The sequence below is a fragment of the Vigna unguiculata genome, chromosome 9, assembly GCF_004118075.2.
Source record: "Vigna unguiculata cultivar IT97K-499-35 chromosome 9, ASM411807v1, whole genome shotgun sequence".
Lineage (NCBI taxonomy): Eukaryota > Viridiplantae > Streptophyta > Magnoliopsida > Fabales > Fabaceae > Vigna > Vigna unguiculata.
In genome coordinates, this window is record NC_040287.1 from 39,617,745 (window position 1) to 39,688,915 (window position 71,171).

The 71,171-nt window shown below is 31.4% G+C and overlaps 9 protein-coding genes across 17 annotated transcripts; 7 read left to right on the forward strand and 2 right to left on the reverse strand.

Annotated features, from left to right (window-relative positions):
- Positions 1-1,228: 1,228 nt before the first annotated feature.
- Positions 1,229-5,745, forward strand: LOC114162920 (protein phosphatase 2C 50-like). The gene is made up of 7 exons (XM_028046926.1): positions 1,229-1,441; positions 1,584-1,664; positions 1,989-2,044; positions 2,217-3,273; positions 3,355-3,672; positions 3,763-3,868; positions 5,041-5,745. Exons 4-7 carry the CDS (start codon positions 2,401-2,403, stop codon positions 5,373-5,375), a joined length of 1,632 nt encoding a protein of 543 aa, XP_027902727.1. The 5' UTR covers positions 1,229-1,441; positions 1,584-1,664; positions 1,989-2,044; positions 2,217-2,400; the 3' UTR covers positions 5,376-5,745.
- Positions 5,746-7,150: 1,405 nt separating this feature from the next.
- Positions 7,151-14,629, reverse strand: LOC114162919 (aminopeptidase M1). Its single transcript, XM_028046925.1, has 19 exons — positions 14,313-14,629; positions 13,974-14,119; positions 13,219-13,321; positions 12,803-12,989; positions 12,619-12,712; positions 11,696-11,849; positions 11,468-11,572; positions 10,988-11,104; positions 10,593-10,706; positions 10,045-10,227; positions 9,668-9,944; positions 9,462-9,583; positions 9,283-9,380; positions 8,829-9,006; positions 8,634-8,748; positions 8,495-8,562; positions 8,300-8,374; positions 7,707-7,784; positions 7,151-7,604 (listed from the first exon to the last, which is right to left on the reverse strand). The coding sequence occupies exons 1-19, from the start codon at positions 14,526-14,528 to the stop codon at positions 7,419-7,421; spliced, it is 2,616 nt and encodes an 871-aa protein (XP_027902726.1). The 5' UTR covers positions 14,529-14,629; the 3' UTR covers positions 7,151-7,418.
- Positions 14,630-16,983: 2,354 nt separating this feature from the next.
- LOC114162921 (uncharacterized protein At4g33100) lies at positions 16,984-20,191 on the forward strand. 9 transcript variants are annotated; one of them, XR_003599316.1, is made up of 5 exons: positions 16,984-17,250; positions 17,327-17,411; positions 17,489-17,584; positions 17,717-17,803; positions 19,982-20,191. XR_003599316.1 is itself a non-coding variant. In XM_028046931.1 (4 exons), the coding sequence occupies exons 1-3, from the start codon at positions 17,165-17,167 to the stop codon at positions 17,567-17,569; spliced, it is 252 nt and encodes an 83-aa protein (XP_027902732.1). In that variant the 5' UTR covers positions 16,984-17,164; the 3' UTR covers positions 17,570-17,584; positions 19,982-20,191. The 9 variants fall into 9 exon arrangements, 4 of the variants coding, with proteins under 4 accessions (XP_027902732.1, XP_027902728.1, XP_027902731.1 ...); XR_003599315.1 differs by having other exon boundaries at positions 19,993-20,191; XR_003599318.1 differs by having other exon boundaries at positions 17,489-17,579; positions 19,993-20,191.
- A 2,611-nt stretch (positions 20,192-22,802) lies between these two features.
- On the reverse strand, positions 22,803-24,547 carry LOC114164478 (protein ALP1-like). The gene has a single exon (XM_028049171.1). The coding sequence runs from the start codon at positions 24,386-24,388 to the stop codon at positions 23,045-23,047; it is 1,344 nt and encodes a 447-aa protein (XP_027904972.1). The 5' UTR covers positions 24,389-24,547; the 3' UTR covers positions 22,803-23,044.
- A 3,747-nt stretch (positions 24,548-28,294) lies between these two features.
- On the forward strand, positions 28,295-31,762 carry LOC114163004 (U-box domain-containing protein 35-like). Its single transcript, XM_028047046.1, has 8 exons — positions 28,295-28,559; positions 28,696-28,778; positions 28,865-28,986; positions 29,089-29,295; positions 29,418-29,664; positions 29,759-29,860; positions 30,085-30,513; positions 30,662-31,762. Exons 1-8 carry the CDS (start codon positions 28,412-28,414, stop codon positions 31,463-31,465), a joined length of 2,142 nt encoding a protein of 713 aa, XP_027902847.1. The 5' UTR covers positions 28,295-28,411; the 3' UTR covers positions 31,466-31,762.
- A 722-nt stretch (positions 31,763-32,484) lies between these two features.
- Positions 32,485-33,314, forward strand: LOC114164516 (pectinesterase inhibitor 10-like). Its single transcript, XM_028049227.1, has one exon. The coding sequence runs from the start codon at positions 32,676-32,678 to the stop codon at positions 33,189-33,191; it is 516 nt and encodes a 171-aa protein (XP_027905028.1). The 5' UTR covers positions 32,485-32,675; the 3' UTR covers positions 33,192-33,314.
- A 19,761-nt stretch (positions 33,315-53,075) lies between these two features.
- Positions 53,076-56,276, forward strand: LOC114163254 (eukaryotic initiation factor 4A-10-like). The gene is made up of 5 exons (XM_028047444.1): positions 53,076-53,291; positions 53,663-53,739; positions 53,916-54,022; positions 54,257-54,687; positions 55,283-56,276. The coding sequence occupies exons 2-5, from the start codon at positions 53,672-53,674 to the stop codon at positions 55,916-55,918; spliced, it is 1,242 nt and encodes a 413-aa protein (XP_027903245.1). The 5' UTR covers positions 53,076-53,291; positions 53,663-53,671; the 3' UTR covers positions 55,919-56,276.
- Positions 56,277-59,301: 3,025 nt separating this feature from the next.
- LOC114162210 lies at positions 59,302-60,027 on the forward strand. Its single transcript, XM_028046025.1, has one exon. It carries the CDS (start codon positions 59,418-59,420, stop codon positions 59,742-59,744), a length of 327 nt encoding a protein of 108 aa, XP_027901826.1. The 5' UTR covers positions 59,302-59,417; the 3' UTR covers positions 59,745-60,027.
- A 2,858-nt stretch (positions 60,028-62,885) lies between these two features.
- On the forward strand, positions 62,886-66,668 carry LOC114196111 (probable magnesium transporter NIPA9). Its single transcript, XM_028086643.1, has 9 exons — positions 62,886-63,070; positions 63,430-63,528; positions 63,666-63,795; positions 64,258-64,346; positions 64,611-64,667; positions 64,790-64,848; positions 65,308-65,428; positions 65,546-65,694; positions 65,971-66,668. Exons 1-9 carry the CDS (start codon positions 62,960-62,962, stop codon positions 66,164-66,166), a joined length of 1,011 nt encoding a protein of 336 aa, XP_027942444.1. The 5' UTR covers positions 62,886-62,959; the 3' UTR covers positions 66,167-66,668.
- The last annotated feature ends 4,503 nt before the right edge of the window (positions 66,669-71,171 follow it).

Consider the following 71,171-nt stretch of genomic DNA (forward strand, 5'->3'; position numbering starts at 1 on the left):
CTTTCAACTTTTTTTTTCTATTTGAACTACTTAATTAAAATTCATAAAATTATATAACTCACGACTATTTCTCAAATCTTCGTGAATTTAAAAAATTCAATTAATAATAAAAATATAATAAAGATTGTATTAGTTATATATTATTAATATTGATATAGAAAAAAATTAAATTTGCCATCTCAAAAAACTTTCAGTTTAGGCAAATATCGTTTTGCAATTATATTAGCAAGTCAAACTAAAACCTTTCTTCAATTGATAACATTTTAAAGATTTTTTTTCGAATTTTTGAAATATAAAAATAGCAGATACAGTATTTATTCTCAATTAGTAATGATTGAGGAACTGTTTTTTGAATTTTGGCTTACCTAAATGTAGTTAGTTATGTGATATGTGAATATTCAATAACACGAGGAATCATATTTCAAAAATTTTAGTAGCATATAACATTTAATTTGTTTAAAAAATATATTTATTAGAAAAGTAATTAATTGTAATTTCATTTTGAAGCATCTTAATAGTTTGAGATTAGATATAATGATTTTAGATTCTAATTATACCAACCAAATCCTTTAAATACGAAGTCTTCCAATTGAAATATATTTACATTTTAACATCATTTTTATTATAGGGTCATAGTCAGATTATAAATTCAAAATCGGAGTATTACAATACCTTTTATTGTATTAGAGTATGCTAACAAGTCAATGACAATAAATATAACAAAATATTTGTTATTTTTAAATTATATTAGTACACATTTTCAAGTTAAAATTTTAAAATAATGAGACAAGAAAAAAATTAAATTAAAGAAAAACATGTTATACTCTTACAGTAAAAAGTTCTAAGAGTGATAATGTATAAATTAAAATCATGAGTTACTTATCCGATAAATATGAAAATTCAAAATTAATATAAATTTGAAAGATCCTATTAACATGTTAAATATGAAAAGAATAAAAGTCAACATTTATAATATATTATAAAAGAAAAAATGAGATCTAAAATGAAATTGTTGCATATTTTAGCAGTAAACAATCTCCTTATATAAAATTTACTGCATTTGGAATAAAAAGAAATGTGTTACTTGAGAAGCATGATTCCTTTAAGAGGAAAAGAAGTTATAAAATAAATGCGAAGATTAGATTGAATGGTGAAAAGTGAAGGGAGGTTGGAGATGGAGGAATGGATGGGTGGAGATGCTTTAATATGCTCTTCAAGATTTGACATCTGTCCAACTCCATTGTCTTCTCTCACACAACAACACAACACAACACAACCCAACACAACACCCTACTTCTCTTTTTTCTATGTTGCCTCTTTCTCTTTTAAGCCCATTTTTCTTTCAATAAAAGTTTCTTTTTTTACTTAAATTTTAGTCATTTTCTTTCTTTCTTCTCCACTCCCTTTCTCGCGCTTCCAACACACACCCCAACACACTCAGGTATGCTTATTATATCTATGTCACACCCAGCAAAGCTGTTAATTTTATTCACTAAAATGGTTTGGATTAAGGAAAGTCCATGTTTTTATTTTGTCTCTTGATTCTTTGTTCCTTCTTCCATCATGGGTCTCTGGTGTCGCAGTCAGAAGACAAGGCAGTGAGAAGAGAACAGAAACGAAGGAAGGAAGTAAGAAACTAGACTCTACATGGTTGACAAAATTAGGTAATGAATCTCTTTTTCTTCTTTATTTCTTTTACCTTTTTTCTTTCTTTCTTTCATTTTATGATTATTATTATTGGACGAGGTTGAGGTGTGTTGCCTCAGATCCAGGCAACTCATGGTGTAGTGTGAAAAAAAGGGTGTTATCTTTTGAGGGCTTCCTTGTGATTCCTGAGACTTTGCTTTTCCTGGGGTTCTTTCTCATGACCCTTTTCTTTTAACTCAATATTTCTTGTGTGTAGAGATAATGAGTGTTAGCTTTGTTTCTCCTCTCTCTCTCTGTCTCTTTTATTTTTGTGGGTTTTAATCTTTTTTGTTTTTTTGCAGATAAAGTTTGTTTCTTTCATGTTTCGTCTGATTCTGTCTCGCCAGAGTTGACGAAGGTAGACAGAGAAGAATCTAGAAAAGAATATGATAATAGTTGAAAAAGGGTGTATTTTAGCTGATTTTGATTGAAATTTCCGCAAATGGAAATTCGGATCCATTGCTGTTGACCAGATCTGACTATCCCCATTTCACTTTCGCCACCTTTTAACTATTCCATGATTTGCATAGGTTGAATTTGCCTCCGTCTCTGGGCTTCTTAGACATGGGAAATGGTTTTTTTACATCCACGCTTGGCATTCCAGGATCGTTTTCACTCATGAAAGACGGTGATAATTTGGTTCAAATATGACAGGTTGTGTGATATCAGTAGGGTGGGAGGGTAACTTTTCGTACTACATAGATAAGGATTTTGATGGAGGAGATGTCAACCACGGTTACAGTGCCACTGAGAGTAGGTAATTCAGTGTGTGATAAGCCAACCATTACTACTCACATGGATGTGTCCAGAATTAAGCTGATGACAGATGCAGGGTTGTTATCCAATTCTATAGCTAAGGTTTCTACCGATACTTTTATTGCTGATGAGGATCTTGACAGTGATTGTCTTGTGGAGGAAGTTGGTAGTGCAGCGGTCACACCACCAGAACAGGGAAGAGTAGAAGAAATTCCGATGTTGGGTATGGTGTCCCAGAATATAAACTCTTTGGTTGTCGGTGAAGAAGTTTTAACCCCAGAAATTGAGGATGATGATTTGATATCGCTGGAGGGTGATCCAATTATTGATAGTTCTCTTTCAGTAGTCAGCGAGAATAGTAGTTTTTGTGGAGATGAGTTCATCAGTTCTGAGGTTTCTGCAGATTTAGGGACAAGAAGTTCCATAGAAATCGAGAAAAGCATCACCACTGTGAAAATTGCTGCCAGGGCCACTGATTTGGGTGTGTCAAATGTAGTTGCAGATGTGGCAGTTAGCGTTGAAGAAGAGACTGGAGTTATATCTGGCCCAGAGCCTACTACTGGTGTTCTTCATCAACGAACTCTAGAAAGATCTGTGAGTGGAACAGTTGGTAGAAGTGTTTTTGAATTAGATTGTACCCCACTTTGGGGATTTACATCTGTGTGTGGAAAAAGACCTGAGATGGAAGATGCACTCGCAACTGTACCTAGATTTTTGAAAATTCCTATTCAAATGCTAACTGGTGATAGGGTACCTGATGGAATAGACCAATGTTTCAGGGAGCAGACAGTGCATTTCTTTGGAGTCTATGATGGCCATGGTGGCTCTCAGGTAATGTTTTATTTTGCTTTTTACGTATTCGAATGTGTGCAACCATTAAGCATTCTTCACACGGAGCTTGTTTACGTTTAGGTGGCAAATTATTGCCGCGAGCGCATGCATTTAGCCTTGGCAGAGGAAATAGAATCTGTGAGAGAAGGTCTTTTAGTTGAAAGCACCAAGGATGATTGTCCAGATCTGTGGAAAAAAGCCTTCAGCAGTTGTTTTTTGAAGGTTGATTCTGAAGTTGGGGGTGATGTTAATTCTGATCCTGTTGCCCCAGAAACTGTTGGATCAACTGCTGTTGTTGCTGTTATATGTTCATCTCATATTGTAGTTTCAAACTGTGGTGATTCAAGAGCGGTTCTGTGTCGTGGCAAAGAACCCATGGCCCTATCAGTTGACCATAAAGTAAGCTACCTCCAATTGTAGTTTTGTGTCTTCTTTTAAAAGAATTTTAACCAAATAGAAGAAATTTATGTTTGATTGTTGTGTGGTTAGCCAAATCGACCCGATGAATATGCAAGAATTGAGGCCGCCGGAGGCAGGGTGATACAATGGAATGGTCACCGAGTTTTTGGTGTTCTCGCAATGTCAAGGTCGATTGGTATGAGCTTAATCAGAAGTTTCACTTTATTTCCCATGCTGTAATGATTCGGTTACTTAGTTTATGGATGGAAAAAGGAACATTGGTTGCATTCTTCATATCTGCACTCTTATCTCTGATAGAAATGATGTTATTATCAAGATTGTGAAAAGTTATTAATTTTAGAGTCTTTTCATTTAGTGACCTATGTACGTTTTCCAACTGTCTTAACCGATTTTCTGTCATCTTTTTGTATCACGGCCTTTCTTGTGTGGTCAGACATTCATATTACCACTCGCATTTCTGTTCTCACTTTTTCTCTCATGTCATGGGTCCTCCAAAAGTCGAACATTTAATACCATAACAATGTTATAATACTTCGTCTAAGCTTGATAGACATTAAAATCACAAACCTTGAATGTCCTTTTTCATTCAGCTATGTTTTTGTCTTCTATAACATCACCAATTTCCTCATCATTCCTTCCGAGTCATGTTCCCTCCTTGCTAAAGTTGTAACGTACATACTCTCATTCTTATAAAGTGAAAAGTACTATTTTCGTCTCTGAAACTCAAGTTTAAAGTTAATTGCTTACCTAGTCTTTTTAAAGCTGTAAGATACACACTCTCACTTATTCTTGTAGTTGTGTGTAATTCCTTAATTAAAAGTTTTTCTTCTGCAAAAAGCATGCAATTAGGGATAACGTTTTGTGTCTTTGTTTTTACTTGGAATAAATCTATAACTTCCAGTTCTAAGCTTAAGATTTGAGTTACAATGAATGTACACAATTCTTATACCAAGATTATCTTTCAACATTCAATGATTCACCCGATAAAACTTAACAGACTTTGTTTGGACAAGGTATATTATAGGGGAAACAATGCTGAGAAAGCAATCTTCATGGGGAGTTTCAAAATCCAAAGGGAACTGTCCTCAAGCTGAGCCTTTTTTCGCCCCCAGATCTGTTTACTTCTAAAAACTTTGTTACATCATAAATTTACTTAAAAAGTTTCATATGGGGTAATATGAAAATTGCCACATGCTATGGACACTCAAAATGATTATTACGCTTTGTTTCTGCTTTAATGATCTGTTTGTGCCTGTATTGTGTACTTGTGCACACTGAGGTTGCATGTCTTTGAAAAGTTTTTGTCGAAAGCTGTTTTTGTTAACTGTTGGCTTGATAATTATACAGGTGATAGGTATCTGAAGCCATGGATTATTCCAGATCCTGAGGTGATGTTTCTTCCTCGTGCCAAAGACGATGACTGTCTCATTCTGGCCAGTGATGGCCTGTGGGATGTCATGACAAACGAAGAGGTGTGCGACATCGCTCGGCGGCGCATACTTCTCTGGCACAAGAAAAATGGCATGCCACTGTCCTCAGAAAGGGGAGAGGGAATTGATCCTGCTGCACAAGCAGCTGCAGAGTACCTCTCAAACCGTGCCCTTCAGAAAGGAAGCAAAGACAACATCACTGTGATTGTGGTGGACTTGAAAGCTCATAGAAAATTTAAGAGCAAGACGTGACTGTTTCTTCAACTGCACCTGGGTGTTAGAAGATATTGAAAGCTGAATTATGATCGAATATAGTTTTTTTTGCCCATAAATTTTTCATATGGGCATCAGAATAGCACCCTGTACAATACATCCACCTCTCTCCCCTTAGATCACTCAACTGATTAAGAGTCTCCTTGTACACTGCCACATTGGGGCCATGTAAATCTTTGCTGCTTTTGTAGGTTGGTGTAGGAGACCACTTCCATGTTTCTCTGTCACCATATTGTATTCATTATTATGCCTCCGAGAACAAAGGCTCTGTGAGGTATTTACTTCATATTGTTTTTAACCTGTGTTGTTTATAAAAAGAAAGGTAGTAGTTAATTGGCATTGTTGTTTACAAGTTTGTGATGATTTTATCCTTAAAATTAATGTGGCAAAGTTATTCTCTCTGTTTGGAGACTGCTCTAGAAATTTATGTCGGTGGTTTATGATGACTCGGTTCCAGTTGTTGTATGCAATCATGATGATGGTGGGGACAGTTATGGACAAGGTTGTTTCAGAAAAATCTCAGTTATATATTTCTACTTTTATTTGCATTTTTGGTATGCGATGGTATAACTGTTCTTGTCCATGGTTGAGTAATTGCGTATATATAGGAATGTGGTTTCTTATCAAACACTATTAGACCTTGTCTCATTCTTCTTTTCTTAAAAAGATCACTGTAGATGGATCAACTTTTGAGATACTTATAATCATTCAACCATTGAGGTTGCCATTTTAGAGATATTTTCCTTTTTCATGGCTGTGATTTGTGACACATAAATACCCAAACATTGGAGTTCTGATTCAGATTGCTGCGAGTACTAGGGCCAACTTTAGGTCCTACGTGTTTGCCTGTGTGCTGCTTTCTTGTTTTGCAGCAAAATAAAACTGGAAGAAAATGACTTCTGAGCCGCAAGGCAAGGTTGTTGCATTGTACGACTTTGTTTTGCTCCTCTAAAAGGTTTAATTTGCTAAAAAACAAAAATAATACAGAAAAAAACACCAATTAAGAAATTAAGAATAGTAAGATTTAAAAGAATTAAAAGTTTTCTTGATGAAAATGTATTACCAGGATTCTTATTAAACAAATGACTTGTTATCCGTCAGAGTAAGTTGATGTTAAATTTTGTGAACTTTAATTTCTACAAAGAATTTAAATTTAAATGTTCAAAAAGGTATAGAAGCTAGTACCCATAAAATTATTCTTTTACAGGAGTAAAATGTTCTTAAAGAATTAAAAGTGAATATTCATAATTTCAAATATCAATGTATTGATTTTGTCTTCCAATATTATCATTTGTAGTTATTTCGTCTGAACATTAATGTTCAACTACACTTCATTTTTTAAATTAGTGTCTAGTCGATTTTCTTGATAAAAATCTACGAGTGCCTTATAAAGAGGAAGAGTCATATTACTGCATTCTGAAAAAAATATATAAATATTGTGTTCCAACTCACGACTATAGTCTTTCAATCTTCAACAAACAAACACATTCACATTTAGAATTAATCACACATTAACAGTGTGAAAATAAGATTAAATTATGTACGAAATCAGATTACTTTATGGCTGGTCCTTCGCTAAGCTGTTAACTGGTGTGACTAGCAACTAGGTGGAGCCACATGAAATCGAATTTTTGCCACATTTCAAATTCTAAGCATAATTCATCTTCTAGTTATCTCTGCACACACCCCACAAGCAGTACCCTAACCTATGAGACACGGTAGGGGACAGACAAATGATTCAATGCTATGCGAGGAGTATAAAAACCAGTCTAACAATATTGTGAGAATCTATTTGTCACATTTATCATGTTAACTGGAGTAAAATCGGTCACTTTTAAATAACAAAAAAAAAACCCACATTTAAAAAGGACACAAAAAATTGATATAATTAAACCCACGAAATGACATAGAGTCTATTTTTATTCCTTGGTGAGGTAACTCGCGAGGTTCATGCTCAGCGAAGACAGTAAGATTGCCAGAGTGAAGAGAGTTTAAGTAGCATGCTCAGAAAACACAGCAAGACTAATATTTTCTGTATGCCAGTTCCCTCACAGCATCAGTAAGGCTTTCTTCAATCATAATACTCTCAACCCAGTTTGCATTGATATTAACCCGCTCAAGGCTCTGCTTTAAAGTTCTAGCAATGGAAGGCGTACCATGGCTTGCAAAGAATTCTTCTACCTCCTTGGCCTTCTCAAGGGAAGCAAACTGCACCAACAATAAAGTAGAGAATTATAGATAAACATTCTAGAGGGAAACTCCAGTACCAATGGGACAAAGCAGGTTGAAGAGGGTTTTTATGAGACGAACCGGTGAGACAACTGCACTGACAAAGCGAGTTATCAGAAATCCTGAACCATATGTTTTTGTGAGGTGTTCCCAGTTGTCCTGCATAACATTGAGAACGGTGAGAAGATGATAAACGAAGGGGGAAAAGGGTTTAAAAGATGAGAGTTTTTGTTTTATTTTTTTTTTTCCGTCAAAATCAAATATAATCGTTGATGCATCAATTGACAAAAAATGACATTGCTAAGGACAACTAAAAAGAACTAAGTTTCAGAATACCCTCTAGGCTTAAAGATAAAGCAGTCGCATGTAAATTCATTAACGAGGTACATGACAATTGACAAGCAATGTTGGCAAAAGGGACAATTCCTAAATCAGGCTCTTTGACCAAGTTTTCCTCAAATATAATAAAAATAAAACTTTTTTCCAATGAATCTTAACTCGGTCTCAAAATATTGAAAATTTGCAAAACCTTTTTTCCAATGAATCTTAACTCCGTCTCAAATTATTGATTAATTTGAAAAAGCTTGAAGAAATCAATAAAATTTAAGAAATAAGGCATACACAACTTCTTTTCAATTTAATGTGTTTCAGTTCTAGTTCTGGGTTGTTTGTACCTTAAGCCATAACCAAGCTACATCTCGTCCTTCTCTATTAACAGCAAGTCCAAAAACGGCATCCTGGCTCCGAACCTTAATACATAACAACATCGCAAGTTAACATTTTAATATACACTACGCAGACCAAAAAACAATCAGCTGATAATTTGAGTATGCGCATTCTGACTTCAAAAATATCAGAAAAAAGGTTACCTCAGATGACAACATAAAGTTAAGAGCTTCAAGAATTAGCTCTGGATCACGTGAAGATGACAGAGAGCCTACAATTGTTGAAAATATTAGTACCAAGACCAGAAGCTAGGGTATGCTCTCACAGAAGATATTTCATTACCAAGAATTCGTGTTTTCTCCTGGCTAAGGTCAGTTTCTCTGTATACTTTCAAAAGGGAATCATAACCGGATCGAGTAGATTTGCTTGCCCCTTGCATTACAGCTACATATGCTGCCTGCCAACATTTCACACTAATAATCAGCAGAAGAGAGTCCATAGGGAGATTTCATGCATTAGAATGAAGATGCAGCCAACCTTTCTTGTATCAGGCGGGAGAAGTGGTGTATTCCTGTCCTCTAAGAATGCCTGAAAACGCTTGTTTCCTTCTTCCAGTGTTAAATCATGACCAAGCACAGCAAGGGCAGTCAAAATTTCTCCTCTCAACATTGCATCTAGATGACTTTCTTCTGGTTTAGGCTCCCAACCAAGCCTCCTGCAAGGCAATTCCAATATGAGATAAGAAGAAGCCAAGATCTAATGAAAACTACTACAAAAAGTGTATAGCCAATGGCATCTTATTTAGGTCATCAAAATTCCAATTCTTCCAATACCTTTATCCCCCAGTGTGAGTACCAGCTACATTATCACTTACATGATTCTAGCAGATGACTTTCCAATCATCATGTAAAGCTATAGAAATTGTAAGTAGTCTATAAATTTTTATTAACAGAAACACTATCTTCCCAGGATCATGCATTCAACAACTTACTCAGCACAGTGCTGGAGAAGACCAATAAAGAACTGCCTGAAATAATCTAGCAATTGAGGTTTAGCATCGGCTACAATGCGTTCAACTTTAAGAGTTATCTGTCAAACAAAAGTATTGCAGTTACATTCAACATATATAGCCTACGTAAGGAATGAACATGATTTGGAATATAATATTACAGTTATTAGGTTAGACAGCACGGTATAATCAACTTCCTCTCTGTATGATCCCATCAAGTTAATCAAGGAGGTCAATGATTCTTGGCGAGCCATACAAAGTGCATATGAATCATCCAAAACGCCTGTCAAAGTAAATAACTCGCAAGTTATCAATCTATTCCTTTACTACCATTGGAAATAAATTTTCAAGTGACTATTTAATTTACCAAATCGGTCTGAGGCAGATAAGAGTTGTTTCTCTACTGCATATCTAAGCTTAGCAGCAAGCACCTCATCATATTTCACCCTATAAAAACCAGCCTGATCCACATTAAGTTTAATCCAGTCATTTATGTCTGCGGTACCAATGAAGTCTTTGACGTCATGTGCATCAGATTTTGATTGCAAGAGGAAACTCTTGCGGACATCATAAGTGCCAGAGCATAATGTTACTGGAACAATCCATTCGCCTTCTCCTTGAGCACCACTTGACAAGAATTGTGACTGTCAATAAATGTACAAAGCTTACACATGAGATATGATGGGTTTTTTCTCAGAACATAATCGTATAAAAATCAAATGAAAGGTCAAGATGCAATGGAACCTGATCAAATTCCAATTTCTGATCATTGACTTTAACAGATACAACAGGATATCCCTTCTGCTTTGTCCATGAGGTCATTAACTTGTTCACGGGTTCACCAGATCCTTCCTCAAGTGCAGCCCAGAGATCCTCAGTCTTAGCATTTGAGCAAGCATATTTTTTTATATATGAAGCCAGCGACCTCTGGTCACAGGAAAAAGCAATGTAATAGCATGAATGCATGATATATAACTCAACCACATTTACAGAGATTATTAGAATCCATACTTCTTAAAAGACATAAGATAATATATAAGGTGGCTGTAACAGTGAATTCCATATAAAATACCTTCAATTTATGTATCACAAACTAAACTGTACAACCTACCCAACCTACCTAATTTTAAAAGCACAAAAATCAAAGTCAATTTAGTTGAGATAGAAATATACCCCCAACAATAATTTACTCATGCGCTAGATGATAATATATTGTATTATCCTTACATGAAGATTTCACTCTTTTATCCCATCAAATTTGACATTGAATACGAAAGCGTCCAAGTACTAACCTGAAAGCATTCAGCACCGAGATAGCTTTGCAGCATCCTAATAACAGATGCACCTTTTCTATAACTTATTGCATCAAATATTTCATCAATCTCACAAGCATGATTTATCTCCACCTTCAAACATAATTTACATAAGTTAAAAATTTAAAATGCACTAAAGACTGATAAGAAGGTGTGAGCATTTTAACCCAAGAAAAAAATACAAGTTCAATTTAGTTATACTTTAATAGTGTGTGTGTGTGTGTGTGTGTGTGTATATATTTAAAATTATATAACAAACAATTATATAATTACATTTAATTAATTTTCATGAAATCGCAGAGTCATATGAAATTAGCCAAATTTGTTATCTGAGACAGACCAAACCCACAAAAAACTTGACCATTAAACAATACCTCAATTGGGTGGGATTCTGCAAGTCCATCCAACCTAAGACCCTCCGTGGATTCATGAAGAAATTGAGACCATATTTTCCACTCAGGAAACAAGCTATCAGTTGCTAAATAGCTCACCTGACCCTCCCAAAAGAAGAGAAGAGGATTTAAAATATCAACAAGTCAATTAGTTATAATGTTAAAAAAAATGAAATAAAAGCAAGAAAACCGAACACCAGCACTGCAATGGCATCAATTTTTGGATGTATGATCCATACAACTTACACTTGAACTATGTAAGAAAATAAAGAATTACTTTGTTGAAAACAATTACACCAATTACATTCTTATCACATCTGTAATAATAAAAAACCTTTCAAAAAGAAAAATAAAAATAAGCAGACTATAATAGGAAGATTCTAAAAGTATTGTTTTTCCTAATAATTATGGAGATATTGGGAATAATTTTTATTCCAATAATCTGCTATTTACAACACTCACCCATGTTGCAAACCCCTCATTCAGCCATAAATGTGTCCACCACTCCATCGTAACAAGATTGCCAAACCACTGGTGAGCTAGTTCGTGAGCTACAACAGTTGCAACCTTAACAGTAAAAAAAAATATTTTGTCCTTCAGTTAGTAATAAAATAAATAGTTTTGAAAATTAAGATTAGGAAGCCCCAAGTAACCAAGACAAAAGACAAACTTCATGGTTAAGCAGAGTACCCTCTGTTTGTTTGCAGCAGCAGAATGCTGGTCATCATATAACAAAGCAGTCTCCCGATATGTAACCAGACCATAATTCTCCATGGCTCCAGCAGCAAAATCAGGGATCGCAATCATATCCAATTTTGGCAGAGAGTAAGGAGTAGCGAAGTAGCTATTAAATTATCAGTTAGTTGAGTAATGAATGATAAACAGTGGCATGAAGATTAATATGTAAATTAATTATTAGCCCCCTATGTTGGCCGTATAAACTGATAAAGCAAGGAAGATAATCTGACTGACAGTCAATACATAAAAATAGCAAGGCCAAAGGAAATTGAAAATTGAAGAAGAGATTAGAGAGAACAAAAACATCTTTTGTAAAATGAGAAATTTTGTCTTAAATATGTTGGAAATGTTCCTTCTAAAGCATCAAGCATATTCTAGAGTGAGGTGTCTATCAAACATAACTTAACTACTTGATAGTTAAGCTAGTTTATGAACTTAATCACCTCATTTATGAAGAAGTTACCTGCCTTCTAAACCTATAAATAGAAGGCTTCTCCTCTATACAAAACACACTTGAAATATGTGAAATTTCTTTAACCTTAATTAAGTGTCTTGAGAGTTTGACACTCTTAGCTTAGATTCTTAGTTTGGAAAGTTTGTTTAAGTGGTGAATCATGCACCTATCCTTGAATCACTTCAAGATGGCGTTTCCTATTTGTTTTCTACATGGCAGAAAGCTCCTGTGCTTTTTGGTGGAGAATTTTGATTCCAAACCTTTCTAAGAGTTAATAGATCTTTCAAGTTTTAAGGAGGACACCATCACAAATTACTTGGCTAAATGGTTGTCAACTTATATTATAATGATAATGATTTGCAACCATTAAATGGAAATTAAAAAGAAATGAAGTCCTGGATTATTTGTAATGGTTCCATACTTTTTGTAAAGTTCCAAAGTTTTCACAGCCACATCAAGCGCAAATTTCCCCTGGTTTGCCTTACCAACTTGACAGTACACTCGGACTTTGACGCCTGTAGAGATCCCAAATTCAATTATGTGCGGGAAGGTTAGTACTAATAAACTACCAAAACCTAAAATGTAAAGAGAAAACATGATTTTACCGTCAGGGGTGTGATCTTCCACATAATCAAACAAACCAACTACAACAGCAACCAAGTAAGTAGACATGATTGGTGATTCTTGATACGAAACTGTTTTTAGATCTCCATTTGTTATTTCTTCAACAACTGGCATGTTGGAAAGAGCAACAAGCTCTGAAGGCACATCCAATGTGATCTTGAAAGTAGCCTACAAGATCAAACAAACACGTGAAGAAATAATTTCGTCAAAACAAGTTGAATACCAAAATCCACACAGACTTGTCCATCCTCGTAGCCCTTATCACCCAAGACATGAACTCAAGATGTTATTATTTGAAGTATTTAGCTTGCACCGTTGCAACAACAAATATTTTAGCTTTGTGAGTGCTGACAGAAGGTTCATTTAGAAGGGAAGAGAAGGAGACAGGTAAACATACCTTGCAAACAGGTTCATCCCAACAAGGAAAGCAACGCCTGGCATCAGCTGGTTCAAATTGTGTAACTGCCATAGTCTTCTTCTCACCATTATGTTCATAGGTACTGCATATAAAAAGTATCCATATAAATTAATTTAAAAACAAAAACTCGAGTAAGACATCCATCTATATCCTCATAAAAATAGTAAGGCAACTAGGATCCTGTTTGGGTAAATCTGTTCGTAAATACTTCTATAATGAAACAAATAAAATGATAAAACGAATTGAGTTTCTGCCGTACATTAAAATATTCTTATGCACTACAACTTTTTTTAAAAGTTACATGAAAGAGTTTTTACAACTGTTTACGTAAGTTAATTTTAGATCATGGGAGAAGTTCATTTCATTTTACCTTTTATTTCCTTCTTTTCTAAGGTTTACAACAACATTCCTGATAGGTACACAATGTAATGTTTTTAAACAATTAAGGAAATTGGCGTAATGTATAAAGAGTTCCATTGTAATGTTTTTCAAGCAATTAAGGTGTTAGTTTAGGGATAAAAAAATGGATACCGTGTGCAATCCGACAAAATCTCAGTGGCAAAGTAATTTAGTCAAACATTTTTAAACATCAGAAGCGTTTTCAAATCAGCAATCTACACTGATAGCCAAGAAAATTAATAAAAGAGAATCACCAAAATGCAGGCTCAACCAGAATTCAGATAAACTCTTCAGCTTGTATAATATCAAGCAAAACAAACAACAACAACACATACCTTCTGTAGAACCCTTTCATTCTATCGTTCAAGATTCCTTCAAAAAGAATAGACAATACACCCAGCCCAACGGGTATTTCCTGCGGGAACTCCAGAACCAGAATCTCATCACTTTCAAACAACTCAACTCGCGAAGGCTTAAAAACCTGCAACACGCAACCCATTGGTTCTACATCAGCAACAACCCTCCACACAGAGGGACACAACATAATACAACATAATACGAGGTTGTCAGATATGGATGAAATATCTACATAGCCATGAATCTCGAATGTACTAGAGAGATAGAGAGAAATAAACATTTATAACAAGGTGTCAAGGGAAGATAATAGAGAGAACCGTGGAGGAATCTCCAACGGTGAATGAAATGGAGTCGGGTGTGACGGAGAGTTCGGCAGCATTGAGAACGATGAAAGAGGTGCCGGCGACGATGTCGAGGTCGACGGCGACCGATCCAGCGAAACGGTGCTCGACGAGGTCGGGCTTGAGCCTAATGTCGTACAGTTTGGGAATGGCGAATTTTGGAAGACGAGGTTGTCCTTTGAACTGATCCATTCTCTCTTTCTTCTGTTGTCAGGTGTTACTCAGAAATTTACGCTTCTATGAATGATGTTGATGCTGGGAGTGAAAATTGAGGTTAGATGGGATATTTATAGAGATTGTTCGGTTGAAGTGAAAATGAAAAAAAAAGAAATTGAAGCTAAATTAGCCATAGTTATGCCGGTTCAAACTATAATAAATCTGCATTTTATTGAATTAAAATATGTGTTAACGGATTGAATTTCGGGTAAAATGCATTTTCAGTGACTTAAACTATTTTGCAATCGCTACTTTAGTAACTTCAGAATCTATTTTTTTCTTAACTCTCATCTTATTGATCCAAGTCTCATTGCTGTGGTTGAGCAATTCGCACTAAAGCTCGAACTTATTATTAATTTTATCTATTATTAATTCGAATGAGGACGATATCTTAGAATATGTCTTCCTATATGACACTATTTTTTATATTAAATGTAGTTTTTAAATAATTCAAATTTAAAATGTCATTGTACAACAATTTAATATTGTGATTGGAATAGAGAGTGAAACGAAATGAAATAAAAATAAGAATGCATACATTAGGAGAAAACAAATATGAGAAATGAGTGAAAGGTATAGTTTGATTTAATGGATATGATAAATTTTTTATATTAACATATTTAAAAAATAATTTCTAAAATAAAATTTCAAAAATATTTGGTACAAATAATACTTTTTTTAAAAATATAAATCAGAATTAAAAAATTTAAATTAGAATAAAATATTATTGAATAAATTAATAAATAAAAAGTTATATTTCAAAATCAAAATATATTAAAATTAATTAATTTACAAAATATTATAATATAAAACATATAGTAATAAAATATTAAATTAAATTAATTTTTTAAATTACAACATAAGTATATATTAATAAAATATTAAATATAATTATAAAAAATTTATAAATATTTTATAGTTTAACCTTGTAATACTAAGTATTAATATATCATAGCCTAATATTTTGTAAAATTAGTTATGATTAAAATATTTTATTAATTTTTAGGTTTTTAATTTATTATAAAATTATATATATATTTTTTCATCACTCTATGTATCGCGAGAAGGTTTTTCGAGAAAAAAAAATATAGTTTCTCGTATTTTTCATGTCGTTTATTAAAATTAAGTACATATCCATAATAGGATATTTATAGATACAAACAAAAGCTAAATGATAAATTTCACCGATTTTTGTTTTCTTATATATTATAGGAAATTGCTAGAAATGCTTTATTGTAATTTTTTAAAGTATTAATATATCATAGTCTATTATTTTGTAAAATTAATTATGGTTGAAATATTTTATTAATATTTATTATTTTTAATTTACTATAAAAGAGTAAAATAGATATATATTAGTTTTTGTTTTTTCTTAATCCGCTCTATCTATGGCGAAAAAAATTTTCGAGAAAAAACAATATCGTCTTCGTTCATATTTTTTCATCTGGTCTTTTAAAATTGAGTACATATCCCTGATATATTTTTTTTAGATACAAACAGAAGCTAAATGATAGGTTTCACCGATTGTTTTTGTCTTTTTTATGAAAAAAACAATTTTATAAACTACATTTAGCTCGTAAACTTTTCCTAGTACCACCTAAAATTCCATCGATTGTAATATTTAGACAGACACTCTTGATTTCAATTTATACACAGATTGAAACTTAAAAATCAATTGATAGAATTAAAAAGTGTACGTCATGAGTTATTTAATAAACGTTAAGAAAATACACCACTTTATTTGCTTTTTTGACTATTAGGAAACGTTCAATTAAAAGAAATTAGAAGTTCACGTCTCAAATTTTTTAAAATGTTTCCATTAGTTTATTTTCGTAATAAAATTAATACCAGCCGCGATTAAATGCGGATCATGCTTTCTTACAAAATTTATAAAATAACTGTAACATCTATCTATAAATTATAAATATATAAATTTTAAGAATAAAATTTATATCAAATTTAATATAAAATATATATTTAAATAAATATAATTTTGTTACAAATATCTATTATAATAAAAATATTATTATTAAATTTATATAAAAATTAAATTAAATATAGGAAAGAAATTGATTCAATTTCTAAAATATTTGAACTAAATTGAAATAAAATAATATTTAAATTAAATTGAAATAAAATAATAAATATAGAGACTATATTTGATGATGATATTGTAATTATCACATCACGGTATCTCTATCACCTGATATACCGTTAGACTAACACATGATAATTTCTTTTTTAATTATAAAAAAGAAAAATTAAAAAAAATTATATATGAGATATAATTAAAATCGTAAATATATTAAAAGAACTGATTATAACAAATTTTTTAAAATAAAAAATTAATTGAGTGAAATAAAATAAAAATTAAATTAAATTTCACTATAAAAATTACAAAAATGAAGACATCCTATAACGATCTAACCTTAAATCTAATACCTTAGGACAAGAAAGTATCGAAGTGGAGAAGGTTGAGAATTGAAACGTTAAGATGTGTATGAGTATGACACTGACTATGTAAAACACATAGGTGTGGAACCATCGTTGAATCTGAAAGCTCGGATCTTTGTGAGACGAACAGGGTTGGCAGCCATTGGTACTTCCATGAGATGAGAGAGAAGAAAGCCTCCAAATCGTTATCTTCGACCTCTCCTTGTGCCACACTTCGTGACGCATACCACAATTGCTTCAACAGGTTTCATTCCTAAACTTTTTTGTCCCTAATTTGTTTCCCCTCTGGTTTTCCTCAAACCCTAATCCTAATTTCCAAGGTGGTACGCCGAGAAATTCATGAAGGGTCACTGGGACAAACAAGAATGCGTTTCTGAGTGGCAAAAATACCGGGCGTGCCTTTCTGTAGGTCTTCACTTCTTTACTTACACGCTTTTGATCCATGCAACTTTTCGTGAAAATTTAACTGTAACTTTTGACAGCAACATTTGGAAGATAAGCATCTGATTCGTTTCTTACAAGCTGAAGGCATTGTTCAAGACAGTGGTGTTACTTCTCAGTAACTTGTTGCGAGTAAGGTGATTCAGACATCGATTGTATAACTTAATTGCCTAGTTTTTAATTGCGTTGCTATGCATTTAAAAAAAAAAATCTGTTATGTACAATTTATATGCTGTATAAGTAATAGAAACTATGGCTGTACGCATCAGGTTTAAGAACAGACCAAGGCAACGGCCATTGCATTCTTCAGTAGGATGTCAAGTTACAGGATTAGTTGACAGGACTTCAAATGTGAAGTAGGTCTATTGTTGTTTTACCCATTTGTGGTGTTTACGGAATTGGATGTTCATACCTGTTGTGCTTTAGGCAAGATTGAGTCACTTATCATTAATGTTTGCTTGTTTTTCTGCTTCATCCAGTGGTTGCCTCTAGCTCCTTCTTGCCCTCATTGTAGAATGGCCTTGAGTTCATCTCTTACTGGTTACAATTTTCTTGACCTACAACTCATTAATGCAGTCACAAAAATGCACTCTCGTATGTGGTTGGGGTCTCACTCATAACTTCATGTCTATGACGTTAAATCACAGAGAAATGCAATTTGGGAGAAGCAAAGACTTCCTCCAAAGAAAAGAAACCAAAAATAATAAACCAGGAAAGCTCGGTTACATGGCAAAGTCAGACATAGCAACTCCCTTGTAACAGCCATGGAACATTGTGCTTGAACTAAATGCAATTTTTGGTTGAAGAGACTGCATACCGCCCCAAATTTGTCTGATCATTTTGCCACAAATTTCCTTCCATAATATTGTGGGTTATATTATAAGTGCTGGTTGAAAGCTGTTTTCGTTCTTATCACTCGTGTCTATGAAAGTTTAATTAAACTGTGTACTGAAGACAAGAAACCTGCCTTTCCTAGGTAGCATAAATTAAAAAGATGACTTTGAAAAAAAAATAGAGCTGTTTAAGAAATGTTTCAGAATAGAAAAGTAACGAGGAAGAAATGATTGGAGTGAGAAAAAACTTTGGAACTCTTTGTTAGGAGATTTTTTAGGACCCAATGGAAATAGGGTCGCAATTGGGATAAGTGAAGGAATAGAATCGTTTTATATTCTCTACATCTCCATTATCTTACTCCCATTTAAACATCCAAACGGTAGGTGAATTCTTCATTACATACTCATCCAAAGTTTCAAATAGTAGGATTGAACAAGAAATATATAACTGCTCATCAAAGCAATTGTCACTCAACCCATCATGGCAACGTCCTCTGTCAATCTGTCATTAATGACATGTCTTTTATGAAGTGAATCTATTGTGAGCAGTCCCTTGAAAACTCTGGTTCTATTTCTAACTAACATTCTGTTTTTTCAATTTCAAACCTCTGACGTTGTGTTTTTAAATTTTTAACTTCCTGTATTCTGTTCTTATGTCTTGTAATTTTTGAATTATTTATTCTTGGCTTTGTGGTTGCCTCAAACTTATTTTAAGTTATCCCCATTACAGAAACGTTGGTTCTTAGATTAAATAGTGCTTGGATATTATGATACGTTTTTAACTTTTTTCTGTATTAGGTAACCCTTCTGGCATAAGGGTACAATAGTTTCTTTCTTTTTGTATTATGAAAACTTCTATCAGCTGAGTTTACACTATACTAGCTCATCATGAGTTTCTGGTAGATTATGGAGTTTGACAACCTAGACAATGAGTTATGGGATGCACGGCCCTAGGAGATATTAGCCACTCTTTCAATTGCATTCTGGATCTCTAAAGTTACACTGTTGTTGGGGGTGGGGGGTATTGAGCTGTCTTGCAAAGCTCATGTGACATCAGCCAAGTATTTTGAAGAAATGACTTTTAAGCCAGTCAAATTGACCTCCTTGCATACAATTGTAAACACTCATCATGATTTCATGAGTTAAATCCCAAGTTTCATGAACACCACAACAGCTGTGTCCTAGCATGAACAATCCGTAACAGCTATATCTCATGCTCCTAGTTTGAATGAATCCCTCACTGTTTTCTGCATGGAACCTAGTTGTCAATGCATCAATGAGCTGAACCTAGCATCCACCTTCATATAAGTAATTCTGGAGCTTGGGAAGAATTAGTTATGTTCTGTTTATGCCCCTTTGCTATTAACTCATGTTGTAATTTGTGAATTTATCCATTTGAATTTGTTATCTGCTGTTCCATTCTGAGATAGATATCAGCACATCTTGTGATCTGTAAATTATTGGTTCATGGTTTCTTTGTACTCTAAAGCTATTATTTCCACTATAAATATCTGAAACTGGTGGTATTAGATTATTTTTGGATATTCTAATAACTTTTTTGACATTATTACCGTATTAAGTGAATTCTTACAAGTTTTTCGTGCCCTACAAATTTATATAAACTTTGAACTTGAAAACCTTGTTAGACACATCTTTCTTGTCATATTGCCCTGTAGTAGGTTGGGCATTATGAGTTTGTAGTTTTGGTGCAGGTAACTGACTACTAACGGAGAAAGCTTATTGATGTGATGATCATTGTTGATGTAGTATTATGTCCGCTACCTGTGCGCTGTATCTTAGTTTGAATAGAGCAAGCTTTGTATTTCCGTAAGAAATATTTGTGGTTTATGGTTTATGGATCATGGATTATGGATTATGGAAATCAATTGTAGTATCGTTATTTCTATTTTTTTTTTTTGGACTTTGGATCTTGTTGCAAAAAGGAAAAATTCAAATTTAATTTTGCTTATTGGTCTAATATAATTAGATTTTTAGTACTATAGCTTAACTAATGCAATATTTAAATTAGTTTGTACATAAATATTTAAAAGTAAGTATTACTTAAAATATATGAATATTAGTTTAAAATATATATTTTAAATAAATAGAAATTTTTAAAATATAACCGTACTTCCCTATTTTGAATCAAAATTTATATTCACCCTCACTTAAGAGGAGATATAAACCGGAATCCATCTTAACATAAATAAAAACTAAATTTTGGAAGTGTTTTTCTTTTTTCGCTCTTTGCAATTTATATTTTGCTAAAAGATAACTTTTTTTTAGCCTTTCATTATCATTATTTACATATGAAATAATTTTTTAAATAGCACAATTTTATAACTTTATGCAAAGTTATATTCTCATCTTTAAAAGCCTCAAACATGACAGTAATACTTAAAAATTAATTGACAATGATAACAAGAGCCATAGAAAAATAACAAATCATTCCTAGAAAACTTATTGTCGTTAAAGATGGCAATTAGAGTCTGGCCTGCAGAAAAAACGCAGGGCGAGCTAGGGTAGTGAGCCTGCAGGCCTGCACGGGTCCGGCCCGCAAAGGCCTGCAGCCCGCACGGGCTAGTCCGCGGCCTGTGCGGGCCGGTCCGCAAGCCCGCATAAAATTAAAAAAAAAAACTTGCACTTGTGTATATTAATTACTTCTTTTATGGACTCTTGCATTAACGTTTCAAATTCTTGTATAACTAGAAAAAACAAGTATTATGTAATTTTTAATGTGCTAAGATTTAAAGAATACATTGTGTATGTCATAGTATGAATATGATGAAAATGTTGAATTATCAATTTATCATCTAATTCCTCAAAGTCTTTACTTAATTTTGTGAACTTCTTAAAGTTTCCCAATTTTTAAACATTGAAAGTTTTATATAAATAAAAAATAAAAAGCGGGCCAACGTATATGTGGGGTGGGTCAGAGTATGCGGCCCGCATAAATTGTGCGGGGCGGGGCGGGCTGGCCCGCGGTGTGCGGGCCTTATACGGGATGGGCCGGCCCGCATTGCCACCCCTAATTGTCGTACATTAAAACAATTCATTGCGATAAAGAAAAAAGAAAAGAAAAAAAGAGAGTTCAGTTATAGTATCATATTTATGCTAAATTATTATTATTTTTTCAAATAATTCCTAATTTCTATTTTTAAAATATCTGTAATAGTTTTTATTCATTTAATCTTATTTACTATTAATATTTGTATTAGCTTTGCGTTGACCTTGCATGAGAAGAGTCTAATAGCATAGATGAAACACGACAAGTATTAATCCATAGATTATCCTTAAAGAACACATTTAACGAATACACTTTGATTGGAAGAAAAGCAAAACTAGAGTAGAACTGGTTTGAGCAGAGGCAATTATCTGGAACTTATCTTGTTATGGAAGTTGTGTGTGAACTCCACAGCAACACTGGCGGTGACACTGAAAGTGACTCTATCATTCTAATTCACAAACAGTGCTTGTTTGGGGTTGAGAGTGTTATTTTCGTGTCGTGCTGTGTTGCGTGTGTGAAAGCTACTTGTTTCCCATCAAATTCATTAAGACCTGTGTCTGTGTGCACCGACATCTCACATCACAGAGTTTTGCCTTTCAATATATTAACCCTTCTGCTAAATTTTCTAAACAATGTGGTCCAATCAAACCTTGCAATTCCCTTTTTTGTTTTCTTTTCTGTCACTGTTCCCTTACCATGTCAAACTCAAGTGTGAACGCAAAGAAACAACTAACTTCAATCCCTATACTATAATAACACCACACAAACATATAAAAACCCTTAATTCGTGTCAGCTATCAATTAAATATGCAAAGCCAACGTGTATGCCATGCACTTCTTTTCTTCACACACACACACACACTTTCCTCCATCCATGCTTTCTATTCATAATTAACAACACCACACCAATGGTTGACCTCGTGACCCAAAGAAGATTATTATGTGCTAATCATGATTCTTGTTAATTTTTATACGGTATATAATTTAGTGTCATTAATTTACTTTCTATGAAATAATTAGTCAAGACTGTAACTTCAAGGTGAATATACAGCTTCTACATTCCTACATAGTCATATCATGCATATCATATACAAAAGTTTTATTCAATCATTTTAGTACTTTGCCTAAACTAGTGAATGAGTAAGTATGAAAAACAAATAAAGAAGCATAGATATGGATTCAGGGATAGAGAACATCATAGAAGTTTAGCTACCATCAGCAACCAAAAACTGTTCTGTTTCTGTACCCGGTCTTTTCTTACAGCCTAGGATCTCAGACAGTGAAAATGAGCTACTCAGAATGGTTCTAATTTAAACATAAGACATGAAGTGTTTTGTTTGATAGGTTGTGAAAGATCATTTTCCTATGAAGAGGTGCATTCGTTCTGTTTTCAAGCAACGGGATGGTATTATATGACATGAGAATATTCTGACTTTGATTAAATCGCTGAGAAATAAACTACAGAAGAATGATTTTATTAACTAATTAATAATGTCTGGTTTAGATAGTTAAAGGAACTAGAATCTTTCAAGTATCTGAATCTTATAGATTAAACCTGGCACCAACGATTACAATTGATCAAGTATTTGAGGGAGGGACGAATATACCTTTTAGTTACAAAGCCCCTTCGACAAACAATGATGAATGCCTTGATTGAATTCTATCATCATGTCTAAATTTAAAAAACAACCAAAAGAATTAATTATACATACATACATACATGATCTGAACCTTAAGTTTTCAATTCCAAATTGTAATCAAACAAAAGAAGTGCCAGCTCGTCCATGGTGCAAAAGGTTATGAGCAATTGCATCCCTGGCCTTGAAGGAGCTAACAGATCTCAAAGCAACCTCGGGCTCCACCACCAAATCATCATCATCATCATCAACATCATCGTCGATCTTCAACAACTCAGCATCCATTTCCTCATTCTTCAACTCACATATGTTATGCAAAACACAACAAGCCCCGAGCACAAGAGGCAAATCTTGCAGCTTCACCTCAGTTCTCTTTCGCAAGCACCCCCACCGTCCTTTCAACCTTCCAAATGCATCCCTAGCAACCCTTCGAACCTCCCCAATCTTCTCATTGAAAGCATGCTGAGTCCAAGTGAGATTCTTCTGCGTATAAGGCACCAGAACCCAATCCAACAAAGGGTACCCGGAACCACCCACGATCCAAACACCACTGAGATTAAGCCCCCCATTATTAGCCCTCTGAAAAAGTGCCGACTTTTCCAACACCTGATCGTTACCCATTGAACCAGGCCACCCAATGCACACATCGGTGAAAACCCCTCTGTGGTCGACAACACCCTGAACAGTCACAGAATATGAAGTCCTGTGGTTCCTCTCGGTGTGCCTCTTGTTGAAGTAAGCAGAGACACTCATCTTAGGAGCTATGATGGGAACATGAGAAGTGAACATGGATCCCACAACGTTGGGGATCCCAGAAACGTTCTCAAACTCACCCTTGATGTCCCTCAAGATAACAGCATTAGGCCATTGCAGATACTTTGGCATAAGCACTCTCTTTATGGCAGTGCAGACCTCAAGAACCAGTTTGTGGCAAGTGGATATCCCCAAACCGAACCTTTTCGAAACCACGCTCAGAGGGTCGCCGGTGGCCAACCGCCACAGACAAACCGCCACCCTTTGCTTCACCGGAATGGCGTTTCGCAGCGTCGTGTCCTCCTTCGCAATCACCGAATTCAGCTCCTCGCAAATCGCTTCGAAAGTCACCCTTCCCATCCTGAACGCTTTCCGGAACTCTTCCTCCGGAAATTCGGCTTTGTTACACTCCTCCCACCACGCCCCCGAACGCTCCTTCACCCAAACTCGCCGGTGACTCACCGAGTCACCGCCGCCGCCGCCGGCGACCTTGTTTCTCTTTCTCGGATTGGACTCTTCCACCTCGCTGTAGTAACCATCGACCATGCCCTTCTTTTTCTCGTGTTCTTCTTTTTCTTCTTCTTCTTTCTCTTTTCCATCCATGAACAGGATTGTTGTGAGCACACCCTTCAGTTCTCTCTTCTTCTTCTTCGTCTTACGGGTTGACCCCTCATCGTTCTTCTTACGGCGTTTTGTCGTGGGTTCGCTCATTTCGCCCAACGAATTCACCTTTCACGGGTCTCTCACAGTTGCTGCGGTTTTTGTGCAGATAATAATAAACAGTGTTGTTGGCTTTTGCTTCATCTACACACGTACGATACACTGAAGCTGCTTTTTTTTTTTTGCCACTCTTTCTCTTTCCGACCATGCGTTTTTAACGTGGCTTAAACCTCCGTGTGAACGGGTATTTGAAAACTTTCGTAAGTCACTGTCATCCCAATTTAATATTATGTACAAGGTGGTGTTGATTGAACCCGATTCAATCTTCTCAATTATATCTTGATTAATTAAATAAGACCAACCTTAATCGTGTGTGCGAAGGATGCAAGAAAATAACATTTAAATGTGTTCCACGTACGTTACGGTGGATTGATTTTGTGTTCATACTCACTTAAATACATAAATTTAATAATCTCAGTCTCTTTGCTTTGTTTTCAGTTTTAATTTAACACCTATCTGCTGTCAATCACAAATCAGTCACATTAGAAAAAATATATAAATTTTACTTTGAATTTTGGTTAAGGTAGTGATAGAAAATTGATGGATTTTGTGTGTAACGGTGAATTAATTAATCCAGGGGAGCGACAAGGTGGGAGGAGAAGCAAGTGTGAACACGATTTAGGAGTGGGACATTTTTTTATATTGGATTGGCACTTGTTATTTGGATTTGGTGGGGGTTAGGTAAAGGGTGCTTAAAGTAATTTGGAAAAAGAGGAAAAAACATATCTTTGTATAACTTTTTAATATATTTTTGGTCTTATATATACTATCATCTAAAATCATTCGGTGTCTAAACAAAATTAAGGAGTAATATCAATAAATCTAGTTTAAATATTCTTACGTAATATTTCCTGGATTCCTATTAATCAAACTTAATTATCTAGTTTAATTATGTTTGGTGGGCACGAAATGTTTGAAAAATGAAAAAAAGAGAATTGATAATTTTTAGTTTTTATTTTTTTTAAATCGTGGTTGCTTGGAAAAATGGTATATATAAAAGTTGAAAATAAGAATGGAATTTATTGTGCATAAATTCTTTGATGAAAAAAAAAAAAGACAAAACGTGCACTATTTTTCTATACCACCTTTGCCTTGTCCGGTCAATTTATTCAAATATATTATACAATAACATAATTTATTTCATAGAAAGAAATTGAATATTTTGTATTAATTAATTATATATTCTGAATTGCCATATAATCAATTATATATCTTTTGTTCATTATAAAACGTGTATATTTATGTGATCAATTATGGATTATTATAATTTATTAGTTAATAAATATTAGTTTAAAAGAAGGAGGCAAATGTTATTTATCTGATATATTATACTAGGATAATAGCATTATTAACGTTTTTTTGCAATTCAATTATTTTTTATTTGTTTTTATTATGTTAGGATTTGGTATCTGAAAGTTATGTGATAAAGTATTGGATTTATAGGTCGACTTTAAAAGAGGAAGATTTACTTATAAAAGATTTTCTAATGCTTCAGAGTTAAAAGATATTTTAGAAGTAAGGACAATGATATTTTGATTATTAAATTTTGATAACTTTTTTTTATAATATGATGTGTCATCTTCTAAATAGTTTTGAAATATTGAAAATGAGAAAAAGGACAAATAAAAAATCACTTAACAGATACACCTAAGATTGTAAAAAAATTATCAAAATTTAATAGCCAAAAAATTATTTTCCTTTGTTATATCAAGTATCTGGGGAGTAACAACAAGTAATGTCAAATAACACAATAACTATATGATTTAAATTTTTGTTCTGAATGACATTGTTGAATTTTAATTATGCATTAAACTAAATAACTTTGTATTTTTCTTTCCTCGCATAGTTTTTTCTCCTTTTCCTTCTATCTACTCCATCTACTTTTACTTCTTATACCTTTCAAAAAAACATATCTTTATTAACAAATTGTCAAAATTATATACATTTTGTTTCAAAACTACTTGATTCTATTAATACTCACTCAGTTATCAATATGCTTTTTTAAATATAGTAAAATATATGTTGGTCGATATCCTGGCTAAACTGTTAAGTGTGTGTTTAGTTTTCGGTTTGAATAAGATTTTCAGTTTCATTAAATAAATTTAATTTTTCTAACTAAAATCCAAACACATCCTAAGATATTTTTATATAACTTAATCCAATAGTGACATCATTGTGTGTAGTTTAACAAGATTTAGGAAATATTAATATAACTTATTCAAATTTAATCAGACTATTAATTTCATTTATTTATTAAATAAATAAGTTAACGTCTAATTATTTTTGTTTGCAAATTATTATATGTTTGTTCCTAGCCTTCTGGTGTTGCGTCTGTTAAGGCATTGCATGAAAGAGTTGAATAGTTTGGAGCATGCATGCACCTTCGACGTTCCTTTGGGTCCCATTTTGACATGCTTATTCAACAATTAACACTACTTTTCATTGTTTCTCTCTCTAATTAATACCATGGAGAGCTCCAAATCATGAATGCTCAACCCTTAATTTCAGAAAATCAAACAGAAAGGTGAAAAAAGAAGAAAGAAAAGAGACCCAAACGATTCATATGCATTTTTTTGGCAAAATTTTCAACCTAGTAGTTAAAGACTATCAACGGAAAGATTAACCAAAATTTTCATTTTTAAACTTTAATTACGCTTACTTTACCGGTCTATTGTGTGTTTCACATTTCCATAAATACTTCAAAGAAAACAAAAAAGGAGTTCAAATTAAATTTTTATATAGAAGAAAAAAAAATGAAATTTTCATTTTCATCTCGGTATTTATTTATAATATAAAGAAAATATTTCAAATATATTATTGTAAAAGAAAACACGAAATAAAAGATAAATGTTTGCTTGTGTAACAAGAAAAACATATTCTCAGTCAAGTTTTCTTCTATTTCTTACCTAACTAACCATTTTACAGGAATTGATGAGTTTTGTTGCGATTATAAAAACTAACTAATTATTACAACGAAAAGCATCTTTGCCAAAAAAAAAGAGAGTATATAATTAAAAATATATGGTATTGCTTTATAAAGCTAAGTTTTCTAAACCCAAAAAAAGAAAAAATGGTGATCCTTGTAAACAATCATGCAATTGGATTTGGATAAAGCTTGCCCCACTTTCCCTGTCTCACGGGCCTCACAACTTTTCTTAAACAACATCTAACTATCCTTTACAAAAACGTGCTACACGTGAAAACACAGTAATCAAACGGCAATAACACTAAAATTGTGCATTTTTTCACTCCAAAATTATTAAAATGGTATAATTTAAAATAGTGTCATCTTGGTATATTTTGAAGAAAATATGTTAGTTTGGTATGATTTTTTCTTGGAAGTTTGGTATCGATTACACTTAAACTTCACTTCTAATATGGTATCAGAACCAAGTTAGAGTCTATCTTAACAAATTTTCTTGAATATTCTGTTTCATCCGATATCGGGCTGCTAACAGATCACGCACGAGATGTATATATTTCGTGAGGAGGTATGTCGGAAGTTCCATATCAAGTAAGATAAAACTGATTTTGTGGGGTTGAATTAGACTTAAATTCCATAACATTTCAATTAAAAAAATTACACATGTATCAAACTGACATAATTTTAAAATTACATCATTTTGATAATTTTGAAGTTAAAATTGGATCATTTTAATGTTTTTGTCGTAAATAGGGTAGACCTTCACATTAGCTCTAGTTTTTAAATTAAATTATTTGAATTAATTAAAGTAAAAAGGTATTTTTCACTTTATTTTTTTAGCTGAATTTATAACGTGTAACTATGGATGTTTGATAGATAAATCAACACAAATATGGATTGGGTTGATTTCCATTTGTAATTGAAGGGTTGGTCAAAGCGATGCCAAAATTAAAGAAAAAACGAACGGTGGAGGAGGAGTTGGGTTAGTTAGGGTTTGATGTTCAGAGGAACTCCTTCATTCTCCTTGTTCCATCAAGGCATCTTCGTTTGGTGGACCAGACCGGTGGCGGCACCTTCCTTAACGTGCAATCATGTCTCTTGCCGCCCCGCCGCAGAACGTCACAATGGTGGCCGTCGACAAAGACAAGAACAGTGCCAACGCTTTCCGTTGGGCCGTTAATCATCTTGACAACCCCGTCATCATTGCCGTCCATGTCAAGCACAAAAACTTTTCTCATCGTAGCTACCCTCTTATTCACGCATATCATATATTTGTGGTCATATAACATTTATTATAATCATTGGAATTGATTCACCTAAGATAGTTTGTGATTTCCCTCTTTTATTGATGTTGCGTGTGCATGCATGCATGCAGATGTCACCAATGTGTTTCCACCCGACGAAGATGATGTAGTCAATATTTTCAATTCCTTACGCGGAATGTGTACTCGCAAAGCTGTATGCATTAATGCCAATGAGATTTTCGGTTAATGTCGTACTTGATGAAACTTGCACTCACTGTAGTACTGATTTGGTGCGTTCAGGTCATGATGAAAGAAGCCGTAGTCGATGATGCTGATGTTGTGAGAGGACTTCTTGAGTTTGCGAACAGGAATCTCATACATAGTATCGTGGTCGGTGCATCTGCCAAAAACCCTTTGTCAAGGTTTCGTTAATTTTCTCTGCTTTTTCTATGTATGTTTATCCCCTTTTCATATATATATTTTGTCTAACGAATTAATGTGTTTCACAATGTTGTGGCGTGCAGTCTCAAAAAACTTAAAGCCTATCAGTGTCAGGATATACCAACAGCCATGATCAAATCAGCTCCGGATTTCTGCTCTGTTTACATAATTTCGAAATTGAAGCTTGTGTCTGCTCGATCAGCGGTACGGTCATTGTCAAAAAATTTAACTACACCGAAATCAATTCCTGTGCCGCCAAGTCCACCCAGTCCAGATGGTGGACCATTAAGGTGCCAAGAATGGAAATTACATAGCTAGCAACTTGATATCTATGTTACATATGTGTTTTGTTGAGATCAGCATCAGTTAGATGTTTTTAATTAATAATTTTGGTTTGGTTACATGCAAATAGGGGACAAATACCTAGAAGCAGGGCCATTTACGAAGGAGCAGCAGAACCAATGAGAGTAATACATGCTAGAGAAAGACCAAAGAGTGCGGGAAATGGTATATCAATAGACCACATTGATATACCCGCTCGTCCACGAAATTGGTCAATGGATGAAAGGGAAATTTCAGGGCTTGGGTTAATGGATTTGAATAGAATTGATTCTGGTATATCAGAATCCCTCCCCGTGTCATCATCTCCTCAATCCTCAGTGAGTGTAAAAGAAATGTTATTGCATGTGAAAAAGTCCGAACAAAGATGGTTAGATGAACCTAACATTCCAATATTTAATTACTTCATCACAGAAAGAACTAGAAGCCGAGATGAAAAGATTGAGGCTTGAACTGAAGCAAACTATGGACATGTACAGCTCAGCTTGCAAGCAAGCAATCTCAGCCAAAAACCAGGTTACGTTTTATTGAAGTTTTTAAAAAATACTACGTGAGGGATTTTCCACTTTGTGACAAACACATTCACTAATAAAGAATAAGTTTCATCCTTAACCATGATGCTTCATATATGGTCACTGGAAGTCAGTGGAGGAGGTTGTTCTGGTTTTAACTCTTTATGGTTATATATGAAATGAAAAACTATGAAATGACTCTTGAATGTATGATTGGTTAACTAACAGGCGGAACAGATTCGTCAATGGAAACTGGAAGAGGATCGCAGGGTTGAGGTAGTTAGGATGTCTCAAGAGGCCGCTCTTGCAATTGCAGAAAAGGAGAAGGCTAGAGCCAAAGCTGCAATGGAAGCAGCTGAGGAGGCCAGGAGGAGGGCTGAACAGGAAGCACAGAGAAGAAAGGATGCAGAGGAGAAGGCCAGGGTAGAGGCAGAAGAGAAAGAACGAGCATTATCTACGTTGGCTCAAAATGATACCCGGTATAGAAGATACACCATAGAGGAGATTGAATTGGCCACAGAAAAGTTCTCCCCGTCAAACAAAATTGGTGAAGGTGGATACGGACCTGTGTTTAAAGGCCACCTTGATCACACCCCGGTTGCAATCAAAATTTTAAGGCCCGATGCCTCTCAGGGCATGAAGCAGTTCAACCAAGAGGTAACTACACTAGTTTTCACTCCTATATTTAAAAGTATGACTCTTAAATTTTTCATTGCCTTTTCATCACTTAGTTATCAAGACACTATAAATGCAATGCAAGAACAATATATACTTTTTTTTCCTTCTTAATTAATTGCATTCACAGATTGAGGTACTAAGCTGCATTAGACATCCGCATATGGTCCTCCTCCTTGGTGCATGTCCTGAGCATGGATGCTTAGTGTATGAATACCTGGATAATGGTAGCTTAGAAGACAGATTATTCCGGAAAAACAGCAGCAGACCAATTCCATGGAAGAAACGGTTCGAAATATCTGCTGAGATAGCAACTGCACTCCTTTTCCTCCACCAAAACAAGCCAGAACCCATCGTGCACCGAGACCTCAAACCATCCAACATTCTGGTGGACAGGAATTACGTGAGTAAAATCAGTGATGTTGGTCTTGCACGTTTAGTCCCTCCCTCTGTAGCTGATACTGTGACACAATATTACATGACTTCGGCTGCTGGAACCTTTTGTTACATTGATCCTGAGTATCAACAAACGGGAATTCTAACAACAAAGTCAGATATATATTCTCTGGGGATAATGCTACTTCAGATAATCACAGGCAAGCCTCCAATGGGCCTTGCTCACTTAGTTAGGAAGGCAGTTGAAAAGGGTAGGTTTGAAGAAGTGCTGGACCCTGTGATCACAGATTGGCCTGTGGAAGAGGCTCTATCATATGCCAAATTAGCATTGCAGTGTGCCCAACTCAGCAAGAAGGACAGACCAAATCTTGCAACGGAGGTGTTGCCTGAGCTTACCAGGTTAAGCGAACTTGAATTGCCTCCTCAGAATGATCCATTTTCTTTCAGCAGTGATGATACGATCTATAGCTGTGTTTCACGTTCCCCCACACCTCCGCGAGGTCAATACTCAGATTCAGAGACGTCCAATAGGGTCTAGGTTCGTGCATTGGCTTATATGTCATGTACAAAAACAACCGAAATGTAATCCATGCAACTCAAATTATTGATGTATATGCAACTGAAAGGAGCAAAACACAAGCCATCAATACTCAATTCCTAGAACATTTTCCGGTTGTAACTTTTTTTTTGTAATTTCTTAAAAGTGTTGTAATTATATTGATATGTTTTCCACCAACTAGGAAGTAATACATTGGATGGTGTTGGGGAATTTAATGCTACCCCAAGAAAGGAACATTGCTGCTGTTAAAGGTTGACGGTGACAGACTAAGAGCACTGAGATTCAGAAAACGCTCAAATTATATATATAAATTCTGTGAGTTGAAAAATGAAGTAGTTCTATCGTGTAAATTCTTTTCAATTTCTTTTCACCATGAATTATGTGCGGGAAGTTCGTTCATGCGTTGTCATAATGCCACGCTTTATAAGAATTTGCAACAACTTTAAGTAAAAAGGAGGCTCCGAATTTCCGCTTGCAAAGCAAAGTATATAATAAGATCGAGATAAAGTGAGATGGACTATGTTTGGAGATTGGTATAAGAAAAAGGGAGAGATTATTGCTAAAGAAGCATTGCTTTGGATTCCCTTACCATTAAAATGAAAAGGTTCAGAATTACATTTTCTGAAGTCCTAACTACAAAATGATATAATGAATCATGATATGGGTCCTCTTATCCCCAGATTATATTCACGATATATAAGTATGAAATTGAACTCGTAGTCCTGTTCTGTCACACTGTCATTAACATAGTAATTTGTTAGGAATAGTTCAATAATAAGTCAAATATATATAAAATCACAACTTTCGATTACTATAAACCATATATGAAAAATATACAACTCAACCTAATTTCTCAATAAACTAACAAATTTTATAAAACAATTATCATTTAATTATTTAAAGAACGAGAATAGTAATTCATAACATCAATAATATAATTGATATTTCTAGTTTTTAACCTGAACAAGTATTTAGATGACATACAGAGGAAGCATGAACAAAGATTCTGAAATCAAGTTTCCCCAAAGAATCATTTTCATTACAGGAAGTAGCCACCTTTGTTAGTTCTGCAAGTCACCCGATTCTTCAAACCTTGCACATCACAAAAAAACGAGCATCACCACCACTACTACCAAACCCTATCACCACACCTTCTCAGTTTCTCCGAGCTTCCCCAGCTTCAGTCCAAATGAGTCACATCAGCAATTCAGGGTTCATTACAAAAAAGCTGTTTTCATGGATGAAGGTTTCCTTCATTGTGCTTGCTTTGTTTACGAGGGTGACATGGGAGGACAAAGCAGAAGATCCCTCAAGCGCCCTTTTCTGCATCAGCGACTGCTCCACATGTCCTGTGATATGTTCACCCCCTCCTCCATCGCTCATCACACCCCCACCTTCACCTCCGCATCCTCCATCATCATCATCATCACTACCTTATAATTCCTATTTCTCACCACCTCCACCTCCTTCCAAGCCCAAACTAGCACCACCTCCACCGCAGTCGCATTCTTCAGGGGCTCCTCCACCACCCCCACCACCTTCAGGTTTAGGACAGCCCCTACCTACGGTGGTCTCAGCGCCGCATGACTTTTCCTATCCCTATTACTATTTCTACGCTTCCACTGCTTCTTCTCTTTCTGTTCATGCACCCTTTCTTCTCTTGTTATTCTTCCTATTGTTGGTAGCCAGTAGTTTTGTTCTATAAGGTCAAATTAATGTGTTGTTTGGTCTCCGTTACATGTACTGATGAAAGTCTCAAATGCACTGTTTTTGTTTTCTTTTACATCGTATTTGTAATTTTGTGGCAAATAATCTGTGTTACAAATGATTTTGGTCTGTTCCTGCAACCCTTCTTCTCTATCCCTTTTTCTCGTTTGTCCCGTTTGCTGTGTCTGCCGGAGAAGCTAAAACCCTGTTCTAAATGAAAGTAAGCGATTCTTTCTACAATATAACATTGGATTTTTGATATGTTAACCTCTTCATAAAAGAAAATAATTACCGAAAAATCAATTGTATTAATATTTTAATTACATTTTTTAATTTAAAGTATTATATATATTATTATACTATTATGATGAAGTTGTTAAGTAGATTTTTTTTTTGTTCAATGGTAAGTTAAAGTATAATTTCCCTTTTCCATATACATCATACACATTTTGATTGAAATTAAATTGAGGAGCCAACATAGGAAAATTTTACTTCCTACAATCACATTTTTAAACAACTCTTTGATAACATTTTTCGAATAATAAAACATTATATTTAAATGATGATAATAATAAATATAAATAAAACATATAATTGATTGTACGTTGGTTATATAACATTAAAGCTCTTAAAATATGATTGTCCTCCTCATTAAGTTCAAAAATCCAAAATTACAGTAGCTTGTGGGCTGTAAGAAATGGGCTTGGCTTTCCCCAAATGTTGCTTCTAGTTGGGCGGGTGGGTTGGAACTAGTTGGGCCAAATTCGACCACATTTGATAAGCTTTTGCTTACTGCACCCAACAATTTCCTCGCACTGTCAATGATGCGTTAGAAGTTAAAAAGAAAAATCACAACGCTAAATGTTAAATAAAATTAATGTTTATCTTATTCGTATCTTAAAACATGATGTTTTATTATAAGTTTGTATGTTATCTTATTATGTGTCGTCTTATGAAAAAACAAACCCCTAGGAAGTCCTAAAGTTAGAACAAGAGGACCACTTCCTTATAGACCTACTAAAACTTGAGAAGAAAACAAAATTAAAAAAGAAGAAAAACAAAAAAAGGGTTAGAAAATGGATAAGTCCAACGAAAAGAAAACATGTAGCATCAATCTTCTTAGTGTGGGGACACCGATACCTTTCGGTTGTGCTTTCTTCTATTTTTTTATTCAAACTCTTCACAATTCAAAATCCCAAAAGCTCTCAGATTTTCTTCACTTCCTTCTAAACCATTTCACTCCTTTCATCGTGTTCGAATATACGTTTTTAAGGTCACCTTCGTTGTATCACATAAACTATAATCCATGTCAAACAAACACATTCACTAAATTTTAAGCTCAAGACATTTCATGATAAAAGCTCCTTCAAATTTGGATTTTTTTTAGTTGTTTCTTTGGTGAGTAAAATATATTGACAAAGAATGTTCAAGAAAACTCATTAAGATAGACTCTAATCTGACTCTGATATCATATTAGAAATGAGTTTTAAGTCTAATTCAACCCTACAAAACCGGTTTGTAAGAAGATGTAAGATGAAGTTTGCATCCCATTTATATATTGTGAATTAGTCTTATCTCTAGTTAAAACCAAACTTCTAACAAAAACATTCTTAATATAACAAAAGCAATGCAGTTTGAAACCTCAATATAAAAAATTCAATAGAAAATATGGATTCCATAATTTCCTTTCAATGAAAACTATGTTCATTGACTCACATTCTTTTAATATTGATATTTTAAAAAGTTTATTATATGTTAGAACTAATATATTTCTTCATCTATACTAACTTTCTCCATTAATTTTTTACCTTTTGCATTTCTATTTGTGAGAAAATAATTATAATTTCTAACACATTTTTTAATTGAAGTTTATCAAAAAATTGTAAATTTAATGAATGTCATTCTCATTTATGAAATATCTGTTTCTAATAAATTTTGATAAATAATATAAAATGAATGTTAAAAAAGTATGGTAGAGGATATAGTTGTATTGCCTCTGTCTCAAATTATTTCCAGTTTTAGTTATTTTTTTAATTATTCCAAAAAAAAAAATCACGTTCTCAGTGTATTTTTTTTTCAAATTCATTGTCACATAATTTAATATTCAACCACCGCAATTTACGTTTATTTAATTTATTTATAGAAAATGTGAGACTGTTTGAGTAAAATTGTATAGAAGAGGCAGGTGTTTATTATTTTTCTTAATCTATGTATAGAAATCTTAAACTATAGATAACTTGAAACGGAAATAAATTGTGAAACATTATACTTTAAAAAATTAGTGTCATTTTTTGTGCGACTCATATTTGAGATTTGTGCAACTCATTTATCCATACTATGAGAATGATTTACATCCGAATAAAATTAAATCATTTACTCAATTTTTAAAATTTAAAAATCATCATATATGGAATGCAAAAAAATATATTATTGAATTTTTTAAGTATATTGAAAACTCTAATATAATGTTAAAAGAATTTCAAAAAATTCATATGAACTTTCTTATTTATTAAATAAAAATATTGAATACTTTATATATATTTTGAAAACAATTATGTTGCATTTAAAAAGAAATTTAAAGCATTATAAAGTTAGAAAGAAAAATAGAAAATATACGTTTGTGCAAAGATATCATATCTATCATCACTTAGGACGATATATATGTACTTATTAAAAGAAGTCGAAAATTTTAATTATATGATATTTAAACACAATTTTAATTTTGTATATAGATTTTTACATACCAATCTATAAAAAAAAAAAGGAAGTATAAATTTAAAAGTTATTATTATGAAAAGAATAAACAGCATATAAAACTACATTTCCTTACTAGTTCAGTAAATTCCAATTAAATTCATAAAAACGGTATTCAGTGATAATTTTTATTTTAACGTTACTTTCAATAATAATAATAATAATAATAAATATTATTGCTAAAAACAACAAAGGCAGTTTTTGCTCTATATATAACATTGTATTATTTTACACAACTTCTTCCAGATGAAAAACAAATATAAATGAAACAGAAGTAGTTGATAAAACCATGTAATGTAATAGAAACAAACAAAAGAAAATCAAACAAATACAATCTCTAATGACTTCATCTTTTAAAATGGTTTTTGTGAGCTAATACTGTGATTATGTTTAGTGATCCATAAGCTGTTTCTCTAAGAAGTAGATCTAGTTCATTTTCTGCATTATCACTTTTTTATATAGATAGGATTGAATATAAGGGATGTTTTCTAATTTTGGTAGTAACATTCAAATAAGGGAGTAATATTAATTAATTTGTAGCTTACCAGTTCATACCAATTTCAATGGCGTGATTTAAAGCCAGATATGTTGAACCACTCTTTGTTTAAGACCATCATAGCAATATATTGTGTGTGTGTGAAAACATGATATTTAACGTTGGAATGAAAGTTATTCTGTAAAGTTTTATTTTTTACAAAGAAACAATGAGATATTAATAATAAAGATAAAAGAAAGAATGATAGAATAATTGTTATCTGTCTGGCCTCTCCCTTTTCGTTGCAGGTAGGAGGTGGCATGTTATGTTAATTAAGATTAATGCTGAAATTTTTATAAATAAATCCATAAATTAAAGCAGTAACCCACCTGCTTCATACATTTAAAGAAGAAGGACCACTCTATAACAGACTCTACTCAATCCATCCCTTCAATTTTTTATTCAAACCTATAAAAAGAAACCCTCAACAACATGCTCTATAACTTCATTTCTTCTCCTGCATTTACTATTTATCTTTACAAATGGATAAAACTTCTCATTACTGTTATTACTTCTCAAATCAATTTTTCTCTTTTTATTTATTTTCTTTCTTTCTATATATATATATATATACAGTACATATGATATAAGAATATCATGATGGTGCAATGGCTTCCCAAGAGAATACCAAACTGAACTTAAGAAATAAAAATGAGAGAAATTTTGATGATTCCTTATACTATATCTAATCAAATGATTCTTTTTCCTTTTGGTGAAGGTGGGACGGTGGGGTATGGATTGGGACCATTCTTATTTCATGCTATAAAAATTTATAGCACACGTTTATAATTCTTTGATTTATTTTTTCTGCTTGTTAAATAGTGGTAATTGTTTCATATTTTGATCAATCAAATTCTTGCTGAAATTGAAAGGTGAAACAGATATGAAGGTCTTGAAATGATGCCACATGCGTTAAAATTGGCAAATGAAATCATCAATTCTTGTTCTACCATTTCACTTTCAATCAACGATCACTAATATTACAGAATAGATGAGAATCCTTTTAATTTAACTGAGGGTTTCCACAGAATTCAACCTTTGAGTGTAGTCAACTAAAGATATTTTCTCCGATTCCTCTTCGTAATTGGTATCAATCTGATGCCAATTTAATTTGAACAACTGCAACAAATATGGAACAAACATTTACACATTCATGCCATATATCTCATTTCTTTGAAAATCAAGCAATGCATGGACCAGACTCTCTCTTCCCTTTCTAACTACAAAGAAAATACATCATTGTGGTTAGAAAGAAGACAACAATATATAGTTTACCAGAAAGATTGTCACAATCTCAGAGTGTGAAACTTACATTTCAGCAAACCCTAGAGTGCACAGAAAGAAGACAACAATATATAGTTTTAACCTTCTGTTTCCTTTCACAAGGGAAAAATAGGGAATTTCCTCCCCATAACACCAGAATGGCTACAAAAGAAATTTTTGTTTATGGCAGTACAAAAAATACTCCTTCTCTTACATCAGATTACTTTTTCCTTCTACGTTGGTGAATCGTGTTAAAGTTAATGGGATAAAAAAATCAGTAGATATATCAGAAAGAAATTCCTCCCCAAGTTCATGATATTTTCTCAATTCCAGCGTCTTTTCAAGATCCAAAAAGTTCCTACTCAGATTGCCTGAGTTACAAAAAATTAATTAAAAGCCGTGATCAGAATGCAATATCTGTTCGAAGGAGAAAGAAATTACAGAAAATCAGTTTTCTTAACCTTGAAAATCTAAAAAACCCTAAGGATAAGAGATATATAAATACCTTTTTCCATGAATAGACTTGAGATATATCTCCGGTTATCTCTTTTAAAGATGGATACACCCAAAGCAATGTCATCAAAGAAAAACCATGTTTCTTGACTGTCTGAATTGAATGAAAAGACGAGCTAGGTTTTCCAGATGCTTTTAATTAATTAATTAATCATGATTACTCGGTCTCATATTCATCATAACAGTATATTGACAGAGAACAACAACATTGATGAAGCAATTAGAGTTAGATAATTATAATTGTTAAAATAGATTCTGTATCGAAGCACATGGCTGCCTCGGAGACAGGTGTTAAATAAGGTTTTGATGAAGTAGCTAGGTACTGCAGCTCAGCATGCTAAGAAGCAAGAACTAATTAAGAACAATCTGAGAAACGCATATACCTGAAACATGTATCAGATCGATGTTGTGTTGATATTATTTGGCTGATAGTGAGGTCCTAATAGCTGCAACTTAGGGTTAGTCTAAGCAACAAAAGGGAAAGCTAGAAAATAAATAAACAAAGTATATATGGTGGTGGGGTGACAGATAGAGAGTAAGCACGCATAGCTTCAAGCATGTTATCTGCAAGAAACACCATGTGTGCTCACTCTCTTCTGTCACCTCCTCTTTACCCTTTGACTTGTGCAGAATCTATGAAAAATTGAGTGGCTCCTCCGGTTTCTGAAAAGGGTAAGAAGGGTTATAAGGAGACAAAGAATTCCTCTGGATTTAACAAAAAGGTTGTCACATTTGAATATGTGTAAAAGGAAGAGATATCAAGGTTTGAGATGTTGTGTGAAGAGGTTGAGGGAGATAGGGGTTTATATAGAAGCTTAAAGAGAATTTGCTTGCATCATGTATATGTGAGGAATAAATGTGAGTTTATCTCCCACTGACCATTCTGCAATATTTTAAACATTTTTCACAGAAGAGAAAAAAAAGGAAGAAGAGAGAAAGCATAAAAAAGAAGTGTTGAGACTTTATCTTTATGATCTCTCCACCCATATGCAATGCAACTAGCCCAACTACAAAACCCATTTATTCATTGTTGTTACCAACGCATCTTGTAATTCTAAATCTATTAACCCTCCAATCCTCGCAATTCAACATCCCTTAATTGATGCCCTATCTTCAATTCTGCATCTAGAAGAAAAATTCTTGTGTTTTCAGTTAAAGAGAAATCTTTTTTTGTTTTTTTTTATTATTACTGTGAGTGCATACAAAAAATAAATAGTAAAAGTTTTGTAAACATCATGAAAGATACATAAGATGAGTGATATAATTAATGTAATAAATCATAGAAATAGAAAGAAAATAAGAAGATCAAATCAACAGTATACTACTAATTAAGGTGTTAATGTATATTGCTATAAAAAAATTATGAATAAAAGTTCTGTTATCTGTACTTTAAACATTAAAATCGGCTGTTATCTATACATTATTCGTCTCTCTTCATATCACATTACAAGGATAAAAAGTGGACTGGTCTGTATCTCTGCCACATCTCACTGTAATTTAATTTAAAAGAAAAACTACTTTTTTTAATCACATCAATTGTTAAAATTGTATAAATTTTAATTAATTGGCTAATAATGTGAAGAAGTTTATATTATCATCCAATTATTATTATAATAATTGCATTACTTGTAAAGCTATAACTATATGTCCGTTTGCGGTTCACAGGTTATAACTGATTTGATTCTTAAACTTCTAACTGTTCTCTAAGTTATTAACATTTACTTTTATATATTATTATACCTTCATTTTATATTTCTTTCGAAAACGTTCATTTTTATTTTTCTTTATATTATTTCTCTTTTTATTTTTCTTTATATTATTTCTCTTATTATTATTCTTTTGAACTAAATCCATATTTTTTTTATAATTTTTCATTTAGTAAACTATAAATTATTAAAATAAACTTATTCTTTTTTCTTGTGAGAGGATACAGAAGATGACTAACATTGGTGAAAAATAGTTAGGTTAAAAGAGAGATGGTTAGTCTCTGTAGGTGTTGACTAACATTAAAGTACTCTATATACATGGACAAAACTCGGATCTAACTTCATTATAATATATTTGTAGTACTCGAACAAAATGAAGTTTCACTTTCATCATTCGCGTTTTTAATGAAAATTTTACTATACAAATATCATCTAGATAAAACTCTAGTAGCAATATCAAAAAGTACCTTAGAAATTATACTAAAGTTTAGTCATTCATATATATATATATATATATATATATATATATATATTCTTTGGTACATTTTTTTTACTTATATCTGTATAAGTGATTGAGCTGGGTGAGGAACAGGTTTCCTAGTCCTTATACTGAGGGAGGAGGGTGAAAGATTAGATTTTCATTTCATAATGAAAGATGGGGTTTGGGTTTTGCTTTTATTTCTCTTAACTATTTTCTTTTTTATAACTATTGTGATCCACATTCATTGATAAGAATGGAATATTTTTCTTATTCCAATAAAAAATAAAATTGATAAGAATGGAATATTTTTCTTATTCCGAAAATACATAAGAGTCTCTCTCGTGTGTATTTGATCTTATTTTTCCTATAGATATTGTATTTTATATTGTGTCTGAAATTCGGGGCCTTCAAGATTTGCTTAGTACTTAAAACTTTGCTCGGTTAATGTAAGACACAACAGAAACAGTAGCAAAACAATTAACTATTCAATTAGGTCAGTTGTAGAGTGCATGCTTTGTCGCAGACAGGTGGTGGTGTTGGAGTTCCTGATAAAGAATTTTGAGGAACAATAAACACGATTGATTAGTGGCGGCTATATACAAATGATGATTAAATGTTTGATTTGCAGCAATTTGGTATTATAGCTGTTGAAAACTTTTGAATCAATAAACAGTAGTACTAGAATTTGTTTAAACTAAGAAAGCATATTTTAAAAAAATATTCGCTTTTCAGATAACAATAACAATGTGTATGATATTCTCGTAAATGAGAAAGTCGATGATTGAGGTATAATGGTTTCTTGCTCTGAAATATCAGCATCAAAAACTATTTAAATGTGGTATTATTGTTGTCCATCTTTTAAGGAATATCCATGGTGCCCTTATTTCTACACACAATAGGGTGGTGATCGAATTGAAGGACAACACATGGAACTATAATGGCAGGTACCCTTCCTTTAATAAAAGAAGAAGAAATTGCGTTAAAGAAGTAATATATTGGCCACTTATTGCTCAAGACAGCCTCATACACACAAAAGGTCACACAAAGATCTAATGCGCCGCTAAAGCAGTTTAAAGTATATATGCTTTATGCCTTATTTTAGTTCAAACATTATTGATGTCATTAGCGTCTATGTTCCAAGCAATTGCAGCAAGTGCGTGATTTTAGTTTTAGGCACGTTATGCCTTTGACAATTCCTACATTATATATGCATTTAATATTAAATTTGTGTAATTCTATATTAACCACTTTCATTGGTTCAGCTGCTTTGTCCCTGCTAAATATGGATGCATCGCACATTGAACCTCGCGATTCCAGGAACCAAAAACCAATCATTTTTTCTTGTGTGAATTTCTTCTTGCAAAAACATCTAGCCATATTCTTGGAGATATGTCTTTGTTACATATTTCAGTCTTTCAAAATAATATAATATAACTCAAATTATAAACTGGAATGCAAAATTTAATTGCAGACTGGAAAAATCCACTGAGAATTTATTTATTGTATATTATAGATTGATCACGCGGACCAAAGGCTGTTTCACACCTTAATTATGGGCGTGAAATGCAGATCTTGAGGCCTGCCTGTATGATACTATATTTTGTGCCAACTATATATTAAAAAATAACTATATATTATACTTCCAATGATGATATGAACTATGAAGTGTATGGGATCACAAAGGGGAAAGATAGAAATGGCTAGGTTTCCCAATAAGGAAGGAGCATGATGTAAAGTTTTAACCCTTTTTGGTGAGTGAAGAGGATGCATAATGGTTCATCGTTAATTCCAGGTGTTTCAACATGGGGCAATGAAAAACCAAACAAGTAGAGAAAGATTATAATGATCGATGTTCGGCAGCTTCAGAATAACTGCATGTGAACATGGTTTCATCACTTTTTGAGATAACCTTCCTGTAGTTTTAAGTCTTATGACAAAGCTCAGATTGAAACTTTCTGTAATCAGTTTCAATATGTTCGTTTATGAAATGTATGATTGACAAGTATGTGTTGAACATGTTGATTGCTGCAATAGAGTAGTGAAATAAAAAGAAAGTATTTTAAATTTCCAATATCACATAAAGTTTCTCTGATAATGGTTTATTTGTTGCAACACTGTCAAAAAGTACCCAAATAGTAGTAACTTTTATAATTGGTGAAAAATGTCAAATAGTTTATGCCTTATTTAAGTAAATCTATGTGTTACAAATCAAGTTTTATCTTTGAAAGAAATAATCCACTAAGTTTTATCTTGTAAATTCATTTGTATCCCATGTTTTCTTACCTTTATGAGATCTTCATTTTTGTTAATATCATTTTGTTTCAGTCATAAAGTTTTGTACATGTATACTATGTGATAAATGTATAGTCAAATTACAATTAATTGATTCAAGAGATTGCATCACTGTTTTCGAAAATCGAAAATCATAGAAAATATCAATGGTTGTCACTACAAAATTAAATATAACAACCAAATCTACAAATTAAAAATTATTGTTGTTTAACATATTATGTATTATTAATAAAGAATTATAATTAATTTTAATTTATGAATTAAAATTAAAATTAGTATGTAATATTAGCTATCAAAATTTTATACTTATATTCTCTTATTTTAAATTAGATATATTTAGAACTAATAAAACATATGATATATAAATAAAACAATAATAATAATTGCAAGGTGTAGTAATTGTGTTTATTTTAATTATCTCTTTACATGGTTTGTTTTGATTTGGCTGTGTGTCGGCATCATTGAAGTAATAACCAATTGAAATCCCACATCGTGTGGTTGGGGTAGGGCTGGGTGTGAAGTGGGGGTATTGATTTGATTCCTTTAAGATATGAAGTGGGTGTGACGAAATTGACTGATATAAGTGATAAACCCTAATAATCCCTAAGGCTACAATTTTCACTGTGCACACATATCCTTTGGAATTCGATACTCACCACACACCACTCCAGTGTGTTGGGAACTGGCCAACAAAACCAGTCAATGAACATCGCTGCATGCCTTATCAGAAATTAATGGCCTCATTTTTTTATTTCTCTAACATGGTGCCAAGCATGCATGCATGTGACCACAATTTGGACCCATGTGCTTCATATCACATATTCATAATATCTTTACTCCTGTCAACTGTGCACGCCAACATTGGCTCACTTTGGCGGTGTGTCTATGTAACTACTGCACTCTTGCAGAACATTTTTTTCTGCTTCTCACCCTCGTCTAATTTAAATTTTTTATTGATTTTTCTATGTTATTATCTACTGTATTAATATTTTTAAATATTATTTTAATATATTTTAAAATGTCGATATTAATAATAATCAGTATATTATAAAGACACATTATAAGTTCAGCAGATAATTTAAATTTTTTTGATGTTTTAAAATATAGGAAAAATAATTTTAAAATATCATCAGTATTTTGAAAGTTTGAAAGTGTAACTCAGAACAGTGCAAAAAAAAATGAATAAAAAATCAGACTCCTCCTTTACTCCTTCTTTCCCTTATTTTTAGTCTTTACAAAAGAAATTCAACTTTATTCCTTTTGTTCTATTTCTCAATAGTAAGAGTGTGCCTTAGCTTCTACCAGTGGAATAAGGTACACTGTTTCTAAAATAAAGTTTCTAGCATCATACATAGATATTTGTAAATAGTTCTACCTGCAAAAAACTAACATATGCAATCTAATTTGTATCAGCAATAGATTCTGCAAAGCAATGCCTCAGGTTAACTTGGTGCTTGTTATCCTTAATAGAATATTCTTTAACACAGTTTTCAACGCACTTTTTATCATAAGATAAGATACTTTTGGTGCTGTAAATTATAGTTTGATCTCTATAGACTGTATATTTAAAAGTGTGTTACTAACATTATACTTTGAAGATTCACATAAGCGTATTGATATTTTATATATTAAGTGTTTAATGAAAGACATCAATATCACACCGTTGGTGCATGCAGAGTTTCAAAGAGATTTAAATCAATTAATAGTTTTGTTTTTCATTAAATGAAGACAAAGGCTAATCAAATGGTGTCTGACCAGTAATTAATTTGCTTTGGTAAGATCTCTCTCTTGCACCATTCATTTTCTCTGTTCATTAATTGAAACAACACAGTTGAAGTATCAAACAACGTTGCAGAAATCAAATTGTATGTCTTGAAATAAGAAAAATTCAGGTCTGCTCACATGTAACCACAAAAACACTGTGCAGCGTTGCACAGTAACGTGCATGCAGTGGTCTTTTTGGTCTACCTTTGCCATATTTCTGACCACGCACACTGTGCATTTACTCCAACCACAACACTTTTGTCAGCGTAAAAACCTGAATGGGGAAAAAATGAATATGTAGAATGAAATCATTTCTTTCAAGTTGTCAAAATACATCTCCTTCGTCTCTGCAGTTAGCAAATAAATTTAAAATTTTAGTATCAACGAATCTGGAGTGAATCATGAATATTGTTCTTGTCCTTGTAAAAAGAATGATACTATACTATCCTTGAAAATCCAAAGTTTAAAATAATTGAAACATTTGATTGCACGATATAGTTCATTGAAAACAAATGTGAAGCGTGAGCACGTGTCACTGTATCCCATGGCTATATGGCTATGTCTCATAGCTCTAAACCTTTATCAGTTATCAGTTAGTTTTTTGTTTTCTTCATGCACCGCAATTTAAAAATCCAAAGTTCAAATATAATCATCATAGCACTTCAAATACAGAGTATTAGATTCAACTTTTACTATTTTCACACTAAGCTAAGATTCAATCCTTGTCTGAACTAATATAGATTCATTTGTTTGCACTAAAAATGATTTTCAGAGCTTAAACATTAATTATTCTTATAAAAAGCAAAGTAATATTATTGTAAAGAAATGGGCCCGTAACCTAGGATATGCTAAGGATACAAATACAATAAACCTAAGTTATATTAATTTACTAAATTCTTTCAGAACTTTGCAGCTAGATCAAAGTCTCTAAATTGAAAAATGTTGACTAGTACTGGCAAAATTAAATTAATTGTTTGTTTATTTCTTCTACCCTTAAATAAAAGTTGATAAAATATCATATGTGTCGACTTATATTACATAAAATCCAATAAAATTGTACATATAGTTGAATTGAAAATAAATTCTGTTATGAGGATACATAAAGTTTTCACAATAACAATGAAAATAATTTTACCTAGTTTGTGGTATGTTAGCATTCAGTCCAAACTTTATAAACAAGTAGTTGGATTAACCTAGCTGAAACTCATATATATAAATCATAATTACAATGCAACAGTAGATATATAGGGGTCATAGTGGTGGTTATATCTTTCTCCATTTTTATTTTTGTCGGTTATATATATATAATTTAGCATCATTAAAATATTTTAATATCAGTTTAATATAATCGTCGAAATAATCGTTATTAAAATTCAGTACTTTTATGCAAAAAAAAAAAATGTGAGTTTCTTTTTCCTACATTTTCATTTTCCTTTTCCCTACATTTTTACCGTCGTGCCACCGCTAGTCAGAAAAGGTTGTGTGAGATGACCCTTCAAAAACTTCCTTGGCTGTACTCTATCACAAGTTATTGTTAACTATTGTTATTATTACTTAACAATAATTATTCCTTAAAAATCAATATTTATACATTTTAATAATAAAAATAATAATTAATAGGGCATATAATTATGTTAATAATTTGAATTGAATTATTACATATATAATATGTGTGAGTATGGGACAAATTAAGTATTATATTACTCATACTTACATTCATATTTGAACAAATTTGTAGGTAACTAATTTATTTCAATCGTTTATCCATTACAAAGTTATTTATCTTATTTATTTATAGATACATTTTTACAAATATAATGGGTTCCAATATAATTTTTTTGTTCTTTCTATCAACTTAATTAAATCAATATACTCTATTTTTTTTCATGATTTTTTTTTCTCAATACTTATTAAATAGAAATTTAAATATATAAAACAATAAAAAAACATCAAATCTCTTGAAAAAAAAAACAAACACTTGATTAAATTGTACATCATAAATCAAAATAATCTTGATTTTTTTTTCCAAAGATATATATAATTTGTTGAAAAATAATATAAATTTAATATGCTTACAATTTGGTTTTGAGCATGATCGCAAATCAAATTACATAAAAAATGCATTTTTTTAAGTAACAGTTGCAAGTTTTCAATTTTATTAAGATTATTTACCACCCTTAACTAGGTTATCATGTAATTGTTTAGCAGAAATAATATTTTCAGAAACATTTGTTACAATAAAATGAAATAACTGGGAAGATAGCTAATGGTGAAAACATAAGACGCTCTGGAAAAACCGAAACATAAAAAGTGAAGAGAACCAAAATGAAAGGGATTTTTTCTAATTTTGCAAGAGGGCCCAATTCCCTTGTTCATGTAGGCCCAATATGTAAGGTCCATGAGCTCAGCTGAATCTTTATTTGATCCAAAAAAATAAAATTTAACACTCAAAAGTTCAGTGAAAAATATATTCAAATTTAAAAGTTTACTAAATAGAAATTAGGTTTTAAAAAGTTATAAAATAAATTTTTTTATTTTTATATTAAAATTTAATATTTGTATTATAAGTTTCAAGAAAAACTTTAAAATGTTTCAACTTATTAAGTTTATAACATTTTTTGAATAAAAAATTGAATTAAAGAAAAATGACGAAGATTTAATTTCAACACTAAAAACTAAGAATTTAAACAAGATAATAATAGTTCAGCAAATGTCAAACAATCTTGTTGAGTTTGTAGCAAAGCAACATAACCACAACCAATTCTTTGAGAACCAAAAGACAATTACAAAATGGAAAAAAAAATAATAATATGTTTTTGATATCACTCTGTTAAAGAATAGGTTAATTCATTAAAAGTTCATAATATATATATATATATATATATATATATATATATATATATATATATATATATATATATATATATATAGATAGATAGATAGAATGAATCAACTATATCATTCTACATAATTTTTTCCTAAATAAAGTATAAAAAAATAGATATTAGAACTTTAAATATTTTAAGATGCAGTGTTAAAATATTCAATAATAATTTGCTATTAGGAATTGTTGAGAATTTGAAAAGAGAGAGAGAGAGAGTGAGAGAAGTATTCAACTTTTATATGGATAGTTGACTGTTTAAAAAAAAAAGTATAAATATTGGGACTTCAAGATAAAACATCTTTTTATTCCTTCCAAATATTTTAATGTATATCTTTTGTTATTGCTTTTTTCTGCTAAATTTAAAATATATAACTTTTGCACTTCTAAATGATTTCGATGATAATTTAAAAAGAAAAAAAAATGGTTTAGGGAAACAAAATTTCAAACAGAATGATATTGAAAAACTAAAATCAAATTCTACCTGTTTTAATAAAAATATATCACTATCGAGCTTATACATGATTTAATAAAATATTTTACTCATAAAATCTACTGGAATCTACATTATTGTAACGAATACAAATTAATGTGATATATTTTAAAATATATACAAAAACTTTAATTATATACTTGCAATAGTTGAATCTAAAAAAATCATAAATAAAATAGTTAGCTTGTCACTAGAAATATTTTATATATAATTTTAGTGATGTAATACTTTATTTTATTTACTATATAAGATAATGTAATTTATTCCAATTATCGAATATGTTTACTGGAAAAATATTTATTTTCATTAAAACCTAAATTTTCATTCATTTATTTTAATTATTTAGACTCTCTCATTCACATGTCTTAATATATTCAATAAGAACCTTAATTATTGTAAAGATAAAAATTTCAATAATAACATTAAATTTCATTTGAATGTCATTATCTAACACAGTGAACAAAATTAAATTTCAAATAGTGAAATATGATATGATCCTACTTTAGAACCTTGTAATTGGACATTATCCAAAGTTAAAATGATTTACCTAATTTCAAGAGCTTATAATAATTTAACAATGTTTTTTAAATTTTAATTCTTACATTGGTTTTTAATTTGAAATATTTTCCATTCATCATTAAAATTCAATTCAAGATAAATTATGAAAGAGAGAACAAATATATTATGGAAACACATTAAAAAATATATTATTACTTAGTTAAAAATTATTATTTGTAGGACTAACAGGTAGATACTATAACAATGTGTATTCAATAATGTAAAATTTTTAAATTTAATGGTGAAAGTAAAGGAGAGAGAAAAAAAAAAGTTTCAAATCATAATTGTACATGACAAATTATAATAATATTTTAACATTTTTATTATAATCAATATATAATTATGCTTTCTTAATATTCTCATCACCTATACGTATATATCAACAATTTTATTATAATAAAAAAATAATAAAAAATTTATTTTTATCAAAATTGTTAATAAAATTTATTATTAGTTTTTAAAAATATAGTCATCATAATTAGTTAGAAAATAAATATTTTTCATAATTTTATTTTAAATAGTTAATTAAATTAAAAATTAATTGTAAATTTAAAATAATGAAATTATAAAGTAACTCATATTTCTATGTTCAGATGTATAATCTCAATTTCCTGATAGTTTGTACTGTGTTGCTCCTATTTATGGTTGTTTCTCTCGATTAATAGTTTGTCTTGCACCACTCCTATATCTTGTTAGTTTGATTTTCAAGGTCTTTCGTTCGTCCAAAATTGCTTGGATGATACTGGCAAAAAATACTCTAATGCTTATATGCAGTGATGTATGAGTATGAACAACCATATTCTGTATATTTATAATTAGTGCTATGGGCTTTTACCTTCTTGCCAGTATAGTCATGGTTCAATCTCACCTTAATCACCATTAGTTAGTTGATTTGTGATTATTATTGACTAAGTGTTAATATGACATTTATTTTGCAATCGATCGGTCTTGCTATTCAGTCGGGATAGTCAATCCACCAGTCGGTCAAGGAGTCTTCCTGCACTCAGTCAGGACGGTTTGCCCACTAGTTGGTCGGGTCGGTTGACCTGCCAATTGGTATGACTTATTGACCAAAAGATGTCAGTTTGTTGTTAGAATTAGGGATGGCAACGGGGCGGGGAGGGGACGAGTTTCGCTATTTTATATTCATCCTCGCACAAAAAATTCATCCTCATCCCCATACCTAAACCCAACGGGTATCAAACTTTTGTCTCATCCTCATCCCCACCGGGTAACGGGTATAATCTCGTACCCATACCCGTACCCGCGTTCTAACTATTTCAATATTAATATTTATAAAAGAAAAAAAAATTACGGTAAAGAAAACGTAATATTATCAAATATTCAATATTAGGAGGATGATTATTTCTCCCATATCAAATACTTTGAAATAAATTATAATTGTCTACATTTTAGATTAGAATACCAAATAAAATTTCATGACAACCAAAACATTTATTAAATTTGCAAACTACAACATTGATGAAACTTAGTTGATAAAATTAAAAAATATTTCAAAAAAATATAAAAGGAAACAAATATTCAAATTAAAATATATTTTAAATGTTTGTTTACTTCAATTTTTTAAATTCTAATGAATATTTTTTTTATACACTAATAAAAATTATAATACATCACTTGATCAAAATGACACAAAGAACAAATAATAAACATAATAATAAAATTTTGACATAGATTTTGTATCTTTTGAACTTCAATATATGTTGGATAATGACAAATAAATATTCATAGCAATTACATTAAATTTATTTTTATATTGTAGTAAATAAAAGTTATTTATACAATTAAAGTGAAAAAATTACAGTATGATTAATAATGAGTTATAAAATAACAAATAATTAGATAGAATATATCGAAATATTATTCTACATGATGAAAATAAATAATAAATAAAAATATTAAAAAACTAACAAATGTGTGTTTTAGAAATAATTTGAGATATTGAAAGAAATTGCACAAAGGAAATCAAATGTATAATTAAGGTATGATAAAAAGATACCTTAGAGAACTAATTATTAAATTATGTTTGAAGTGGTTAAAATTAAATAGAAATATCATTAGTGACCAAATAATTTGTCATTAAATTACAAATAAATTAGTAATTAAATTGATCACTAAATCAAGTACCGATTCGATCATTGAATCAGTCACTAATTTAATCACTGATTCAGACAATAAATCAATTACTACCACCAATGACGAAAAATAGTGACTGATATAGGTTAATGAATAAATCAGTCACTATTTCATGTTTTTCTTGTAGTGAATTATCATATATTATTCCTAAATATCATTATACATATATATATATATATATATATATATATATATATATATATATATATATATATATATATATATATATATATATATATATAACTATATATAAAGGGGATTCCCTCTTTTGTGTCCACATTTCATAATTCCAACTTTACCCTTTATAATTTAATTATTTATTAAATTTTTAAAAATTAATGGTTATTTGTATAAGTTTTTATAAAATTATTTACTTATCTCCTTTTTCTTTTTTTCTCTTACTATTCATCAACAGTTATTTTTCTCTTATTTTCTCCGTACATTTTATTTTATTTTTTATAAATATACTTTTATTTTATTTATTAACTTAATAACATTACAACATCATCAATTATTAATATAATTCAAAAAAATGTGTACACACAGGCGCGATAGCGCCTGTGTTTACACTAGTATATATATATATATATATATATATGTAACTTTAACCACTTCAAACATAATTTAAAATGAAAAAAATTACAGTATGATTAATAATGAGTTATAAAATAAAAAATAATTAGATAGAATATATCGAAATATTTTTCTACATGATGAAAATAAACAATAAATAAAAATATTAAAAAACTAACAAATGTGTGTTTTAGAAATAATTTGAGAGACTATCGAAAGAAATCGCATAAAGGAAATCAAATGTATAATTAAGGTATGATAAGATGAAAAATATCTTAAAGAACTAAGAAAACTTTTCAAATATCAACACATATACTCAATGGTTGAAAAATAACAAAAATTATTTTAATGAAACAAAATAGTTCTTCAAATTAAACAAAAATTAATAATAATAAGTAAATAATTTTTGTTATATTACCTTAAATTGAGAGTATAAACATTCTCATGTGAAAGAAAAATATATAATAAATAACAATATTAAAAAATAATAGAAATATTCAAATGTGAGACATAATTTTTTTTTAATTAACATACATCATTTTAACATAATTATATAAAAGTTATGATAAGATAAAAAATATATTGGAGATGCGAATGAGTTTCATGTCAAACCAAATAATTAAAAGAAATAAAAAATAGAATATATATAAGGTTATTTAATTAATTGTGAATATTTTAATAATTTAAACGAGAATGGAGATATGGCGGGAACGAGTATTATGACGGGATATGTACATCCCCATACCTATCCGCATACCCAACTGAAAAAGTCAGAAATTCTCTGTACTTATACCCAGTCAATACGGAGATTCCCCGTCAAAACGGGAACGAGTTCGGATAATACCCACAAAGACAAATTTATTTGTCAGATTAGAATCATTAATTGTTCCTCATTAGTAGCCCAAACTCAAGTGTCAGGCTCAACAACATTTGTCTGGCTTAGCAGAAAAACCTTTTAATGTGTCATGTGTTTTTAATTGTTGTGGCTTAGCTGGTGTGACTTAGCCAAATAACTCATTTTTCCCTTGGTCTATTGCAAAGAGTGTCATATTATTAGTTTTCTTAATTTATCTCCCCAAAAAGTATTATACATGATATTTTAATAAAATAAGGCAATTTCTCAAAAAAAAACAACTTGTAAACTCAAAAGAAGTGTTATGCATTTTAATGGCATGAATGCACTTATTATTGGTCGATAAGAGTGGTCGGTTTATTAGTCAATCTAGTTTATTAAAAAAAATATATAAAATACAATTTATAAGATCCACAACAATCGATATATATATATATATATATATATATATATATATATATATATATATATTCTAAAATCAGTTAAAAGATAATTATCTTTTATTAATGTATATATAAATTATGCATATCAATATCATTTTTTTCAACTTAAAACTAAAAAATCAAAGCAATACAATTTACAAATTAAATGGTTTTAATCGTTTTAAGCTTTGTTTGATCCAGTAAATAATTACCCAAAATATGAAATTTCACTCTGGATACAAAAAAATCTTCCTCAAATTTTAATCTCACATCGTAGTATATCTTCGTTATTTTAACAAAATTTGACCTAATTTTGTATTCCTAATCTTTCAAAATATGTATATCATAAATATATATTTTTTAAATAAACATACAAAATCTTTTGGTTTCCTTCTAAAATAAGGATTTATTTGATATGTTCATATTATTCTTGTTAATTTTATTCGGTATGATTTTTTTTTCACTTGTTTCCTGTATTTAAACCTTCTACTGATAGTAGATGACACATAATACAACCTTTGACTTGTTTCAACTTTTCCCTATTAGAACAGGGGAAGGTTTTACTCCGAGGGTAACTGGAAAGACGCTGTAACATAGTGGATCAGGCTGCAATTAAAAGAAACCATGAGGGGTAAAATCGAGAAAGAAATCGAAAACAAAATCATAGAAGTCTATTGAAATAAGAAAACAAATCCATTCGACACTCTCTCCGGCGTCATCTTTGATACGTCGTTGTCTCAAAGCCACCGCCATCGCCTTCGATATTAGGAAACCCTAACTCCTCAATTCCCTCTCACACACTCAATCTTCTTCATTGTTTCCTAATTCCAACTTTTTTTTATCGTCCTCAAAGGTTCGATTTCGTTACTTAGCTGTTATTCAGATTTCTTTTATTTGTGATTTATGGTGTTGATTAACATCGCTCTTTTGCTCGGATCGGTTTATTCTCTAGGGTGATAATTCTTAACAAAATTATTTCAGGACTCACATCTTCCTAAGTAACTGAGACTGATATAGCTAATTTGGTTGCTTAACTTTTTTCTTGTAACACACCTGTCTCTGCTTTCCTGTAGGTGTTGTTTGTTCAGTACACTGTAGCAGATTATCCAATTTTTAATTTCTTTTCTGTATTTGAAGTTGGAAAAACTAAAATTTGTGGAATATCAGTGTCTAAACTTTGATCTGTGGTTTGTGAAATGAGTTGATGTCTATTTTTCTTTGCAGTTTGAAATCATGGCTGGGCAGGCACCGGAAGGATCAGTGTTCGATGGTCGTCAATATGATGCTAAGATGAATGAGTTGTAGGTTTCCCCTCTCTTTAGATGCTTGCTTAGTAGAGATGCTATTGCATTTTCATATGTTTTTTTTCTTCCATGTACTTGTGATTTCATCTTATTATTTCATACACAATACCCACCTGTGGTGCACCCATGCCTAGAATTATGTAGTCATTTTGGGTTTATGTGTTGATGGCCAGACTTGGACCTGATGGACAAGAGTTTTTTACTTCTTATGACGAAGTCTGCGAAAGCTTTGATGCTATGGGATTGCAGGAGAACCTTCTAAGGGGTATTTATGCATATGGTATGTACATCAATTTTTGAATGTAATATAATTTAAATCTTGATTATTGCTTGAGAGTTTTGGTTACACTTTCTATTGTTTATATCTCCATCAAATATGAGATTAATTTACAGTCAAAATTTACATCTCTTATGAATCTTGAATGCTTGCTGCACTTTCTGTTTTGATTGTTATCATTGTTTTATGTCGTTGATGACTGAGCATTTATATGGGTGCTGTATTACTTCTGATAAGGTTTTGAGAAACCCTCTGCCATTCAGCAAAGGGGGATTGTTCCTTTCTGCAAGGGACTTGATGTAATCCAGCAAGCACAATCTGGAACTGGAAAAACTGCTACGTTTTGCTCTGGAGTTTTGCAGCAGCTTGATTACAGCTTAGTTGAGTGCCAGGCACTAGTTCTTGCTCCTACTCGTGAACTTGCACAACAAATTGAGAAGGTCATGCGAGCACTAGGGGACTATCTAGGTGTCAAGGTTCATGCTTGTGTTGGTGGGACCAGTGTTCGTGAAGATCAACGCATCCTTTCAAGTGGGGTTCATGTAGTTGTTGGTACTCCTGGACGTGTATTTGATATGTTGCGCAGACAATCTTTGCGCCCTGATTACATCAAGATGTTTGTATTGGATGAGGCAGATGAGATGCTCTCTCGAGGTTTTAAGGATCAGGTTTTCTCATTTACTGATGTTTCTTTCTTTAATTTGCTTCATTATGTTGATTTGTTGATATGGAGTAAGATTATGCGTTGGTATTTTATTTGAATTTAACCAAATGTGTAGATAATGATTATAATATAATTGCTACCTTTCAAGTTGTTAGTCGTGGTATGTCAGTCAAACAGTATATTTTGGTGTACTAGATACATTGCGACAATATATTAGCCTGTTAAAGTCACAAGTTACATTTGACTAGATTTTGCGCCTGAAAGAATAGGGGAAATGAAAAATAATTTTTTCAATCCCTTGGCTTTCTTTTCTTTTATATATGCATTTTTCATCTCTATGAAATTTGAAAAAAAAAAAAGCATGTGGAGCTATTATTTGGAAAAAACATTTTGTTCACTAAGTGCATACTTGTTTAATGTTATTATGGACAGGAAGATTTAAATGCTTACACCCCATTTTGAAAACTGGATGTTATGGTTTGCAGTCTGCGTCGGTAGCATGTGCATGAGAAATAGAAAATAGCTGCAACTTTATCTGCCTTTTGGTTGGTTCAAAAGTGTATCCTTCTGAATTTGCCTTTTTCTTTTCAACTTTGCAGATCTATGATATTTTTCAGCTACTGCCTCCTAAGATTCAGGTTGGGGTATTCTCTGCCACAATGCCTCCAGAAGCCCTGGAAATCACCAGGAAGTTTATGAACAAACCTGTGAGGATTCTTGTAAAACGTGATGAGCTTACCCTGGAGGGGATCAAGCAGTTTTTTGTTAATGTAGACAAGGAGGAATGGAAACTAGAGACATTATGTGATCTTTATGAAACTTTGGCTATCACCCAGAGTGTTATCTTTGTGAACACTAGACGCAAGGTAGATTGGCTGACAGACAAAATGCGGAATCGTGATCACACAGTTTCAGCCACCCACGGAGATATGGACCAAAACACAAGGGATATCATCATGAGAGAATTCCGCTCAGGGTCCTCCCGTGTTCTTATCACCACAGATCTTTTGGCCCGTGGTATCGATGTGCAGCAAGTCTCACTTGTTATAAATTATGATCTGCCAACTCAGCCAGAGAACTATCTCCATCGAATTGGTCGTAGTGGTCGGTTTGGGAGAAAGGGTGTTGCTATAAATTTTGTGACCAGTGATGATGAAAGGATGCTGGTTGACATCCAAAAGTTCTATAATGTGGTGGTTGAGGAGCTGCCGGCCAATGTAGCTGATCTCATTTGATTTGGTCTCCCCTTCATTGTTGATTGGTATGATTTTTATCATGGAGGCTGGTCTCTGTCATTATTTCATTTTTCATGGCCCAGGCAGGGCCTTTCTCTGGCAAGACTTGAACTTAACTCCAAAACCGGTGATTTTGAAATGATGGGCATTCTTCTCTAATTTTGCGTTTAGCAGAATGCGTTGCTGCAATTTTGTTGCTTGCTTGTGTTGTGTATGTGTATCTGTCTTACTACAGATTGTAGATTGCCTCTTTCCGTGTGTTTTGTTTTTAATATATCCGCGAGATGGTTGTGTATATTTGAAACCTTTTTTATGTTAAGCTGGAAATATACTGGACTTATTCTATTATCACCCTGTTCATTTGACTCTATTCTCGTTTGAAGCTTCTCCTTAATCTACAAATGGGAATGGAAGCTGTTTTTGAGTTGCACAGGATTCTCTATTTGTCTGCAAGGATGACTTACAATTGTTCATATCTATCTACAAAAAATAAAATAAAATAATAAATATATTATATAACTTTTGATTGGAGATAATCTGGCATGCTTAATTTATAATGAGGGTTCCCTTCTGAGTTTAGAATAAATAGATTGCTCGTCACGTATTTGTGAATTGTGAAGTGAGGATATGTGCAAATGGAAGCAATTGCTGTCAGCTGCTGCGTCAACTATTCGCTAAACTGCTTATACTATGCGCAGAGACTTCTTAGTTATAATATGCAATTATACATTATACATAATACTAATAGTTGAAAGATAACTGTATCATTAAACTTAAATTTGATTATTTTTAAATTAATGGTACATAACATTTATTCACTTTAGAAAAGTAAAAAAATTGAACATCACAACTCACTCGTTATACCTAACCCCATTCATGCATGCACAACCAAAAATGAAAACGTCAAATATTTATGAAACAAATGTCTATACAGAAAGAAGATGGTGTGTCATCTACGGTTGTCATGACTTAAAAAAATATAATAAATGAATGATAAAGATTGAGAGTCATTAACTTGCGACAGAAGAGTCTGCATATCTAATCTCTTCTAATATTTAATTACAATAAGAAAATCAATTTTGTAAATTTCGAAAAAATAAAAAGTATAAAAAATAATATTTTCTTATAAGAACCTATTTAAAGTTATTAAAAACTTCGGAAATTTGTTTGTGAAAAAATAGTAGTACTTGCTAAACAACAAAGCCTTGTAAATATGAATATCATTACAATGTACGTCAAATTTAAGACAGCTGTTACACTATTTAATTTAAGGTAAGTGTTTTGATACGTATTAAAGGAATTTTAGTTCCATAATAAAATATTAATATAACAATACACTAATCATTTGTTTTAGTACTCTAAAACTAAATTTTCTAGTTTTTCTCTTGTTATATACTATATATATATATATATATATATATAAAATAAAATATAAAAAAATATTCAACACTTCTTTTTGACTTACAATGTTATATTATTATTAGATAGAATTACTCGTATCTAGTTTGTGGCTAGTATGTCAAATAGGTAACTGGTTTAAAAAAAGTGTCAATTGCATCCCAACTTTTGAAGAAGTGTTTCAATTAGGTCCTTTTTGGACAGAGTTGACTAACGCCTTAGTCAACGTGTCACATGTCAGTCTGTGGTTTTTTTGACTTTTTTTTTATTTTTTTTATTTTTTTTTATTTTTTTAATTTTTTAATTTTTTTTAAATACCAATTGTCAAGTCCTGTGTGTGACACGCGGCATTGTTAGTGCCACGTGGCATTAATGCCACGTGTTAGTGATACTATCATATGTCATTGTGTTGATTTCGATTTAGTCTCCATATATATCTTTTTGTTTCAATTTAGTACCTAAGTGTGTGTATTTGATTCAATTTTGTCCCAATTTTTTTTAATAATTAAAATATTTTTGCAATCCATTTTTATAAGATTAAAAATAATTAAGTATAAATATTTTTACAAAATTAAGTACTAATATTTATTTTGTTCCTTTCAATTTCAGACCAAATTTATTATTTGTATAAATGTTATACTAATATTTTTTATTAAAAACGACTTTTTAACATATTACTTTATTAATTACTTTTTTATTAAGTACTAATGTTCTGTTAATTTTTATTTTTTTTCCAAAATAGAACAATATTGTCTCTTACTAATTTTAAACCAAAATTTCTATTGGTATGAATGTTATACTAATTTTTTTTATATTAAAAATGACTTAATAAAATGACTTTTACCATTAAATTTTAATGTAAATATCAAATACTTAATTTTTGTAAAACTTTTATACTTAATTACTTTTAATTTTATAAAAAATGGATTTTAATTATTAAAAAATATTAGGTCAAAATTGAATTAGATACACATAAGTAGGTACTAAATTGAAAAAAAAAACATATATAGGGACTAACTCGAAATCAACACAATGACATCTGACAGTGACACTGACACGTGGCATTGCAATGCCACATGTCACACACAGGACTTGACATGTGACACTTTTATTTTTATTTTCATTTTTTTTAAAATTAAAAAAAAATTAAAAAATTAAAAAAACCACATACTGACACGTGGCACGTTGACTAACTGAAAAGAACCTAATTGAAGCATTTTTTCAAAAATTAGGATGCAATTGACACACTAGCCCCAAACTGATACTATACGAGTAATTATACCTTATTATTAATATTAAAAATTTATTTTTTATCATTAATATATATTCGTATCAAACACTTATGTTGTAGGAAGTTAGAAAAAAATAATTTTAAACGCGGGTATGAAAAAAAAAATAGGGTTGTATCAGTTGCTGTCGTGGGTCATTAAAAAAAGGATCAAAATTGGTGGCAGATGAATTGTCTGAGGGGGAATCCTTTGTCCGGGTCAAAAGAAAAATCCTCAACAGTTTTAAAAGCGTAAATCTTAGACAATGGAAAATTCTAAAAGTCAAGTCACGGATGAAAGAAAATAAAGACAAACAAATAAAAATAGCAAAAATTGACATAAATATCATAATGCTTTAAAAATTATATAATCTTTTAGAGATCTTTGTAAGTTGGGTCAGCTAGAATTTAAACAAATTTATTATTCAATTTATTAAAAAGATATTAGATTTAATTTCATAGATTTCATCATGGATAACAAGACATATGAGACCCTTATTAATTTTAATTTATTTTCTTACCCTCGTTTATCTTTTAGTTGTTTAAAATATATGAATATAAAAAGGCAGTGAGAGTTAGGAATCCCCAGAAAACACGGCACCTAACAGTGAATATATGGAATTAATTTAATAGAAGAGAAGAGAGAAAAAAAAAAAATGGAGAAAGCTACAAGAAAGTTGAAAGTAAAACCGAGCCACCGTAGACTGAACCTGTTATGGTCGTTGTTGGACCCCACGGCACCACTGTCCCTCATATATTGCAATAAAACAAAGAAAAGGTTGAGAATTGAAGAGAGAGAAGCACCCCTTTGGCTTTTCCATTGTTGTTCTTGCCATGGAGGAGTTTCAAAGATCAAGGTCTTATGCGAATGGCCAAATGATGCAGATTGAGACCTACTATGGAGCTCCTACCAGATGTTACAGTGCTTCCTATGCTCAAACTCAGATTCCTCAGAGGGACTTCAAGTTGAAGAAAGGGAAAAGCATTTCTGCAGCTTCTTCTTTCTCCAAGTCTTGGGCCTTATCTGATCCCGAGCTTCAGAGGAAGAAGAGGGTTGCCAGCTACAAAATGTATTCCGTCGAAGGCAAGATCAAAGGCTCCTTCAGAAAGAGCTTCAGGTGGCTCAAGAACAAGTATTCTCAAGTCGTTTATGGCTGGTAGTGCTACTGCTTCAAAATTATTCCTCCTTTTTTTACATCTATCAACTGTGTTTATCAGAAGAATCTGTAGATTAATCATTCATGGATTATCATCGCTTTACTTGAATTCGTCAAAGCTTTTTTTGTCTATATGTGGAATAATCTGTTACTTTTTATTGGGTCCTGGAAGATCTTCTCTCTGAGGGTTCACATCGATTTATATTTGTTCTGTTGTTCATGATTTTTTAACTGAATCATCTGTAGTAATGAGTATTTGGATCCAATAAACGATCTTCTACTTTTAATTAGGATTAGTTTTGCAGCAAACATCTTCGAGGGTGAGTAGATTTTAGGCGTTTGATTTTTCTATAATGGGATTTTACCATACATATGTTTCCAAGAAACGTTTAGATTCTTTCATTTGAAGGTGTTAAAAGGTTTTTGTGTTTTATGGTGATGAAGTTGCTTTCTCTTCTGCTGTCTTGCATGGGGTATGGCCATAGTGATAGCAAATAATTTGGAGGAATAATTTGCTTTCAAAACTTCAACTTCACAAGCCACATGATAGATAGAGTAGTTTGAAATGAAGTTTGCAGTAGGGCGAAGATGAATAATTCTGTGGACAGGGACAGTAACTTCCAAGTTCTTCAATAATTTGCATAAAGTGATGATCTCTTTTTTTTTTTTTTTAAGCATGTGTATTTTAGTATCTGAATCTTACAACAGAAATTGAAATTCCTTTCTATTTTGATAGTTAAATTTTACAAAAGAAATAAATATACTTCTTTTAATTTAATTATGTTAGTTTTTGTTTTTACGTTGAAATTGTTTATGATTTGACATATTTCGGTTCAATATAAAAATTTAAGATAATTGAGTTAAAATGATTATATTTATAAATATTTAAAGTCTAGAAATTAAGATATATCGAAATTTTGAATATGAACAAATTCTAATTTTAAGTTAAAGTTCAAAAACTAAAAACATATTTAACATTTTTTTTTCCTATTGACATAATTTATTAATGTATTTTACCTTAAATTAAATTAACTGAATTGAGAAGTGAATGAAGTATGACGCAGAATTGTTTGTGTGAAAGAACACAACTTAGAATGTGGTCGAATAACATGACCTTGAATTCTATACATTAAGCATTGTCGATTGTTTGGTGTGTTGGTTGGGAGTAAGGAAGTTTAGTGGAAGTGATTTTGATTAGCCAAGAACATGAAGCAGATATGGTTGCATAAACAAAGTTACAACTGTTATCGATCATTTTTCTTCTATTTTTCTTTCATATTTTTAGTTAAAATATTTAGAAACACTAGTAGTAGTATTTAAATAAGTTCTGAGTTGGATTGAATGACTTTTTTTTGGCAAAGTATATTTTAAAATAAATTTTATAATTACAATAGTAAACATTTGAAAAAATAAATGAAGTTATGTATTAACTAAAGATTGATTTTCTCACGTTTGTATTAACTATATCTCGCCCATTTTTTCTTAACACAATAAATTGAATTTTATATAACTTGAACCAAATTAAACAATGACCAATTCAACTTTTTTAGACCGAGTTGGTCAACTACCATCCATTTATAATTAAATAAAGAGAAGAAATAACTTACGGGTTTTCTTCTTTATTTTGTTTTGTGATTGTCTTGTTGCATGAATGAAAGGAAACGTAGGCAGACCAGATAGCTAGATAATACAAGTGATGTTTAATAGAATCATCTTCGCTAGGCACGAAAGATTAATCCTAAAATTCAATAAATATTCTTTTAAGCATGTAAATAAAGATCTACATTGAGCTTATTTTATGAATATGGAATGAAGATGAAAATGAAGACAATGATAAAATAAAAATTAATTAAAAATATAGGTATATAAAAAGTTAAAAATATTTGTTTTTAAAAATTAACTAACTTACTACGGCAAACTTGTTTGATTTACAAATCTAATAATGAAATTAGGCTAATATGAACTTTTTTTTTACAAATTAATAGGTTGAGGTGGTTTGTATATTTTGGGATCAATCCCATTTAATCATTAATTTTAGATGTTAATATGATGAATACGTGAAATACGTGTTTTTTTTTTTTTACAGTTATTAAGCAATGAAAATACAGTAATTTATAAATTTATTAAATTGATGTGCAAGATAAAAATTATATAATTATTTTTCTTACTTAATTAAATTACATTACCTTCGCCTATAATATTTATTATTATGTATTATTGTATTTAGTGACAAAATAAATACTAATATATGTACAGCTACTATGAGAGAAGATATTATTTTTAAAGATGAAAGGTATATATTTGATTTTTTTTACCAAACTTCTATGTTTGAAAATTTCCTAATTAATTAAAATATCTTTCAAATGATATGTTTATTATATCTGTAATATGAACAGTTGACAACTCACCTCTTTCTTGTACCCAATCTAACAAACCTCAATACTATTATTTTAATACCTCTTCACATTATTTAAATACAAATCTATCCTTTATTATATATATACATATATGTATATATATATATATATATATATGTATATATATATATATATATGTATATATATATATATATACATATATGTATATATATATATATATATATATTTTGTTAAAACTATATTTTTCCTTGTAATACGTACTAGATTTTTGAAGATGTTATATTAAATATATTACCAAAATGGGATATATTTATACTTTTAATTTTTAGAGTTTAATATAATATATGCATATTAAATTTTATATAAATAAAACAATTATTTTAATATGAATTTTAAATTAATTATTTATAAAATTCAATAACTCATTATAATCATTAAAAATAAATATACACTATGATTAAAGAATAGTTTTTTTTTTCAACTTTCCTTATATATACTTTTTCCGAATTTAATACCAAGAAAAAAAATTCACTTATGATCATCTGATTTTAATAGTTTCATATACTTTTCTTGAATGATTATATTTCAATTAAATAAATAGAAATACTAATAAAGTTAGTTAAAATATTTTAACATTTGACCAAAAAACAGGAATTTTATTTTAGCTGTATTAAAGTTTGTAGAGAGTATTTAAATTTTTTAATCACTGCTTCAAAACCTTTTAAATAATGGGGATGAATAAACAATTAATAGCTAGTTTATGACAATTAACAAATCCTAGGCACAGAACAAAAAAGGAGGAGACACGCAGAGCAGAGGGAGGAAGAAAGGGTAGGAGAAGATGTGGGAATCAATTGTTTTGACGGTGGTTGCCACCGCCGGCAACAACATCGGCAAAATCCTTCAGAAGAAGGGCACCGTCATTCTTCCTCCTCTCTCTTTCAAGCTCAAGGCATCTTTCTCTTTTCTCAATTCCACATTCTTTTTCCCATTTTCATGTCCATGATTTGCTTCCCCTTCAAAATCTCCCCTTTGAACATAACTATTCCATTTCAAGCATACGCATTTGTTTTTCTTTGATGTGGATGTACCTGAACCCTGAAACTTACAATTTGCGAGGTTTATTTGTTGGAATGAAGAAATTGGGTACATGCACGAGGGTGTGTATGAACGTGGGATTTTGGGTGCAGGATATTTCATTAAAGATCCCATTTTTCATTGAATAACGTGTGATCAGGAAGTCACTGTTTGATTAAGGATTTACATTGGCATGGTATTTGGTACTTGTTGACAATTGTGTTGTATTTGCAGGTCATAAGGGCATATGCTTTGAACAAAACCTGGCTCATAGGTTTTCTGATGGATATATTTGGGGCACTGTTGATGTTAAGGGCATTAGCCCTGGCTCCTGTAAGTGGTTCAGTCATGCCTATGATAGAAGCATAATTCTGAAGAAAACTAAACGATATTACGCTATCAACAGCAGAATCTTCTAGTCCCTTACCCTAATTTTGTATTTGTGTAATTTGGTTGTTCTTCTGATTTAGGTCTCTGTCATCCAACCAGTTTCTGGCTGTGGACTGGCAATCCTTTCAGTCTTTTCTCATTTTTATCTCAAGGAAGTCATGAATGTTGTTGATTGGGTGGGCATTACCTTCGCAGGTTTCGGTACAATAGGTAATGTAAGTTTTAGATTGCTAAAGTAAAGAGCACTTAGTTTAGCTGCTTTTTATGGTTGTTGAAGTAATGACAAAAAATCTATATTCTCTTTCCTTTTGTTTCTCACTGACAAAAAGAGAAAAATTAAAATCTTGTGCATTTATTGACAATTCATTTTGTTTATTGTGACGGTAAATTTTCCAGGTTTTTATATGTAGTCAGAGTTTGAGTCAATATAAAAACTATAAATGGTGATGGACTGATGATGCGACCATTTTATTTTTATATATTGTGCAGTATGCACTTGTGTTGTGTAGCTGAGCAGTGCATTGGGATGTCGTGGAATATTCCTGGTTTATCATCTTGCTGCTAATAAAATCAACTTTGCAGTCGGTTGCTTGCATCATATGTGTCATTCTATTGATACTAGAGTAAGGATTAGGTATTCAATTTGTTAATATGCTCTTTTATTATATTTAGGAGTTGGTGCCGGAGGTGAGGAGCAAGGGGCTGCTGCTCTGTCTATATTTCACATACCGTGGCTGGCATTTGTTGTTTTCATCTTGTTTGTAGGTACCCTGTCTCATGCTCTGGTCCATTATTTACCAACTTTCTTTAAAGTCAATAGGAAGGCATTACTGTGGTGTCATGGAACTAATCATCCAGCAGTATTTTTTTTTTTCACAAACCTGAATGCATGATTACAAGCCTTACGATTTTTATTGGCATAACGTTTCTATAAAGAGTGTAGGGTCATTTGTGCACCAAAGAAACATTACTATTTTTTAGTTTAAAACAGCTATTGTTTCTAATTGGTAGAACCACTTATACAGATAATGCTTAATGGATGGCTTCGAATATGTCGGCGTAATCGAAGAGAACAAGAGATGGTAATTAATGTTTTAATCATGACGGGTGTCTTCGTTCTTACATGTTATGCCTCTCATATCAATCTAATGGGATATATTGTCCTTTATTATTCTTCCATGGCCTGACGTTTTAAGTGATGCAGATTGAATATGATGTTGTTGAGGAAATTATTTATGGCTTGGAATCTGGAATTTTGTTTGGGTACTGTTACTTCCCTACCACATTTATATGTCGTGCTCTTAGATGGACTCATTTCTCTTCCTTCATTTACCTCAACTCCTTAATGTTGGGATGAAGATGACGGCAATTAAGTGTTTATCTTTCCTTTTCTTTCAAATCAAGAATGCTCTCGGTTGAATAATGCAGCTAGTAATATAACAAGGCATTTAAAACAAACATGATCTGCTTTTTATAACTATGAGCATTTAACAATATACAAGTTTTCATTGCTTACAGTATTTTCATTTATGAAGTCCAATCCGTAGTTCATTTAGATTTGTCAGTTTTTATTAAGTATCACTACTTTCTGTGGGCTACGAAGAAAACCAGCTGATGATAAGATATAACATTACACAGAAAACACACACAGAGATAACAAAACTTGATTATAATTCTAACTTCCAAGTCCTTACTCTTAATTCTATTAATATGAAAATGCAGGATGGCCTCTGTAATATCAAAGATGGGGTTCCTGTTCCTGGAGCAAGGCTTCCCTAAGCTGTTGGTTCCTATATGCTTAATCGTAAGTGTCTGTTCAAGTGGTACAGGCTTTTACTATCAGGTACTTTGAAGACCTTTTCATACTATTTACTTTTGTATTGTGAACTATTACATCCCTTAAGCCAATTTCAGTCAAACAGGATAGTAACCCCTTTTATTTTTACTGCTCCAAATGCAGACACGTGGTCTAAAACACGGGAGGGCTATTATAGTTTCTACATGCGCCGCTGTGGCATCAATTTTGACTGGTGTACTAGCTGGGATGCTTGCTTTGGGTGAGCGACTTCCTTCGGCCCCGAAAGCTCGCATGTTACTCCTTCTAGGATGGTAATGATTGACTATATACTATTATTTCTTTGTGTATTTTCCTTTGTAAGTTCTCCATGCAAAAATGAATTCCTAGTTCTCTAGTTGTATACTTCACTCCCTCTGTTAATAGTGGCATTGCATTCATGAGCATATCCTGTTCTGCTTCTGATATTTGATGCAAATCTTTTTCTGATTTAGTTGAATGCCTTTATCTATAATGTTGGTGTTCTCAAATAAGATGGACACCTTCAAGTTTTTGTCAGGAATACTTTAATTGGAAATGTTTTGCTGCAGGCTACTTATTATTGTTGGGGTGATTTTACTTGTTGGTTCAGAAAAGCTAGTGAAATTCTTTCGACTGTATTCACACCGCTTTAAAAGAAGCAACGTTGACAAAAACTATAGCCATAGAAGATCTGCAACTTCCCGTATTAAGGAAACTAGCCCAACTGATGTCATTCAAGCAGCGACCGTAAATCATTTACTCTAATAATCTTCCAAAGAAAGAACATGATTCATTCTCAGGATTCACCCTCACCTCTTGAAGAAGATCCCTTTTGTAAGGATAGGTTGTTTGTGTACAGTGGTTGCTTTTATCAGAGGGCATGAATTTTTAGGAATCATTCCTTCTGGCTCACATATAATTCATTAACTTTCTGATTTTCTGATGCTACTTGTATAAGCTAGTCATGAACTTCTGATATTTCTGAATGTTGTAAATGAGGATGGTATAGTAACATGCAGAATGCTAGTATAGCATGGAAACAGCTTGCAGGCTGTACTACAGAATACTTCATTCTTAATTTCATATGTTAATGTAGTAGCAACAAATGTTCTTTGAGAATGAATATAGTTTGTGTTGCCGAGTAATACAAGAAGGTTGTACTGTTATCCACCGGAACTTTTCATTTGGGCAAAAGGGTCGATTCTATGAGAAGGCCATAAACCCTCTGTTGAAGGGAAACATAATGATGTTTTGATCCTGACAGCTAGAGACAATACATTTCCTTTCGATTTAATGTTAAGATTGTGAGGCATTTTTAGAGTAAATATATTCTTACCTTTTCACTTTGTAATTTTTTTTTTTCTCTTGATTGCACATTCTATACTTAAGATAAATCAAAATGAAAGTCAGTGACATTAGGAGTTTTAAGCCGAGATAATCCACGCAGGTGTTCTGGTCTTCTCTCTAAATTGCACATTAATCCAACCTTATAGTTTAGAAGTCGAAATCTAAGATACTTTAAGTATTTTTTTTTCAACTTCTGAGACGTATTTTAATAAATAAAATTGTGATAGAGTATAGGTTTTAAAGTGAACAATACCATAAATGAAGGATGATTGATCCTAACAATATTACTGGATGGACTGAATTACTCAACGGAATTTAACGCATTTCAAAATCACAACACATATCCTTTTCTTTCCCTATTAGTTAACATTTATGTTATTAATAAAATATTTTCCTTTTTACTATATATAATTTTTTCATTTGACTTTTCAAATAATATTTTACCTTTTAACTAACAATTTTTTAAAATCAATTTTATTAATTTTACCATCAGTGTCCGTTTTTTTAATTTAATTGTTTTTTCAAATTTAACGATTTTGTAAAGCTAGAATAACTCTGTAATAAAAAAATTATAGTATAATTGCAAAATTTAATTATATTTGATTATAAAAAAGAAAAAAGAATACACACCGGTGTATGTAATGAGGAGACTAAAAATGATGTGTCCTGGAGTGGAATTTTTCATATAATACTGATTTGTTACAAAAAAACGCGAAACGGTTCGACAATCTCTTTCTTTCTTCCCTCTCTCTTGTTTGTCTATTCAGGATCACCCTTCAAAGAAAAAAAGTTTATGATTGAACACATCATCTTGATATGGAGCTTGCCCTTTTTGTCTTCTTTTCTTTGTTCTTGTAATGGTTTTGGTTTGAATTGAAAACCCTTATTTTCTTTTCTTTGTTCTTCTAATGCCGCAAAGAAAGCATCCAATTGAATGGAGGACATCGACGCTGCGATGCAGGTATAATATGTGAATTAATCTATCATTATTAGAAAAATGGTAATATTGTCCTATTTTTTTCAACCAGAAGGGTTGATTTTTGTAACTTATAATCAAACTTGTAGTACATAAGAAATACATCGTTTTAGATAATAACAAAAATTGATCAATACATGTTCAAACTTTGTGCGAAAATTAATACGTAACTCTCCACTTAATTATTTATTATGCCCCACTTATTTGCTTATTTTTTTCTTCAACGCAGTCACCTAGTGCAAGTAATCAGGGATAATTTTTGTAAGTTATAATCAAACTTGTGGTACATAAGAATTGAATCCCTTTGAATAATTAAAAAAATTTGATCAATAAATTTTAAAACATTGTACGAAAACTAATACGTAGATCTTCACTTATTTGTTTATTATGCCACATTTATTTGCCTATTTTTTTCTTCAAGGCAGCCACCTAGTGCAAGTAATAAGGGTTGATTTTTCTAACTTATAATCAAACTTGTGCTACATAAGGAAATGCATCCTTTGGATAAAAACAAAAGAGTTGATCAGTACATGTTAAAAATTTGTACGAAAACTAATACGTAGCGCTCCACTTAATTGTTTATTATGTCCCACTTATTTGTCTATTTTTTTTCAAGGCAGCCACCTAGTGCAAGTAATAACAGATTTTTCTAACTTATAATCAAACTTATGGTACATAAGAAGTGCATCCTTTGAATAATTAGAAAAAGTTGATCAATACAATTTAAAAGGTTGTACGAAGACTAATATGTTGATCTCCACTAATTTGTTTATTATGCCCCACTTATTTGTCTAATTTTCTTCAAGGCACCCACCTAGTGCAAGTAATAAGGGATGATTTTTGTAAATTATAATCAAACTTCTAGTACAAAAGAAGTGCATCCCTTTGAATAATTTTAAAAAATTCATCAATAATTTTAAAACTTTGTACGAAAACTAATACGTAGCTCTCCACTTATTTGTGTACTATGCTCCACTTATATACCTATTTTTTTTTTCAAGGCAGCCCCTAGTGCAAGTAATAAAGGTTGATTTTTGTAACTTATAATCAAACTTGTGAAACATAAGAAAAGCATCCCTTTGAATAATAAAAAGAATTGATCAGTACATTTAAAAATGTTGTACGGAAACTAATATGTTGCTCTCCACTTATTTATTTATTATGTCCCACTTATTTGTCTATTTTTTTCTTAAAGGCAGCCACTTAGTGCAAGTAATAAGGGTTGCTTTTTGTAACTTATAATCAAAATTGTGGTAAATCAGAAAAACATCCATTTGGATAATAAAAAAAATGGATCAGTACATTTTAAAACTTTGTACGAAAACTAATACGTAGCTCTCCACTTATTTTTTTATTATGCCCCACTTATTTGTCTACTATTTTCTTCAAGGCAGCCACCTAGTGCAACTAATAAGGGATGATTTTTGTAACTTATAATCAAACTTGTGTTACATAAGAAATTCATTGCTTAGGATAATAAAAAAAATTGATCAATACATGTTCAAACTTTGTACGAAAACAAATACGTAGCTCTCCACTTATTTGTTTATTATGTCCCACTTATTTGCCTATTACCTAGTGCAAGAATTAAGGGTTGATTTTTGTAAGTAATAATCAAACTTGTGGTATATGAAGTGCATCCTCTGAATAATTAAAAAAATTGATCAATAAATTTTAAAACTTTGTACAAAAACTAATACGTAACTCTGCACTTATTTGTTTGTTATGCCCCACTTATTTGTCTATTTTTTTCTTAAAGGCAGCCACCTAGTGCAAGTAATAAGGGTTGATTTTTGTAACTTATATTCAAACTTGTGTTACATAAGGAAATGCATAGCTTTGGATAATAACAAAAAAGTTTATCAGTACATGTTAAAACTTTGTACGAAAACTAATATGTAGCTCTCCACTTATTTGTTTATTATGTCCCACTTATTTGCCTTTTTTTTTCCGGGGCAGCCACCTAGTGCAAGAATAAGGGATGATTTTTGTAACTTATAATCAAACTTGTGAAAGTTAAGAAAAGCATCCCATTGAATAATAAAAAAAATTGATTAGTACATTTTAAAACGTTGTACGAAAACTAATATGTTGCTCTCCACTTATTTGTTTATTATGCTCCACTTATTTACCTATTTTTTTCTTGAAGGCAGTCACCTAATGCAAGTAATAAGGGTTGATTTTGTAAACTTGTGAAAGTTAAGAAAAACATCCCTTTGAATAATAAAAAAAAATTGATCAGTACATTTTAAAACGTTGTACGAAAACTAATATGTAGCTCTCCACTTATTTGTTTGTTTTGCCCCACTTATTTGTCTATTTTTTTCTTCAAGGCAGCCACCTAGTGCAAGTAATAAGGGATGATTTTTGTAACTTATAATCAAACTTGTGGAAAGTTAAGGAAAGCATCCGTTTGAATAATAAAAAAAAAATGATAAGTACATTTTAAAACGTTGTACGAAAACTAATATGTTGTTCTCCACTTATTTGTTTATTATGCTCCACTTATTTGCCTATGCTTTTGTTCAAGAGTGCAAGTAATAAGGGTTAATTTCGTAAGTTATAATCAAACTTGTGCTACATCAAAAAAAAAAACCCTTTGGATAATAAAAATAAATTGATCAGTACATTTTCAAACTTTGTACGAAAACTAATATGTTCTCTCTAATTCTTTGTTATTTATGTCCCACTTATTTGCCTATTTTTTTCTTCAAAATAGCTACCTAGTGCAAGTAATAAGGGTTGACTTTTATAACTTATAATCAAACTTGTGGTACATCAGAAAAACATCTATTTGGATAATAAAAAAAATGGATACGTACATTTTAAAACTTTGTACAAAAACCAATACGTAGCTCTCCACTTATTTGTTTATTATGCCCCACTTATTTGTCTACTATTTTCTTCAAGGCAGCCACCTAGTGCAAGTAATAAGGGATGATTTTTGTAACTTATAATCAAATTTGTGTTACATAAGAAATGCATTGCTTGGGATAATAAAAAAAATTGATCAATACATGTTCAAACTTTGTACGAAAACCAATACATAGCTCTCCACTTATTTGTTTATTATGTCCCACTTATTTGACTATTTTTTTCTTCAAGGCAGCCACCTAGTACAAGAAATAAGGGTTGATTTTTTTAAGTAATAATCAAATTTGTGGTACATATGAAGTGCTTCCCTCTGAATAATTAAAAAAATTGATCAATAGATTTTAAAACTTTGTACAAAAACTAATATGTAGCTCTGCACTTATTAGTTTATTATGTCCCACTTATTTGTCTATTTTTTTAAGGCAGCCACCTAGTGCAAAAAGTAAGAGTTGATTTCTGTAAGTTATAATTAAACTTGTGGTTCATAAGGAAATGCATACCTTTGGAGAATAAAAAAAAAATTGATCAGTACATGTTAAAACTTTCCTATTGTTTTCTTCAAGGCAGCCACCT

Coding starts and splice junctions, on each gene's coding strand:
- LOC114163254 (XM_028047444.1), top strand. CDS start 53,672: ATGGCTGGGCAGGCACCGGAAGGATCAGTGTTCGATGGTCGTCAATAT. Junction 54,023..54,256: donor AAGGGGTATTTATGCATATG/GTATGTACATCA, acceptor ACTTCTGATAAG/GTTTTGAGAAACCCTCTGCC. Junction 54,688..55,282: donor CTCGAGGTTTTAAGGATCAG/GTTTTCTCATTT, acceptor TCAACTTTGCAG/ATCTATGATATTTTTCAGCT.
- LOC114164478 (XM_028049171.1), bottom strand. CDS start 24,388: ATGAGCGAACCCACGACAAAACGCCGTAAGAAGAACGATGAGGGGTCA.
- LOC114162921 (XM_028046931.1), top strand. CDS start 17,165: ATGAGAGAGAAGAAAGCCTCCAAATCGTTATCTTCGACCTCTCCTTGT. Junction 17,251..17,326: donor TACCACAATTGCTTCAACAG/GTTTCATTCCTA, acceptor CTAATTTCCAAG/GTGGTACGCCGAGAAATTCA. Junction 17,412..17,488: donor AATACCGGGCGTGCCTTTCT/GTAGGTCTTCAC, acceptor AACTTTTGACAG/CAACATTTGGAAGATAAGCA.
- LOC114164516 (XM_028049227.1), top strand. CDS start 32,676: ATGAGTCACATCAGCAATTCAGGGTTCATTACAAAAAAGCTGTTTTCA.
- LOC114162210 (XM_028046025.1), top strand. CDS start 59,418: ATGGAGGAGTTTCAAAGATCAAGGTCTTATGCGAATGGCCAAATGATG.
- LOC114162919 (XM_028046925.1), bottom strand. CDS start 14,528: ATGGATCAGTTCAAAGGACAACCTCGTCTTCCAAAATTCGCCATTCCC. Junction 9,007..9,282: donor CTTCTCCAGCACTGTGCTGA/GTAAGTTGTTGA, acceptor ATTGCCTTGCAG/GAGGCTTGGTTGGGAGCCTA. Junction 8,375..8,494: donor ACTTTATGTTGTCATCTGAG/GTAACCTTTTTT, acceptor TTATGTATTAAG/GTTCGGAGCCAGGATGCCGT.
- LOC114196111 (XM_028086643.1), top strand. CDS start 62,960: ATGTGGGAATCAATTGTTTTGACGGTGGTTGCCACCGCCGGCAACAAC. Junction 64,849..65,307: donor GAATCTGGAATTTTGTTTGG/GTACTGTTACTT, acceptor ATGAAAATGCAG/GATGGCCTCTGTAATATCAA. Junction 65,695..65,970: donor ATGTTACTCCTTCTAGGATG/GTAATGATTGAC, acceptor GTTTTGCTGCAG/GCTACTTATTATTGTTGGGG.
- LOC114162920 (XM_028046926.1), top strand. CDS start 2,401: ATGGAGGAGATGTCAACCACGGTTACAGTGCCACTGAGAGTAGGTAAT. Junction 3,274..3,354: donor ATGGCCATGGTGGCTCTCAG/GTAATGTTTTAT, acceptor GTTTACGTTTAG/GTGGCAAATTATTGCCGCGA. Junction 3,673..3,762: donor CCCTATCAGTTGACCATAAA/GTAAGCTACCTC, acceptor TTGTGTGGTTAG/CCAAATCGACCCGATGAATA.
- LOC114163004 (XM_028047046.1), top strand. CDS start 28,412: ATGTCTCTTGCCGCCCCGCCGCAGAACGTCACAATGGTGGCCGTCGAC. Junction 29,296..29,417: donor CCAGATGGTGGACCATTAAG/GTGCCAAGAATG, acceptor ACATGCAAATAG/GGGACAAATACCTAGAAGCA. Junction 29,665..29,758: donor CATCATCTCCTCAATCCTCA/GTGAGTGTAAAA, acceptor ACTTCATCACAG/AAAGAACTAGAAGCCGAGAT.